At 43.8% G+C, this 72,089-nt stretch overlaps 2 protein-coding genes across 4 annotated transcripts; both read left to right on the plus strand.

The window, feature by feature from the left end:
* The first annotated feature begins 10,061 nt into the window (after positions 1-10,061).
* Positions 10,062-35,755, plus strand: cpeb4b (cytoplasmic polyadenylation element binding protein 4b). 3 transcript variants are annotated; one of them, XM_076275065.1, is made up of 11 exons: positions 10,062-10,488; positions 11,261-12,472; positions 21,375-21,465; positions 25,147-25,197; positions 26,510-26,533; positions 27,366-27,536; positions 29,262-29,351; positions 29,656-29,774; positions 30,165-30,279; positions 30,592-30,773; positions 31,957-35,755. In XM_076275065.1, exons 2-11 carry the CDS (start codon positions 11,324-11,326, stop codon positions 32,182-32,184), a joined length of 2,220 nt encoding a protein of 739 aa, XP_076131180.1. In that variant the 5' UTR covers positions 10,062-10,488; positions 11,261-11,323; the 3' UTR covers positions 32,185-35,755. The 3 variants fall into 3 exon arrangements, with proteins under 3 accessions (XP_076131180.1, XP_076131181.1, XP_076131182.1); XM_076275066.1 differs by having other exon boundaries at positions 11,266-12,472; XM_076275067.1 differs by lacking the exon at positions 26,510-26,533.
* Positions 35,756-40,515: 4,760 nt separating this feature from the next.
* On the plus strand, positions 40,516-62,525 carry nsg2 (neuronal vesicle trafficking associated 2). The gene is made up of 5 exons (XM_076274068.1): positions 40,516-40,705; positions 41,177-41,337; positions 45,537-45,653; positions 60,486-60,596; positions 61,066-62,525. The coding sequence occupies exons 2-5, from the start codon at positions 41,209-41,211 to the stop codon at positions 61,255-61,257; spliced, it is 549 nt and encodes a 182-aa protein (XP_076130183.1). The 5' UTR covers positions 40,516-40,705; positions 41,177-41,208; the 3' UTR covers positions 61,258-62,525.
* The last annotated feature ends 9,564 nt before the right edge of the window (positions 62,526-72,089 follow it).

A 72,089-nucleotide genomic window follows, 5' to 3' on the forward strand; every position in this document is an offset into this window, starting at 1 on the left:
GATCATGAAATAACTGAATGAAGAATATAATCAAACTCCAGAGAGGCCTAGCCCTCTGAGTGTCCAGGGACCTAAATAAGATATAGCCTCTATAGCTTATTATATAAAATGTAGCCTAATATTTCAGTGTACATCACAGCCCAAGCATTCCTTTACCCTCCCTCTGTCATACACTGATTACTAAACACCCAAAGGCCTGGAGTTATTAAACATTTGCATGTCCAGTGGTAAATGCTTTTGTATACTGTGAGGCTATAGCATAAGGAATAAGGATATGGGCAATTTTTGATCAGAAATAAAAGCATAGGATATGGGATGTATTTTTATTGACTTATTTGAGGGTTATATGCTGTGTGGTGGGGAGGATAGTGTAGTGGTTGGGGTGGACTGGGGCAGTTGGGTGCAGGGTTGTAGCCGCGCTGTTGAGCTATCTCATTCCACAGCCCAGTGTGAGGGGAGAGTAAATACAGTGATCGGTTGCTCCCGCTGACCCCAGCCTCACGCATGTGACTGTCCGCCCTGCTGCTGTGGCTGCAAAACAGACCACACGACCTATTTACACACACACACACACACACACACACACACACACACACACACACACACACACACACACACACACACACACACTCATGTGCCCTCCCCCTATGTACCCCTCCTTAGTGTGTCTCTCCCACTCACATACTCATATTGTGTGTATTTCCCTCTGTTTTTAAGACGTCCCTGACATATATCACCCTTGAATGATAAGGGACCTTTCATTAGCTATAAGAGTCCTTGACCAACTGTTGGTTCTCATTTACAATCTGTGTGTCTGGCAACACAGCCACATAGCCACATGCTCCATGCTGCTAACCGAGCTAGTCAGCCTGAGGACTGTTGCAATGCCTTGTGGGTTGTGTGTGTGTGTGTGTGTGTGAGAGAGAGAGAGAGAGAGAGAGAGAGAGAGAGAGTGGGAAGGGGTCAGAGGGAAAGAAAGAAAGATCTTTTTGAAGACAGAGGAACAACTTTGCTGCCACTGAGCATACGCAATACGAAGGCATTCAACAGACAGAACGACAGAACGAAGTTATAAACAAAGATTGTTGGGTTCATTTTTAACACTCACAAGATGTGTGAGCTATCTTACATAACCCTTCCCCTAAATTTCCACTGAACAAAGAGACTGACACAGAGTACAGGCTGTTCCTGTGCTAGAGGTCATAGGCTCTGAAACAACAGCATGGCAGGAGGGAGAATGGGCAACCCTTTCAAGATGACCCGACATACAGAAATGGAAAGCACTGTAAAAGTGTAAAACAATGAACTCAGAGTAGTCCAGTGTATTGGGACTGAAATTACAAATGAGATGAAGTCCAGGTGTCTGATTATCAGAATCATCAGGGTGGTCTACAAGAGAGAGTGTGTGTGTGTGAGAGAGAGAGAAAAAGAGTGAGAGAGTGTGTGTGTGTGTGAGAGAGAGAGAGAGAGACAAAGAGAGAGAGAGCGAGAGAGAGAGAGAGAGACTCACATGGCCAGAGTGCATGGTCACATGTGCTGTGCATGTGCTGGTGGGTCAGATCAGCCTTTCCCCTTTAGCCTTGACCCTAGTCACTGATTCAGGTGCAGCTCTCACTGGATCTTCTCTACAGCACAATCAGCATGAGTGCAAACACTCACACTGATCCTGGATCTGTGAAAGGGGTGCCTTCACAACTAACCAACTGCACAGAAAAGAAACAGCATGAGAGAGAGAGACTGAGTAGGAAGGTGAGAGAGGAGGGGAGAGATAGACTTAGAGAGAGAGAGAGAGAGAGAGAGTTTCAGAGAGAGAGAGAAAGACAGAGAGAGAGAGAGAGAGAGATTGGGGGAAAGGGCAGAGACATGGTCTGAAAATCAATCACTGTCTCATTCCCTGTGAAGTGCATGCTGACTGTCCCAGCTGTTGTGGAAAATAATCAACGACACGGTGGTAAACAGCAGCTGTCTTTCTGTCTGGGTCTCCTCTCCTCTCTCTTCCACTGAGCCTCCGTCACTTGTGCATTGGACACTGCTGCAAAATCACAGTCTAGGCTAGAGGTCAGGGATTCGGTGAAGGTTTGCTCCACAAAAGTCAGATAGCGCATATCTCACATATCTGTACATGTGAAGGTTTTGTGTGTGTGTGTGTGTGCGACTCTGTATGTGTATGTATGTGTGTGTGTGTGTGTGAGAGAGAGTGTGTGAATGAGAATAGCCCATCAGCACTCTTGTCTGTGATGTGCATTAGGGCCCAGCTTAACCTGAATATCCCTGCTGTCTCCGTGGTGACAGTTACCAGGCAATGGCACAGTCCGTGCAATGAAAGGGAGACGTGCTGTGTAAGTGTGCGCTGAAGGTCACCTGTCAGCGGTCACCTGCCCTTCTCTAGTCTCACATATCTCGCCCACACACACACACACACACACACACACACACACACACACACACACACACACACACACATACATACACACACACACAGGTCATTATTACATAATATAATCCCCCATCCAATACTCCATGGGTGCAGTCACAGCAGCAACAACAATACAGACACACACACACACACACACACACACACAAACACACACACACACACACACACACACACACACACACACACACATACAATCGGCACAGATTATTTGGAGAGAAAAGAATGGATGTGTGAGTGCTTTTAAAGTAATTACTGTAAAATAAATCCTCCCTCAGAGGTTAGTGTGTTGTATTTGACTACAGCTGATGCTGCACACACACACACACACACACGCACACACGCGTATGCTCACAATGTGGAAAGACTTCTTTAACCCCCCCCTGCACCAGGAGTGCACATGAGGACTATATACGTGTCATGAGTGTGTGGCGTGTGTATGGGAGGTGCAGGAGGAGGGGTGAGAGAAAAAAAAAGAGAAAGAGAGAATGAAACACACAGAGAGAGAGAGAGAGAGAGAATATGACAGAGCTGTAACACACATTCCTGAGGGCAGCACTCGGTCTGTATGGAGCTCATTGTTCCTAATCCAGTCACGAGAATCACATGCAATGGCAGAGCTCTCTCTCCATCTCTCTTTCTCTCTCTCTCTATCTCTCTCTCTCTATCTTTTCCTCTCTCTCACACACACACACACACACTCTGCTGATGAGCACTAATATGCTGTATTGTCCAGTTTCCTCTTTTTCTTTTACTGTCCTACAACCCATCCCTCCTCATCTCTCTCCCTCCCTCTCTCTCTCTCTCCCTCCCTCTCATTCTCTCTCTTCCACTCTTACTCTCTCCTCCCCCAGTGCCAGATGTGACCTATTGCATGGCCCATCTGTCTCACACATCTCAATGCACCAGCGCTGCCATCACTGTCATCATCCAGAATCCCGCACTCCTAATGCCAACACATTCCCCCAAAAGATGCCCATTACAGGACCCTGACTGATGATCATTCATGTTGTAGCGTGGACTCTGGTTTCATTCTCTCCTTGAAGCGCATAATGCCGTGTCATCCTCAGCCGACATCTGTGTCAAGGTGCCCTCTTATCGCTGTGTTCTCACACACAGACATACCAGGTCTGCTTTTCCACCTTTCCTTTTTACCCTCTTTCTCTGTCTCTTCTTCTTTTTCTCTGAGATTTTGTCTTTCAGTGGCTTTCTCTCCCTCTCTCTCTCTCTTTGTCCCTGCAGCAGTGTTCTCTGCACTGTGCCATCACTGCTGTTGCCATGGAGAGTGGTGTTTCAGTGTTCCACATGCTTGCACGACCTTGTGTAACACACACACACACACCTACACACACACCTACACACACACACACACACGCATACACACTCTCACAAATATACATACAGTCACACACACATGCAAATACACAGTAACATACTTCACACATGTGCTCACACATATTCTCAAACAGACAGACACACAATTTGTATGTGCTACATACGGTGCATTGTGCCAGAAACTGTGATGGTGATGATTCCATTGTGACTCACATGAGAGAAGTGTTTGCACACAAATACACACACACACACACACTCTCAAACGTGCTCCTGTTGAGTATACCGTTCCATCATGTTGTCATGGTAATTACTGCTCTCTCGGCCTCCTGCAGATTTGTAATGTATTGTTTATTCCCAGTGATGAGGGATAGTGCTAAGAATGCTAAAGCACCACATGGGATTTGGTGTATGAATACTCACCATGCTTAAGCACAACCAGAGAGTACACACGAGAGTCACAGAGACGGATGTGCCTGCAAATTACTCACACACACACACACACACACACACACACACACACACCCACACACACACACACTCTCAGAAAAATCACTGATTTTGAATATGCATGTGAGGCTAAATTCAGCTCTTTGCCAGACATTTTACACCAGCAGGCGACAACCTCAGCTCGGGACAAAATGGCCCTGTTGTTGGAGATGACGGTGCAATTTCTCTGCTCTGCTGGCTCCCCGGAGGCAGACAAGGGAAACTGAGTCTCTGAGAGCCTCACCTCTGCCCTCACACGCACCAGCAGGCTCAGCTGCAGTAGTGGCCAGATCTTATCGCTACGGTAAAACTACACTACCCACCATGAAGCGTGAATTCACCAGGGAGCTTTGGGAGAGTTGGCGCACAGCGTCCTGTCGGAAACAGCAAAGTTGAGTTTAAGAAAGGGGCAGCGGGTGCAGGCCAGCCCTTTCTCATTTAATGTCTGCTTGCAGAATGCTTTCCTGATAGGACCAGCAGTATAACCAGCCAACTCTAACAGATTATCATCCAACTGTTAACTAGGCCACTATCCTGTAGGCATCATGGGTAATTCTTAAGAGGCAAGCTGACCAGAGCTGTGTGTTACAGGCATAGCTCTCTCCCAGATACTCACCACTATGGCTATAGTGTTAGATTTTAACACTTTTAGAAGCAATATCAAACAAACTGGAATGACTAACACCTTGTGTTACACACTCGTGTGAAAATACATGCACACGGCATACGTGAACACTTACACTTTGTCGTGTTAGAAAAGAAGGTGGGGGTGTCATCACGCAGAGTTGCCTGTGGGGATGATCTGTTCTGGGTTGGGGTGTGTTAATGCACCCCCAGGCTATGTGGGAACAGTGGGATAGTGGGTGTCGGTGACTCTCTGATGGCACTTGCTTGATGTCGTGATTCAGCGGAGCCGTTTTGAAGGACATTGCTGAGAGGGAGTGGGTGTGTAGCCATGAGCATTCTCTCTCTCTCTCTCTCTCCATTGCTCTTCTACTCTTCCACACCAAAGTGCTTCCTCTTAATCTATGACATTTAAATGGCTTCACGAGGGTACCAGGTGAAGTGTATAAGTGTGTGTTTGGACAAATAATATGTATGTGGGCTCTCGTGTGTTCATCTGTCTAGTAACATCTGTCTGTACTCCTGAATAATATACTTGAGCTTCTACACTTTCCATTCGACTGAATCTGTCAGTCTGAGGCAGTGAATATGAGCTAAATGACAGCTCTGTCAGTTTGACTTAATCTACATATTGAGATAAAACAAGATCTACTTGTGTGTGAGAAATTGTGTTATGGTTTGTCTCTTGCCAGGTCAAACCTATTGAAAGGGATCACACATTATTTTTGACTGGCTAAGCTAAATTTCCCAGATCTAGAACCATGAATGAGAAAGAGAGAGAGAGAGAGTGTGTCCTGATAGTGCTCACTGTAATTACCCTTTGTGCGACAGGATGAACAGAAACGTAAAGACTTCCATAGGTGGTGATTATCATCAGATCATGCTGGGAGCCCTTTTATGTTGCTACGGGCTATGGCCACCCCAGCTCTAATAACTGAATGCTTTCAGAATGCTTTGGTATTAAAAAATGATCTGGCATATTTAAAGTAGTTCAGTATTTAACACTGACATTTGCTTTAAAATGACAATATGATGGCTTTCTTTTGTATTTTTATGTGAAAGTGTTTCATGGTCTTCATGTATGTGACTTCGCTTTTGAGAATATCAGTCAGGCACTTTCCAGATTCAATCTATTGAATCCAAATGAAGAAAGCCAGCAGAGCACCATCAATAGGAAAGGTTCTTTGGAGGGCAGAATTAGTGATGATCAAAGAATATGCTAAATGGTTTCTCATGGATTTTCTCTCAGATATTGATCATGACAGAGGCCAGAACAGGTTGAATACATTGGTATCCGAGCACACATACACGCATGTCCAGTATTTGATGGCTCCCCTGTTTTGTTTTCTCTCTCCCCTTGGGCTTGGGGTGGGGGGGTGGGGGGGGTTCTGACCCAAAAGATTTAAGCAGCAGGTGCCGGTGCAGGTGCCTCACCTTAGTCAAGCCAACCAACCATTAATCGGACTGAATGTGGACTCTGTGATCCAAAAAGTCAATAAACATAACAGGCCTCAGGGGCAGCCATGAAAAATCAATGAATTCTCCAAAAGATCCACTGAGCTCCCGTTAAATGAAAAGGTCACCCCTGGAGCTAAAAACGCACACCATTATTATTAGCTAAATAAATAACAAAACGTGCGTCTCCACACAACAATTTTTTGGTAGTTAAATAAAACCAAGGGCTCTTTTTGTGAATATTGAGTTTGTTTCGGCAGTGTCAGTGGGGGCTGCAAAAACAAATGCTGCTGAATTTTGAAGTGCCCGCGTCGACCACAGTCGACTCACAAAGGCCGCAGCGCGTATGAAGATGTTATTTTTTTTATTCTCCACATGATGCAGCATGACAGCAGACAGAGACGTCATGCGCGAACAAAGCCACTCCAGTGCTGGCAGGAATAAAAGGGTTACTCTGTGCCTCAGGGAAATCCTGTGCCGCGCGCTGCTCCCAGATTCCGTTGGGGGGGGGGGGGGGAGGAGAGAGGCCAAGTTTGAGACATCACACTAGCCCAGTGAGAAACATCTGGAGTTTCTTATCTAATTAAGGCTTGTTGTCAGTGAGTGCGCTTTGAAAACGAGTCAGGCTGTGTATTTGAATGTCAAAACAGCACAGCTTCCCCCTGCACAATGGAAATGTTTTATCTTCTTTACAACAACTGACAATCTAATAAACACTCACTCAGTTTTTTTTATGCCGACATGAATGTGTGGATACAAACAGTGACAAAAATGAGTTGAAAAATGCCAGTGACACAGTGGCACAATCTGTCTATATTATGGCTAACTGCTAGTCCCATACAAAAATACCCAGACAGCCTCTGTGTGTGTGTAAAACTCTGATGCTATGTACTCCAGATGAAGAGAGATGGCTCCACACCTAGATTGTTGTGAGGGGCTTTACATTATTGATGAGGCCACATTCAGCGCATGTCTGCTGGGCTCCGGGAGGGTGCAGGTCCCCCTGATTCAGCAGTCTGCTCTCCAGCACCAGCCGCTTTCAGCCCAGTCAGCTCTACAAAGGAGAGACAGAGGGAGGGAGAGGGCTGAAACATAGACAGAGAGGGGTAATCATGGTCGCTTATATCTTTGCGGTTTAGGGTCCACCTTAGCAAAGGATCATTGATATCCAGAACTGCAACAAGCTTCATTAACATCCCTGCCTGCCCACTACCCACCATTCACACACACACACAAACACACACACACACACACACACACACACACACACACACACACACACACATTCACACCCTTACCCACCCACCCCACCACACACACACACAACCAGATGCTCCTCTATAATTTATTCCTTACAGTACCCAAAGGACTAATAAAAGCACGAATGCCTCTTCAACGTCCCGATCTGCATTCCTCTCTATAAACTGTGCGATGGGCCCTCGGCCTGGGTGACTTTGGCTTAATTAGTATTTCATCCCCCGGGAAGAACCAGAGCAAACACAGGGAGAACAAGGTGTAAAACCCCACGGCCTGCTGAGGAAGGAATCACAGCAGTCAGACCTGAATTACACACCCCTTTAAAAAATATAACACTAGATAACACAAGATGAGTGGTAAATAATGGCCGTCGGCCATAATATACCAAATCAAAAACAAGAAGAAAAGAAAAGAAAATGGAGCAATCTGTTCCGGTGCTGGTGAAGGAGGATTTTGGTCATTTAGATTTCATGGTCGGAACAAAATTTTTCAATGCGCCTTTTTGGTGTGTGTGTGTGTGTGTGTGTGTGTGTGTGTGTGTGTGTGTGTGTGTGTGTATGTGACTGCTGAGATCCGCCATCTTTGCTGTTCTGCCAGTGCATTTATGCTGACAGTATCAGTGTGGTGGTTGCTAACAGAGACAGGCCTCGTTGCATGCATCGACCTTGGGTGCTTTGTCTCACTGAGTGTAAAGCTTAAATATTTCATGGGACACAACAGGACTGTGTTACTCAACACAATGTGGCTTTGTTACATACTATTTCTTCACTCTCTAGGAGAAATGGCACCATAATTATGCCTTAGGAGGGGCTGATTAATTTTTTAATGGATTCAATGTTTTATTCATAGTATTTCCAACTCTATGCTGTGAGGAAAGAATGGGAACTGCAAGGGCAAATGCCCCACAAATACCTGCATTCTCTAAAACATCCAGCATATTCACAAAGTGTGTGTGTGTGTCCATGTACATCTGTATCTGAGAGATAGAAAGAAGAAGAAAAGAAGAAGAGAAAGGATATATCATGTTTCCCGTTGACTTTCTCCCATACCTGTCAAGGTCAATGATCACATATTCCTATGGCCATGTTTGCTGACTTGGAAAGTAAATTGGACAACTGAGGTTGAAGAACAGTCAATGAAAACATTAATTGGCAACATGCAAGCAATTGATTGCAATGAATTGCTCTAACATGTCTTCTAGGCTGTGAATTAATGGGTAAATGTGGCGCTTTTAAGCAATAGCATACAGTATAATTTGGAAAGTGACTGTTATAATGTAATAATGCAGTGTTACTTCAGTGAGTACAGAAATTGGGTGGCCTAATAATGTCATATATAATTCTAATAATACGATATTAATGTAATTGAGTTGTTTATTGTTTTGTACATCTCTAACACACACACACACACACACACACACACACGCATGCATGCATATACACGTTTCATCACAAACCTCTGTAAATTAATTCTGATCATTCTGTAAAATGTGCAACAGTATACAGCCATGACCACTGGTTGACAGGCAGATTTTCAGATACAGTATCACATTAGCCACTGATGATGATTGTTTTAGAGGTTGTGATAGCAAAAGCATTGAACCTCTATTAGAGCGTAAGATTAGCTGCTGCTGGTTGGATTAATGATATCAGTGTCTGTGTGCCCAGCTGTTCCCTAAAACAACCCCCAACCCCTGCCCCCACCCTTGCCCACCCATCCCCTTTCTGACTCCCCAATTTGCAGACATCAGGCTAATGAGATTGATTCCTTGCACTCACTCTACATGGACAGAGAAGAGCAAGCAGGTGCCACTTATCAGCCAGATGACCCTTTCTAATGCTCAAGAAGAGACACAGAAGCTAGGCTACATCAGTGACATCAAGGCATGAAATATAGCCTACAACCTTTGAATCAAGAAATGTCCTTATGGACCAGTAGAATCAGCTGGCCTTTCATGACACAAACTGTTAAACACCAAAAAAAAATGGTGGTGACAGTAGCCTAAGAATAAGATTATGCAATGAAAAAAAGAACAATTTCCATCTAATAAGCTACCTGCTATGCTTTTAGCTGTAACAGTGCTTAATCACACTCGATATGTCCTTTCGTGGTGTACCTGCTAGTGAATGTTGATGCATTTGATTATAGCCCCACTATAGGCTACACGAAATATTCAGGCTAATTCTCTTATCCTGAGCATCAGACCTCATCAGGCGGATATATCTGCAAAAAGGGGGTGGTGTTAGGATGACCTTAGAGGGCGTTTGCATCTAAATGAGCAAAAAATGAGGTAGGCTGCACATGTACAGACCAATCAAACGCCACAACACTAACTGGCATGGGACGGGTTAACTTTTTCAACCATTCGAGGGAGGGTTTACGTAAAGGAGGCAGGACTGTAACCGGAAGTATCTCGAGACTGCTCTCCCTGTCATTTCGATACGGTAGATTTCTGTGAAGAGAAGGACGGCAGAGGCGAAGGAACACAGCTCTGTCAGCTGGTAAAAAGAAAAGAAGCTGCAGTGTTATACTAAAACGATGAAACCATCGGATAAGCCTACTCCAAGGAACTAGTTTCTTGTCTAGTTTTATTTTTTTATTGAATTAAATGACGTAGCTAATATTCTTCTGATCAAATTTATGATTAGCGACTGCCAGTGAAAGAGGGCTGTGTCATTGAGAAGGCAGGACACGTCAGGAGAGAGAAAACGCTGGGAAGCTAACGTTACAAATTCTATTAACATTACAGCTAACTCATCTTACACAGCTAGGTCGCTAGCTACTAAAACCATAAAAGCATATCATCCATATCGGCCTCGTCGTATATAAGTGTGGTCAAGCTGGAACAGATATCGTCAACCAACGCTTGGATCAAGGGTAACGTTAGCCCCTAAAAGGTGAAAAGTGATTTTATTTTTTTCCTGGTCACTGTATCCACTTTTAATATGCAACGTTAACATAAGCCATCTCTTTGACTGCATTTCATGAATTGTTGTTGAAATATATGAAAAAACCTATATGTAGTTCGCTCGAATAATGAAAAGACTGACTAAACGTCGTCGTCTTTCTGCATTTAAAGGGTGACTAGCTGACGTTACATGGTAATGTTAACGTTAGCTAGCTAATGTTAGCTTGCTAACTAGCCAGCTAGCAAGCCTTTGCCGAAAAAAAGGAAGGCATTTTTTGAAGGGAGTATGTCGCATTATTCTGCTTTGGGTTTGATCGCTAAAACCATAGAGTGTGGGAGGGACGTGCATGGTTGTATTGCTTTATAAAAGGTTACCAAAATCAGGGTCTGCTGGGTAGGTAGGTAGCCGGTCAGTCGCCACTGTCGGGTATGGTTGCCGGGGGTTGCCTATATTAGCTTTGCCAGCTAGAACTAGCCAGGCGTATTCTGTGGGAACGTCACGAGGCTATAATTAGAGAGCTAACGAACGAGTCAGAATGTAATCGAGTCAGCTACCAGTTGTGAAGACGAACCAACTGTCTTTGTTTCTGACTACACTTAACTAATTATGTTCACGCTTAAAGGGTCTGCAAACCTATTCCATTATATGACAGAAGTCGCCACATCATTGCTATAGCCACAGCTATTTAGATAAGTTACAGATAATGTGGTTTGATTGAGACGCTGAAATGAACATCAAATGACATTGTTTTTTTCTCCAGTCTAGGACCTAAAGGCGACGGGATCGAATATTGCGTGGGGGATAAGAGAACTGCACCAGATAAATGGGGGATTACGGGTTTGGAGTCCTAGTGCAAAACAACACTGGTAACAAGTCTGCTTTCCCAGTAAGAATACACCCACATCTCCAGCCTCCTCATCACCACCAAAACACCTCTCCAAGCCCTGCCACCTTCACGAGCAGTAACACTGCAGGGAATGGCAACAGTAGTGGGTCCCCCTGGCTGTTCCCCGCCACCAATGCCCACAGCAGCATGCAAGATGAAATTCTTGGCTCTGAGAAGACCAAAGTGCAGCAACAGGAAATTCAAGAAACACAAGAGAAACAGCAACAGCAGCAGTCGCAGTTGTCCCCAGCCCCTCAAGAAAGCGGGATCATATCAGAAATGGACAAGGCTCGATCTGAGGAGGGCAAGGGTGAAGGTAGCCCCTCGGACGTTAGCAATGGCAAGGAGAAGCTGCGTCTCGAATCTCCTGTGCTGACGGCCTTTGACTACCAAGAGGCCCCAGGACTGGGCACGGCTGCCCAGTCCAGTTCTTCCTCCTCCTCCCTGACCAGCTTCAACAACTGGTCCGCTGCTATTCCCCAGACCCCAGCTTCCACCATCATCAACGAGGACATCAGCTTCTTCAACCCGGCTGCCTCAGCCAACAGTGGGCCGCTGCTGTTCCAGAACTTCTCACACCACGTGAGCCCGGGCTTCGGGGGCAACTTCTCGCCCCAGATCGGCCCCATCTCGCAGCACCACCCCCCGCACCCCCACTTCCAGCACCCGCATAGCCAGGCGCACCCCCAGCAGCACCGCCGCTCCCCGGCCAGTCCGCACCCGCCGCCGCCCTTCCCCCACCGGAGCGCGGCGGCAGCCTTCAGCCAGCTGCCGCATCTGTCTAACAACCTGAGCAAGCCCCCGTCTCCATGGGGCAGCTACCAGAGCCCCTCACCCTCGCCCTCCTCCACGTCCTGGAGTCCCGGCGGGGGTTACGGGGGCTGGGGGGGCTCCCAGAGCCGGGACTACCGCAGGGGCCTGAACGGCGGTATGCCTCCCCTCAACTCCATCTCACCTCTGAAGAAGACGTTTCCCAACAACCACGTCGTGCCCTCGCAGAAGTACTCCCGCGCCAGCCCTGGCTTCAATCCAAAGTCCTGGATCGACGAGAGCGTAAGCCGGAGTGAGAACATCTTCCCCTTTCAGGTGAGAGGCCTTAAGCCTGCCCTCCCGTCCTTCTCTTCACTCTTACACCCTCCTTAGGTCCCTGACTGTCTTTGCCCAAGTAGAAGTATGTACTACAGGGAACAGCATGTTATTTCGGATGACACACGTCGACTGCAATGTTGATTTTGCTAAATCTAATTTGCTTGTCAGTGCCTGTCTGGCTGTGGTGTGATGATGATGAAATCATGTGTACTGCAAGCAGGGAGCACAAGAGAAGGGTGGGGGTGGTAACGCTGGGAACGCCATTGGCCCCGATGACTAACGGAGCTTTCGCACTCATAAAAATTTAAGAAAGAATCAAGTGCCCCATCTTACGGCAGGCCCCAGATGCTTTTACAGTGTGGTCCACGGAGAAGAGAGAGAGGTAGAGAGAGATGGGCAGTGAGAGGGAGAGAGATGGATAAGCATTTCTGGGAAGGAAAAAATTAGAGGAATACATTCGCTGGAGCCATATAGCCTGGCCTAATTTTTTTTATTTTTTTTGTTTCATTCATAATTTCGCAAGTAGGTGGTTAAGGATGATGCGGTATTGCGTCTGTCACATCTTCCTATTCATTAAGCTGGCGGAATTGTCTGGAGAGGCAAAATGCCCGTGTGCTTATTTTATTGATCACGCATGGCGAGCGTGACAGCAGTGCGGGGGAGGGGGGTTGGGCTGTTCGTGGAACCCCGGTTGAGGAAAAAACTGGAGCGAGCGCTGCCAGAGGATCTGATGATGTTCACACAGCTTCCTGCCGGGCCCCTGCATCATTAGCCTGTTCTGTATGGTATAGCGAGCTTCTGCCTTGTGTGATCTAGCCTGGCGCATCACGTGCATCCAACTGAGGCTGCCGTTTGTTTTGCATACGGCTGGCTTTTTAGCACATTTCCCCGCATTGCTGTTTCTTATTCTGGCTTCTGTCGCTGCTGCTGCTGCTGCTTTTTATGTAAGATTGAGTGAACACAGTTGAAGTGTTGTATGGGGTGTACAAGGTAGATCACGTCATAGGATAAGTGGAAATTTGTTATTCACAACAGTGTCAAGTCTGTTGGCTGAATTAGTGTTTTGACTGTGTGTGTTATGATCTGCTACAAGGTCTTGGTAGAACAAACATTTTTCAAAAAGAAAAGCCAGTCCTGCTGTTTCCAATTTAATCAGGCTGTTTGTGTGATGATCTTGGGTAGCCTGAAGTAACCATCTAAAGCTGCTTCTCATTTGGAAAGCTGTCACTGGGTTTTTCTGAACAGCAATGTTTTATTTGTTTAATGTGGGAGACAGTGAGTGATTTTTCTGAAGACCTAGCTTGGCTTTACGTATGATAAGGAGACCAGCTGTAACTAGAGTTGTTCCATTCTGTCAAAGCAAACATGGCCTAATGGTTAACAACAGGTGAGGCTCAAGATGGCTGTAGTTTGACCTTTCTGTTTTAGGCATTTGTCCTATTTTTCTTTTAGTAATAATGATTGTGATTCCAGGCAGTTTCCAAGACGTATGTTCCTGGTAAGTGGGCACATAGGAAGGCATCTGACTTTAATTCATCTTGTTGTGAACACACAATTGGCATTTGGTGTGAGTAGCTGAATGTCAGTGAAGATTAGGCCCACATCTCCACATATTCCCTAAGTAGAAGGCCCTGAAGTTAGACTTGACACAATAGCATATAGTGTGGTGTACAGGCCAGCTGGTTGCAGTAGCTTGTGTGTCTTGTTGGATATAATATGAGCAAAGAGTGGTGGTGCTACCGAGACCAGAGTGGAGTCACGACCAAGACTATCTGAACTTATGTGTGAAAATAACTGCTGTCTCTGATTAAGTCTGTTGGCAAGATGGCCTATTCACTCACGTGCGCACTCGGGCATACACAAGTATGACGCACACAACCTACACATTCATTTTCTTTCATACACACACACACACACACACACACACACACACAAACACTGAGTTGCCAGCACAGAGCCTCATTTAAGAAAGCCTATATAACAAACAGGGTAGAATTTAGAGCTGGTGAAATGGTCTGGTGATTGAGCGTCGAGGCTGAGTAAGCCCATGATTAGAACCGTAGCAGATATTAAAGGCTCTTCTCTCTCCAGGCTTGCCTGCCTCTCCTCTCCTCTCCTGTCTCTGTTTATGTATTTAGCATGAGAAAAGCCGCTATTGTGCTGCCTACATGTACCCAGGGCCACCATTACATGCCATGGTTAAGCGTCTCCACCAAAGGGCTAGTAGGCCTACTCTAGCTTTTAAAGAGACCTGTAAATTCATACACACAGCCACACACACAAACACATCCACACACATAGCCTAAACACACAGTATGTCTTGTTTTTGCCATGGTTGCATGCTGCACCTTGTTAAACAAAGTGTTGTATTGTGTTGAGCTGCATCATCTTTCTTGCTTTTTGCTCTGCACTGGACTAGAGAAATCTGCTGGAGTTTGTTTCTCTGGGTACATCCCATAGGTAGGCTTTATTCTGGCAAGCTTACGGGCAACCTAACGGCTGCCTAAAAATTTTTGCTTTCTTGCCGTCTTTTTTCCCTGAGGAAATATCTCCGAACAAGGCAAAACTGGTCATCTTTCCATGTAGTTTAAAAGCTCTGACGCTGTCAAGTGAGATTTGATTAACACAAACATTACACCCACCACACAAACTGAATTGGGAGAGTACGGACAGGCGTCCCAGGTCTTTCACTCTCTAAAGCCTGGGCATCCTCTTAGCAGGGCGTAAGCGGCTAAAGCTCTCCCTGACTGAGTGTGTGTGAGTGTGCGCGTGTGGGAGCAAGGCCCAGCGGGGGCATCCGCCCAAGAGCCTGTTTCCCATCAGTTTTCCCTCGGCCACCTCTGGAGGTGCGTGCAGGGCACTAGAATACAAAAACGTCAGCCATTTATGGTCTGATGCAAGTCCCGTGCAAACGTGTTTTGGTGGACGCTTCGCGTTTCCTCTCTTTGCTGGGGCTTGAAGGGTCAACTCATTGCCATCCTGTCTCCACCCTTGTTCTGTTTATTGCAGATTTCGAGAGTTGTTTGACAGAACATGTTCATGTTAGCAGGGCCTTCAGTGTGTGTGTGTGTGTGTGTGTGCACATGCATAGAGTGTGCCTCTGTGACTGCTTGCAGTGTTCTCTAGGCTGGGACTGTTTTTGTTTTTTTTGGTGGCAAATAGCTCTTGTATTCCCCCCTGGTTCCTTGCTGGGTTTGACTGTAAAGACTAGATCAGCCAGTTCTCAGTGGTACTGTCCCAGTAACGTATTTGAAAAATAATAATGGCCGAAGCCACCAGAAGACTAGGTGAAGCTCAAAGGCATCATGTTTGCTTGTAATGGTCTTGGTGCTTTAAGTATGATGGGCTCTCTTCCTCATACCTGGCAAGCAAATGCACAGTGAGCACAATGCTAACACAGCAGGTTTGCAATAGATCCTTGGCCCCAGCCAGAACCGAGACCTATCCATACCCATCATCCATTTATCACCCTGAACTGCCTGTGCTTCTGTAGTTCTTCGCTTCCTTCACAGCCAACAAATCATGCGGCTCTGTTTAGCGCTCGCGTGGCATGTTTGAAAGAATAAGTATGCACTTGGAGAGAACGCATAATTTTGCATATATAAGCGTGTTGAAAGGGGCTAAATTGGCCAGTCTTTCAAGCTTGGGTTCACTAGGACTTTCCACCATGGACTTTATCGAAAGGGGTGTTAAACATGTGAGAGGCACACGCTTGGTAGGTCACGCATTTAGCTAAATGTGACGGCAGTTAGGGCTAAAAACTGCCTCTGGCTACTGTCTTACTAAACAGCATTGTTTTAGTGAGCCATTAAATACTTCCACCAAGTGGAAATGCCAAGTAATCACATTTATGCTGCCATAAAGCTAAGGTAAATTCTCAAAGCAAGCAGAGCCACCCTCCAATTTATTTTACCCTCATCCTGTTGATTCAAGGATGTTTTTTTATCCTGATGGTTATTCAACTTGTTCAGTCAATTGTGATGAGTCCAGGCCAGTCTTGAGAGATGAGTTTGAAGTCCAGTCGGTTTCTTCCTTGGAAGCATCTGAGTCACAGCTCTTGGCAGGTGTCTTGATCATTCCCAGAGGAGCTTGACCTCCAAAAGCCCTGGCTAAGAGTTTATTTGTGGGTGCTTTCTACCAGCCCTGATGATTTGGCCTACTCAAGCCAACTAGCCTTGCCAGTCTGTCATGATGTCACTGCAACAGGAATCGTGACTGACTCAAGCCATTAGCTGTGGTTAGAAGCTCCGCAATTAGCCGTGCATAAATAGCCTGGAATCGGCGAGGATCAAACTGACGCTGTCGGCCTTTACAAGCCTCGCTGTCTGCCCCACTGTCTCTCGGCAACCTCCCGCAGCTCGCTCTGACACACGGGAGGGCATGTAACAATATGACAATAGAGGTTAAAACGCAAACAATGAAAGGGCTAAGTAATGCGGGCCAGGCGCCGGGGCTGCTTAGATGATAATGAACAGCAGATAAGCAGCGGTGACCCGTGGGCTGTTTCATGGGGCTAAATGACTGTATTAGTGAAGGCGATATGTGAATGTCGTGAAAGGACTCCCCCCCCCCCCCCCCCCCCTCCTCTTCAACCTCCTACTCGCCTGTGTGTTCATAGGCTTAGCAGCAGGGCAGGGAGTGATTTTGATGTGGAAAGGCTTTGAAATACCTCCACCGGCAATAATGTCAGAGACACACACACAAACACACACACACACACACACACACAAATTGCAGCATCAGATATTAAGCCCACCACCCCCACGCTCACCCTTTTTCATTAGTTTAGCGGTGACATTTCAGATTAATGTTGTTTGAAACACCCTTCACGTGCTGCTCTACATCACCCTCGTCACAGCCCTTCAGCACGGGTCTTTCTCAGAAAATGCACTGTCAAATAAATAAATAAAAGTCTTAAATAATCCACCAGTTTAAGGCAACTGAGTTGGGCTGTGTTATTGCGAACTACAAGGTCATCTCAACCAAGAAAGGGGAGGGAAAAAACGTGCTTGGTGGACAGACGTCTGGCTTCATCTGGAGTTGCCGGTTAAGCAGCTACTAATTATAGCCTCACCTTGCAGAGTACAGAAATGTAAAAATAGATGTCTGGACGATCCTGTATCGGGAGTCGCCCTTTTGAGAACTTCCTCTCCGTCCCCATGGGCTTGATATGTAGTTTCACCTGTGGAGTAAATTCACCTTTTATAAAATTATAAAAAGGTAAGAAATGATTTGCTTTTGCAGTTGCCTGCAAACCTGATGAAATGCTTTGGACCAATATCTCAACTTGGCATTTACAACCTACAAATGTGTCTGTAGTGTCAGGCTATTTGTTGGTCCCTCTTAACAACTCAACTGGCTTTAACCATTTTAGTCAATCGTTTTTTTTCCCTCCCAAGTAGTTCGGTTTCATGGCTACACAGTTAACATAATTAGATTTGAATTCATTCATTTCAGCAAAGGCTTTTATCTAAAGTGGCACAGCACTGATATATATATTTCCCTGTTCTTATTCTATGGCAGGCGGGGGGGGGGGGGGGGAGGCAGCAGCAGCACAGGGTAGAGTGAGCTGTAGAATATGTGAGAGTGAGAGAGTGTGTTAGACAGTAATAGGAATAAAAGGGTGATATGAGGAGAGCGAGAGCGAGCGAGGGTAAAAATAGAATGTGTGAGCATATGCGAGTGAGCGAGAGAGATGGGAGTGGGGCAGATTGACCTCCACTTGTAGTGGAGATGATTTGGTCGGTCTGTGCCGTTTTAAGCACTCGTACGGCACACTGTACATTGCTGCCGCCTAAGCCGTAGGGGGATGAAGAGATCCATGCACATGCCGGTCTGTGACGGTGGGGAAGGCCGATCAGATGGTTAATCGCCATGTCTGCCAATCCAGTCAGTCGCCTAGCAACGGGAGCTACGCCCATGGAGAGGCCGCGGAGGCTGGCACGCGTTGGGTGAAGCTCGGCATGTGTTGCATTGTCATGTGTTGCTATTGTTGGCTGGGGAATACAACAGTGATGTGCTCATTCAAAGAATTTGGTGTAAACATTTGATATCAGCCATATGTGGAAAAGGAATGATTATGACAGTTATATTTTTCCGGACAAAGACATTAATGCAACATGTTTGTTATGGTTAAAGCTTTGTTTGTGATCCATACTGTAATTTTCTGTTAGTGTGCCATAGGGCCTGGGCAGTAAAATGTTCAGGCCTTATCTAGCCTTCTAAGTTAACCAGATGTCATTCATGTCAGGCTGTTGATTATGTCAAGTTGTATACATAGGCCTTATAATAACAAGTATTATGTCAAATGTCATGAACAGATTGTTTTGTCCTAGAAGTATTACAGAAAGTGGATCATTTAACATTTGACAAAACAAGATACATTATTGTGGATTTATCATCACTAAGCTATATCTGTGAATTAATTGTGATATTTATTTAAGGTCTTATCACCTTGCCCTATTGTGGATAATAGTAGGAATTCCTCCTGGCTCATTCAGGTGATCTAAAGAATATCCTTAGTGGAGGACAGAGACAGTTAAAGGTTTTAACTCTAGGAAGCTGCCAGCTCTCTGCTGCGCCGTTAGTGTAGCGTCACGCACCAGCTCCTGTTGTGGAGTGTGGAGCCTGGTGCAGCGTGTACTAATGGTGTGCAGCTTTAATCTTGCAGGGGGAATTGTGTTGCATTAGCCTGGCGAGATCTGTACCGTTTCATAGCAACTGCTCCAAGCCGACAGAATCGCCCCGGTTCCATCTCCTTGCGGAGGAGGACATGGTGATGGTGAAATGCAGTGTGAATGTAGCCCACTGAAATATTCAAACCATTAGGTTGGCGTTTCACAAAAAGATTTGGGCAATGGTTTTTAGGCATACGTGGGCCGTCATTCTACAAGTAGGCTATATAGACCTAGGCTATCTTATGACTAGTCTATGGGTTGTACGTTGAGATCTCCTCTCCACACCTGAGCTCTCCTATTTCACTGGTGTTTTAGTGTTGAAGGGGTAGGGAGTGAATGGAAGGCTTAAAGTGACCATGAATGATCTGTAGGGATCGTGGCCCCTCAGGGCTCTACACTAACATTTTTTTTCAGGAGCACTTGTGCGCCCAAGTTAAAAAATTTAGGAGCACAGACAAAAATTTGGGCGCACAGTCAGTTCTCTACTTAACTTACACATAATCTAACATTATACTGCAGCTAACAGTTAAACATGCCAGTGCACCAATTGCGAATATTAAGAATGACTGACAACATTTAGGCTGCAGGAAACAGGATTTTAAAGATCAGTGCCTACTTTATTTTCAGTCTGTTCTATTTTCCTACATTTTGTTAATGTACCGGTAAAATAATATAATACATTGCCATATTTGCATTTAGCCTGTATATCAAGTATCCTGCCAAATGTAGGCTAATTTATTTATTTGTGAATCAATCTATAGCTAATCCAAATATGCCCATGGTGACCTATCTGACTGCATACTGCCTAATAGGCTACTACTACTAAAACAGTCCATTTTCTCTTCCACAAAACCCAACATGGGCTAATCAAGGATATATGTTTTATACTTTTAGTTTTTATTTGAAATAGGCCTATCTGCATTGATGGGGGCAGTAGGCAAACGTTAGGCCTACTTTCGTTTTGCACTTAAGCTTGTATTCGGTGTAAAAAAACATGCATGCGTGGAAAAAAAGGCATGTAAGGTTACCTTTCCTTCTCTCACTGCATTCTCAGAATCTCATCCTGTTCCTCCTATATCCAATGAATTCGGTGGATAGAAGAACTAATTTCTTCAATCTTTGCATCTTGGCTGGCTAGTCTTAACTTTCCGCTTTTTCTGCGCGCTCTTGGATTTGATAGAAGCGACTACAAGCGAGTCACAACGCGAAACTGCTAACGTTGATGGGAGGTGTAGTTTTTATGGTGCATTCGCGACGTGATTCTATGGTTTGCACCAGTAATGTTTCTCGATGTTGCTGTGTAGACAAACATTGACAAGTCATTCGCACCAGTGCGCCTAAATATTTTTTTGCACTCGCACGGCATCATTTGTACTCGCATGTGCGAGTACCTGCCCCTACAGTCACGCTGAGTTGGATGTTCTCTGACATTGTGTGCTGGCTGTGATGGTGTGTCGCTTCTGCCCAGGCAGGTTAAACTGGCCACGAAAAGCGTCAAGGGAAAATGTCAAGTGACTTTTTCTATTCGTGTGGCGTCAACAACATATTGTGTTGCGTCCACATGACGTCAGGCTTTTCTTGTTTAATGGCAGCCCTCGTGTGTGTGTGTTTGTGTGTGTGTGTGTGTGTGTGAAAAAAGTCCAGTGTTGTGTGATAAATGTGTTATCAGACTGCCACGTTGAACTGGAGCTTAAAGCCAGAGTCGAGGGCTTTCAGCTTTTAGTTACTAGCGTCAGCTGTTTCTGTTCGCCTGTGGAGTTTAAAGTACACGTCAATCATTTGCCTGTTCTGAACTTCAGCCCTGCAGTGCAAATTTCATTAAATATAATTAGAACGTTAATGTAAAGTATGTATTTTTCAAGTTTCCAGTAATGTACCCTGAAGGTTTAGACGACAGGGACCGCTATTTTGAGAATAAGTTTGAGTTCGTAATTTTAAGTTGGTTTTATCACCATAGCACTTGGATTAAAACTGTCACACTCTCACACTGTTAGTACACTTTACATTCTGAAGGGTCTTTAGACTACAGATGTAACCCTTGTGTTTTGAAGGACCACTGTTGTACTTGACAAGAGACCCCTATATTAATCAATTCCTGTCCTTCACCTTCTCTCTCTCTCTGTCTGTCTCTCTCTCTCTACCTCTCTACCTCTCTACCTCTCTCTCTCTCTCTCTCTCCCTCTCCCTCTCCCTCTTGTCATCCATCCCTCTCACTCACACAGGAGCGCACTCGTTCATTTGATGGCTTCAACATGCATTCGCTGGAGAGCTCCCTCATCGACATCATGAGGGCTGAACAGGACACCCTTAAAGGTGAGGGCCGATTGGCATGAGAGGGCCGCACCGGACACTGCACTGCACTGCAGAGAGGGAGCATTATGTATTCAATACGCAATGGAAAAACAACAGCAACCAAAACCAGCATAATGTAGCCTTGGGCTGAGAGGACAAGAGTGAGGTAACTCTGTGAAGTGTGAATACTCTTATAATGAATAGGTTTATGCATGATTAACACCCGTGAGTGATGTTTTGAGGTCTTTTTAGGTTGAAACATCACTGATTTGTTTGGTATAACAGCTTCAGATAAAGATGTTGTGTCTGCATAGAGCATTGCTTCTTCCTTTCTCCACTGCACTCCCTGACCACTGGCACTGGCAAGGTCTCATATCAGATGTCACTTTGTGACTTCCATTTTGTTTTGATATAACACACACACACACACACACCAGGAGATATTGCTTCTGGTTCCGTCTCCTTCACAGTATTTTAGGTTCTGATATTGTCTTTTGCTCTTTTTGTGTCTACTTCTGCTTTATGTGTCCCCCACCCCATCCTCTCTGTTTCCCTTCCTGGCTCTTGCCTCTGGTCACCTGTTTTAAACGTTCCTGGAGAGTGCCGCAGCTGTCCCCGGTGTGTTCTGTTCCTGGGTTTGGAGCGTGGCAGCCCAGCAGCTATGAGGCTTCATGGGTAGACTAGAGCAGCCTCAGCCACCCTGACCTACAAAAGCCAGCCGTGCAGCTGAGGCATAGCTCCAGGCTGGAGCTTCCACAGGGCCCTGTCTCGCCATGGCAGGCCCAGGGACGAGCTCCTCTGCTCGGTGTGAGGGGCAGTGGTAGTCCCCCCACCCTCCACTTTACTCTTCCCCTTTCTATCCCCCTCTACATTTTGCGCATTTGTGCAGTTTGCCACGCTGCAGGGTTGGTGGCATAGTTTCATAGCGATGAGGTCGATAATGAAGATGGATGAAGTGCTTAGCCTCTCTGGTGTGGTTTTTCGGCCAAATTGGGCCAAAGACTGGGAGATGCTTGGCAGAGAGGTATTCTACAAAGGATCATAAAGCCTGTCTCCTATTTGCATGCGACATTTGTAGAATCATCTAAAGGGACCAATTCACTGCCTCTATTGTGCCATTTTCAAAGGTGCTGTTTTGAAAAGCAGATAAGGTTTAATTTTGACAGGGTGTGGTTGTGTTTGTAGGAGGGGAACTCGCCCCCTTCCATCTGAGCTCCATATCCAGAGCAAACAAGCAGCAGATCTGCAGGTTACTCACCAGATAAACTGTGGGCCCAATGGAACTGGAGCCCAATGCAGTGGAGCAGCTCAAACAGGGAGTGCGCTTGTCAAAACATTTCAGCCCGCTCCACTTCAATTTTCTGAAGAGCAGCCTGATATTTATTTAGTCAATATAATTCTCATGCAACATTTTTATAGGCAGCCATGTTGCGACCAGACACCAGCTGCACACAGAGCGCAGCAGAGTTCACTTGCAATGTCCACCTCCTGCTTTGATTGAAAAAAAATAAAAAATGGAAGATCAGAGCCAGGCGTTGCCTTTGAAGAAGCACCTGAACATAATATAGGCCTGCCTGGTTCATAGGGTTGCCATTGGAATGCAGGCGGCTCTACCAAAGTCCTTATAGGCAAGCCTCGTCGCTCAGCAGCCATCTTGGCAATGACTCCAGCAGGCATCTATTTTGGGCAAACGGGATTAGGCTGTGTAAATGAGTAGGAAGACTCATGAATCCACATAGAATGGACAAAAAGTCCCTAAAACAACATTGCTGATATCATGGTTTAAATTGCACGTCAATTGCTTAAACCTTTCAATAATCACTAGGCATAAATGCAATGTGGAAATACATGAAATGCTGAGGTAAGGCAAAATGTCAAATAGTCTGATCGGCTCTTTGTAATGCATGGCAGCGACTGGCACCTTAATGCAGGGGCTTACCTGGGCTTCAGCCCAGGGGCCTCGACCAATGAGGGGCCTCCTAATAATAATTATGATAATCAATAATAATAAACGGCGTCCATGAAAACAGAAGGCATAGCAGGTAAATATCGTAGCAAATAGCCTGGAAATGAAACCGCTTTAAAAACATGTATTTCACTTGTCTCTCAGAACATGGGCTGTGGCGCAAATAAATGAATTAGTGATCTGCATCTCCGTTCACCAACTGCTAAGTTTGTGCTAACCCATTCGCACATATAATAGTCTATGTTATGTTTTCTCCATTGTTAACGTGAGATATGTCTTCATGTGGTGTAGTGATAATGCATAAGGTAGCCATGTTAACGTCACATGAGCCAGCTTGTTCTGTAGGCGAAAAGTATTTCTGTCCCTCCCAAACTGCGTTAAACTGGTGTGTTAAGTAGACAGAATTTCAAAAAAACTCCTGACACGACAAACACATGCACTTTTGAAAAGCTTTTAAACGTCCATATGTGTACCCATCTTTTAACTTAGCCTACAGCCAGTGTTGTAAGTTCAACGCTTGTTTTCGTGCAGTAGGCTAGCCTTTTTGATAAGCGAGGTCATGGGTAGGCGGACGTGATTCGAGGGCTTTCTGTTCCTGTTTATGTAAAGGTCTTACATAGGCTGAATAATGATAGGCTACACTGCATGTTATTAACCAAAAGCGCACGCTATGTGTCGGATCATCATTTAATCATAATTAATATTTAGGGGGGGGGGGGCCTTAAAAAACATATAGCCCGGGGGCCTCGGATGGTATTAAGGCGCCCCTGATAGCAGCTCTTCCATAAACAGATCGGCCATCTTTGTTACAAATACTTTTCGGTGATTTGTCTCCTCCCTTATAATGTGCTGCAGGAACTTAGTCCCTGTTTTGGTTTCTTTTTGTCCACCTGGTCATTTAGGCTAATACTTTAATAACATGACATTTCTCCATGCTTATGATACCACTGCATTATGCTCATAGATCAAGTATGCACACAGAGTGAAAAGTCATTAAAACTTAACACATGAGTATAAATGATGTATCTTACAGTTTATTCCCTTTAGGTCATATAGAATCTCATAATTGCATTGTCTGATAGCCTGAGGTCCCCTATGTTTCTGCTGATTTGCTGTCTTCCATCAGTTATTGCTTTTCTCATTGGTAGCTTACTGCAGTACGCAAATACAGGCAACAGCACTACGAACAAGATATGCAACACCATATCTCTGCATCCTCTTAAAGAGCAAGCAAAAGAAAAAAAAAAAAATATATTGGTTCCATAAAAGTTTGCTTTGAGTGCTGTCCAGCATTGTTCCTCTGCCTGAAAAGGTCTCTGTGTGTTCTTCATGGTGTGCTGGCACGGGCACAGCTTTGGCCAGTCCACTAGTCTGCCCTCTGACGAGAGAGAGAGAGAGAGAGAGAGAGAGCCAGCCAGCCAGCCAGCCATAGCCACATGCCAGCCACAATGGCTTTACTATGGGGCATATTTCTCCCCTCTGTGTGCCCCCCTCCAACCCCCTTCTGCTGCAGGGCCACATCATGGCGCAGTGGGGGAGGGGAGGTGAAGCAGCACTCTACCGGACCCAGGCCTCCGACTTTGGCCTGGTTTAGTGGAGTTAGCTTAGAGTCTGTTAATGGTGTTTTTGTACACAGGTGTTGGAACACACACACACACAGGCCCACACACACACATCCATATGCTATATTTCATGTTGGTAAAGCTGGTAATGATTTATTCTCTCCTTTCCTTAAGGCCGGCTTGGATTCACACACCCTGCTGGAGACAGTCCTTTGCCCATAAATGGTACGTAAATAGATTTTATTACCATTCAGTGCCGACGGCTCAACTCCGTACAAAAAAGGATGGATGCATAGAAAGAGGGTTGGATGGATGGAGGGAGGGAGGGATGGAGGTTGGATGGAGAGAGGCAGGTTGTATATGTTGACTTAGTCAGCGAGATTAGTACTTTGTTTGCACACGGGGAACAGGCCTGGGTGGTGTACGTCTGCTTCCCTGTGTTCTTCATTGTTTTCTGTATGATTCTCTCTTTCTCTTTTTTTTTCTCTCTCTTTCTCTCTCTCTCTCTTTCTCTCTCTCTCTCTCTCTCTCTCTCTGAGTGACACAGCCACAGTATGCCTGTGCAGTATTTGCATCTTGGCCAGAGGAGGCGTAATAAGCACCCTGAGACTCCTCCGCAGTCTCCATTAAATGACAGAGTGGAGCTCTGGACGTAGCCGGGGGGGGCGGGGGCAGACTGGGCGTCACTTAGGTCATGGTGCGTGTCAGGGAGGTTTGCGGGGTGTTGACCTAAGTGTGTTTAAGAGGAGCTTGGTCTTTGCAAGTGAGGCCTATATTGGGATAAGCCACCCAGTGTATTCTTGTGTTAAATTTAATGGGGGGCTCTTTAAATCTCTTTTAGCCGTTTCTGTGTTCATCAGTGTTTTATGGATGCAGGATAGCAGATTGTAGTTCACTAAAACTGATAGGGCTGCTTTATTTAATGTAGAATTCTGGATTTTCCACCTGCAGGTCTTTCCTCCCACATTCCTGACCTGTGTGTTATTTGAAGGGCTCGCTGTTGTTTTTGGTCAAACAAATGAATGTTGCAATTGCATTGGTTTTTTTTTTTTTTTTTTTTTTTTTGGAACCTCAATACAAAATGGATTCACAGTTAGATTCACAGCGCATCTCTCTAAATTGAAGATATTTGATTGAGCCTGTGTATTGATGAACAGTTTAGCAGTGCCCCATTTTGTGAGTGAGCTCAGAGATTTTATGGGATGACAGATATTTGTTCTGATATTTCACTTCAACCGATTCTTCGAGTAGACAATAGCCCTTCAGTCAATTCCAATCTTAGAGCCAGCACCATTTACTCCAAATTGAATTGCTATTAGGCCTCAAAAGAGATGGGATTAAATAAAAGTTTGGATTAAATTGAAGATTATTGTTCAGCGCATGTTTTCTGCAGGATTTGACAGATTATCTCTAAAGGGGGCAATAGCTTGATGTTGCCTGCTCAGATAATGACCTGAAGGTTTTATGGGACATTGGGGGGATTTTTGTACATTCATGTTTGTCCACTCATGGGTCATCTGTCTTATTTTACAAGCAGCAAGGAATTATGGGAGGAGACGAGGTAAAGGAAATCATTTTAAAACCTTTGAAACTTGAGCTTCACAACCATTTCTCTTTTGATTACTACTGAACAAATAAGAATGACTGAATGTACTGCCCTCTGAGGCAGCCTGCATGATGTGATTTTGGTGGAAATCATCTGAAAAGGAACTGTGCATGCAGCTGTGGGGTGATATTAATCAGTCTGTCGTGTGTGTATGTGATTTGGTGTTTCTGTGCATTTGTATGCGTGTGTGGGACATCGGCCGGTGTTGTGTTCTTGCTATGAATATCTAATGAAGGGCAAAGATAACCCATGTCTGGTGACTGAACACACACACACACACACACACACACACACACACACACACACACAGAGACAGACACACACACACAGAGACAGACACACACACACTGAGACAGACACACACTTCTCATGTTGCGGCAATGGAACAGTAGTGTCACGCAATTGGATCGGGCCGGCATGCGTTTCCAGTGCCTGCTAACTGCTGTAATCATATGGAAATCAGACCTTGCTCTCGTAGGTTCGGATCAGATGCCCATCTAACTGTTCCGTGTGTGTGTGTGTGTGTGTGTGTGTGTGTGTGTGTGTGTGTGTGTGTGTGTGTGTGTGTGTGTGTGTGTGTGTGTGTGTGTGTGTGTGTGTGTGTGTGTGTGTGTGTGTGTGTGTGTGTGTGTGTGTGTGTGTGTGTGTGTGTGTGTGTGTGTGTGTGTGTGTGTGTGTGTGTGTGTGTGTGCGTGCGTGTGCGTGTGCGTGTGTGCGTGTGTGTGTGTTCCACGTTCTCCTGCCCCACTTCACCTGACGGACGTCCGTTTCTGGTTTTGCTCCGCAGGCCACTCGTCCCTGTTCCCTATGGAGGACGGCTTTGGGGAAGACGAGCGCGGGGAGCAGAGCCTGCCCGGCCTGGGTTCCCCCCACTGCTTCCCCCACCAGAACGGGGAGCGCGTGGAGCGCTACTCGCGCAAGGTGTTCGTGGGCGGCCTGCCCCCGGACATAGATGAAGGTGAGACTGCTTTTTATAACCAAACCCCAAACTCTCCTCAGTTTCTCTGTCTCTTTCTCTCATCTCTCTTCTTTCACGCTTTCTCTCTCTCTCTCTCTCTCTCTCTCTCTCTCTCTCTCTCTCTCTCTCTCTCTCTCTCTCTGTTTCTCTCTGTCTCCCTCTCATATGGCTCTTTGGTTATCTAGAACGATGCCATAGATACACAGCCATTCATGCATCCCTCATTCACACACATGCTCACTGCTCACTGTCTCTCCTCAAAAACAAACAAGCGCACAGACACAGTAAATGTTGTCTCTGATCACAAAATGCATACTATGGCCCTCAAAGGCTCAACGTCCAGGTGTTCCCAGATGAGTCAGTGACTAAAGTTCACAGAGGCTCCATTCAAAAAAACAAATTGGCGCTGGCTATAACCCAGTTGTCGTCCTCCTTAGCGGCCCTGGCCCTGGCCTTGTAGGAATCCTCCTTAATGGATTGTTGGACCTTTTTAAAGGAACTTCCATTCAGTCCATCTGTTCTGGATTGGGAAGTTTTCCATTCCTGTCCGAGCAGGGCACGTCCTCCTGTGCAGCATGTGGCCCCGCACTGTTTATCTCCAGCAGTGGATGTAGTTTAGACTGTCAGGTGTGCTGGAGTGTTCGCTCCTTTCCTCCATGACTATCTTTTTTAGCGTTTTTTCCCCAGTGTGAAATTGCATGGCAATTAGGAGCTAGGGCAGTAAAGTGACTAGGGCTGTCACTTTACGTTCGAAAATCGATCGCGCAATCGATTGGACCAAACACCACAAGTTTCGAAAACTAAAATAGGGAATCGATTTTAACCAAATATGTACACTATTAATTTTAAACAAATAAAAAAGATAGATGTAACACAATTCACAAAAAAGAATATAAGAATATAAAAGAATTCCGAAGTGCGAAAGCTAAAAAGAAAATTCCCAACAATTTTACGCACCGGAAACGGCTGTTTCAATCAGCTGCTGTGCTGCTCGTGTTTTGCCAAAAAATGGAGGACAACGCAATCAACCTGTGCGACATGTAGAGAGACGAGTGAGGCCTAATAACTTGAGGAGTTCAATGTGGAAGTACTTCGGATTTTTGGTATATCAAACTATGGAAAAGAACAAAGCGGTAGGCTATGCAAACTGTGCAATCGAGTTCTACGTAGGCGAAATTTGTTTGACATTTCTAATCGTAAACACAGACACAGCTACGTTGAAGCCTGGAGTCATGTTTGTCACTAATGTAATGGCATTCCACTCGGCTTATTGTTTTTCGAGAATGTTGCACTCCTGTTTGTCATTGTGCACGAAACTTCACGCCTATAAATCAACAGAAATATTGCTGGCTTGTGTCTACAAGCGCCCTCTTTACGTTTGTCCCTAATGCCTGTTAGTTGTTTGTGGATTTGCCTATATTTGGCGTTGAAAATGGAAACGTCTTTGTCTCAAAAATCAAAATGTCTCAAAAATCAAACAGGATTTTTTCACAAAAGTGACAGCCCTAATCCACACTCACTCTGTATTGATTTAAACAGCCATATCTGTTACACCTGTCTTTATATCTCATGCTAATCAAACTTTTTTTTTTTTCTTTATCGCCATTCTCTCCCATTTCTCTCCTCACTCTTTGTCCTTCTCCTTTGTCCTTTCTCTCTTTCTTTCTATCTCTCGCTCTCTCTTTCTTTCTCTCTCCCACTCACTTCCTCTGTCCTGTCTTCCAGATGAGATCACAGCAAGTTTCCGTCGCTTTGGACACCTCTTTGTGGACTGGCCTCATAAGGCCGAGAGCAAGTCCTACTTTCCTCCCAAAGGTGAGTGTCTCATCAGAGGAAAATGAGGGGGCTCACAGTTTAAGATGCCAATTACCTCTTGATGGTCCACTTCTTTGCCACTTGAACAGCATTGAGTTGGGTGGCAATTGTGTTTAGAAGGCCTTCACTTGAAATATCAACATTTTACTTTCTAGAAGGATTTTCATTCATTGTATTCACTCATGCTTCTTTCTTTCTTTCTTTCTTTCTTTCTTTCTTTCTTTCTTTCTTTTTGTCTCTCTCTCTCTCTCTCTCTCTCTCTCTCTTTCTCTCTTTCTCTCTTTCTCTCTCTGTGTGCGTGCAGGTTATGCCTTCCTGCTATTCCAGGATGAGAGCTCTGTACAGGCCCTGATTGACGCCTGCATTGAAGAGGATGGAAAACTTTACCTCTGCGTGTCCAGCCCCACCATTAAAGACAAACCAGTGAGTCTCTCTATCTTTCTTTCTTTCTCTTTCTCTTTCTCTTTCTCTTTCTCTTTCTCTTTCTCTTTCTCTCTCTCTCTCTCTTTCTTTCTCTCTCTCTCTCTCTTTCTCTCTCTCTCTTTCTTTCTGTGTTTCCCTTTCACTCTCTGACACTCTCATACGTACACACACATGCGCGCGTATGCACGCGTATGCACACACGCACGCACACACACACACACACACACACACACACACACAGTCTTTTCCTCCATGTTCTCTATCTTGTATGAATTTTCACATTCTTACACACCCAGCATACTGTACCAATGGCCTCTTATGATGCACTATGCAGAGGCGTTAGTTTTGTGTTGCTGTGGGTGAAGCTGTGTTTGTGTTTGTGTGAATCAGGTTCAGATCCGGCCCTGGAACCTGAATGACAGTGACTTCGTCATGGACGGCTCTCAGCCTCTGGATCCCCGCAAAACCATCTTTGTTGGCGGAGTGCCCCGCCCTCTTCGTGCAGGTAACTTGACACCAGCCGACTCGTGTAGAAATGGAGATTGTGTGCAATGACATGTATGGGTATACTGGCCTATCAGGAGGAGCTCTCTGTTTTGCCTCTAGGAATTGTGGCCAGATTTTGAAAATATCCATTTTGGGGAAAACACACACAAATGCTAAATGATAACATGTATATTTGGAATGTTAGTCTCCTTAATTATGACCAAAACATTGTTCTTTCTTTCTTTCTTTCTTTCTTTCTTTCTTTCTCTCTTTCTCTCTCTCTCTCTCTCTCTCTCTCTCTCTCTTCCCCCCCCCCCTCTTCACTGTGCAGTGGAGTTGGCTATGATCATGGACAGGCTGTATGGCGGCGTGTGCTATGCGGGAATTGACACTGACCCCGAGCTGAAGTACCCCAAAGGAGCAGGGCGGGTCGCCTTCTCTAATCAGCAGAGCTACATAGCGGCTATCAGCGCTCGCTTTGTGCAGCTGCAGCATGGGGAGATCGATAAACGGGTGAGCTGGGGGCCCTTTCACACACACACACACACACACACACACAAACACGCCCAGTGCACCCCCCCCCCCCCCCCCCCCCTTCAACACACACTGTATACACATCATTCACAGACAACATAAAGCATGCATGAGAACCTTGCACACACACCCAGCATAAGCCCTTAGCAGATACATGTGGGTGTCTAAATGTTGTTGCCTTTGCAACACCCAGTGTTTGGGTGGCCAGGATCCCTCCCTGATACAAACAGTTGCTTGCTCATTCATCCTGTCCAATTTGACATGCAATTCTGGTTCTCTGAAAGGTTAAGATAACATTTAGAGAACATAGGAGGCTTAGGAGCCTTAAGAGTCTTGGGCTCTCCAACAGCTTTGTGTGTCTCTGCATTCAAATACTCACACATTTAAATATTCAACTATTCAAATACCCCACTATTCAAAGTCACATTCAAATATTCCAATATCACCAAAATAAGCAAAGGCTTTATTGTTCTGGTATATCAAGTTTTTCAAAGCATTATGTTTTTAGTTTTCTTTGTTTGATTGTACACACGGGTAGCAACTAAACTTTGTTTTCATTCATGGTTGCAGAAACTCTTGTTAGGGCCTCTGTTTTGTGTGTGTGTGTGTGTATGACCACCTGTGCTCAGCTTATCTCTGTGGGAACCTACTGCAAAAGGGCCTTTCTCAAGGTTTGCTTCCCCTTCATTCAAAGAGTCAGTTATTGTCTCCCAACAGGGAACAACCTGAGTTAAGCCAGTTAAGTAATGTCATATTGGAACCGGGAGCTGGCAGACCTACCGGCTTGGCTTAGGAGATTACTACCTGTCCAAAGCATTAGAGCTCTATAAACATGAGTCATAGTTTTTCCCACATGCTTGATAGGTTGACATCATTTAAGGCCTTCTGGTTTGAGGGCTTCAGATTGTATCTGTGTGTCTTGTGTTTATGTTTTGTGTACTTCAAACTGAATGACATTCTTTCTATCTCTCTCTCTCTCTCTCTCTCTGTGTGTGTGCGTGTGTGCGTGTGTGCGTGTGTGCGTGTGTGCGTGTGTGTGTGCGTGTGTGCGTGTGTGCGTGTGTGCGTGTGTGCGTGCGTGCGTGCGTGCGTGCGTGCGTGCGTGCGTGCGTGCGTGTGCGCGTGTGTGTGTGTGTGTGTGTGTGCGTGCGTGCGTCCACAGGTGGAAGTGAAGCCATACGTGCTGGATGACCAGCTCTGTGACGAGTGCCAGGGCACGCGCTGCGGAGGCAAGTTCGCGCCCTTCTTCTGCGCCAACGTCACCTGCCTCCAGTACTACTGCGAGTACTGCTGGGCCGCCATCCACTCACGCGCCGGCCGAGAGTTCCACAAGCCTCTGGTCAAGGAGGGCGGAGACCGGCCACGCCACATCTCCTTCCGCTGGAACTAGAAGGAGAAGAGAGTGAGTGAGGAAGAAAAGGTGTGAGAGAGGGGTGAAGAGGAAGAGAGAGAGAGAGAAAGAAAAAGAAAGAGAGAGAAAGAAAGAAGGGGGTAGCAAAGGAGTCGCAGAAACATTGTATAAATAAATGCACTTTTCTGTTGCTGGTTCCTTTAGTTTAATTTAAAGATTTTAATTTGTAACTTTAATATATATTTTAAAAGTCAAACCTTTGAAAAGAGGAAAACAATGGATTTTTATTAAAAATTGAAAGAAAGATGTATGTACACAAAAAACAACTCATTTCTCTATTTTTTCCATTAGAATTTATTTTTCTGGTTTTAGTGCAAATTGAGTTGTGAATTTTATTATTGTTGTTGTTGTTATTATTATTATTATTATTATTATTATTATTATTATTATTATTATTATAAATCCTCCCTAAAGTTTGATATTCTTAACCAATTGGCTCGACCCACTATGTGTGAAAAATCCATTTAGATTCGCAGTGTCTCTGCACCATCATGGCTGTGTGAAAGGTGCACTTAGTTCTTTACCTTTGAGTGGAGATATGACGTTAGATCCTCAGATTTAAACCAAAGCGCAATCACTTTTGGTTTCTGTAGAAAAGGAAAGAAAAGAAAAAAATAGACGAAAATTTAGATTTCTGACTTCAGATTTTACAGATTCTCTAGAAGATCAAACGACCTGAACATTCGCTCATTGAAAGGCCGCGCTGATTTTGTTCTCTGTGTGATTTATTCCCCCTTCCCCCCCCCCCAGCAGGTGTTTTTGGGGTGCGCTTTGACCTCCATTTTTGACATGCAAAAACTAATACCTCAAACCTAGCTGCTAATGTTATGAGTAACATGTAGAGCCCCAGTCGGTCTCTTAACTCCTCTCTCTGTCCCCCTCACACGCTACCACCACCGCCAAGGGAAAGGACGTCGGCAAAGGCACTTTGATTTCCCAAAACACTGCTTTGTCAGTTTCCTGTGATTTTTTTTTTTTTGTTTTGTTTCCTCTTTTCTGTCTTGTTTTAAACCCTGCTGGATTTGGAGAAGCTCAAGTGAAGAGAGGAGCAGGGTGATGCTTTTTGGGGAATGTACAGTTTAGCCATGCAGTGATATTGGGATACTTAGAGACCCACTCATATATTTATATATAAATACCAGGTGTACATATACCAGGTATACCATACCATATATATATATATATATATATATATATATATATATATATATATATATATATATATATATATATATACCTGGTTCTTCTTGACATGAGGGAACAGTTTGTCCATGTTTATTTCATAAGACTTTTTTTTGTTTTCTTTCATTTTAAACCCTGAAGCGCAACTATACTACCCAGTCCCCTCCATATGTGATGCAAGTCTCAATCTAAGCAAAGACCCAAACCGAGAGCAGAGAAAAGGACAAGTTACAGTGACCGAGAGCAGAGAAAAGGACAAGTTACAGTGACCGAGAGGAGACAGAAAGCACACCGGAGAGAACGGTGTGTGTGTGTTCGGGAGAGGGAGGCAGTGTGGAGACTAACACTTTGCTGAAGTAGCTCCCTTCTGGGGATTTAGTCTCTGTCTATTTACCTCTGTCTCTCCCCCTCTCTCTCTTTGTTAAGCAGAGCTACAAAGACCAGACCCCAACCAAAGAGAGCAGTCAAAAAGCCAGGGACACTTTGCATTTTTTTCCCTTCCTTTCTATCATTATCATCCATCTGTCTTTTCCTCCTTGCGTGTACTCTGTCTTTCGTCAAGTCTTTCATTCTGTCCCCTAATTTCCCCTAAAACAATTGCTTAAAATTGTGCGAGATCCAACTTTTTTGGTATCCCTCTCTGCGTGAGAACCTTAAGGAGTCCAGAGAAACCAAAGATTGGCCTTGAATTGATAAATGGTGCAAGTCAAAATCCATGGCAACACTAGTGAAAACAACCAAACCGACCCTGCAGCCTGGCTCACGGGCCTTTCTACCGCCCCCCCCCTCCCCCCTCTTTCCAAAGGTCAAAATGGAGAGATGAGTTGCTTAAGTAGTCTTGTGTTGAGGAGTTTGCAATAGGTGTCTGATATTGAACAGGTGTTTCTTTTTTTCAAGTTGGTTTATTTTGTTTTTGGTTGCAGTAGTATTTGGAAATTACAACATAACGATACAACAAACAGGATATATAATTGGCATAGAATCGACAGGCTTACTTTATCTGAATCTGCTAGCTTGTAAATGTCAGGGAGTTAATGCTGAACTATAACTTGATACACTAGTGAGAAACTTATCCTCGTGTTGGCTGGGTGGTGCTTCTCTGCGCTTATTCAAAGTCATCACTATAGCTCGGGGGTGAGGGGTGAACACTTTTAGAAGTTTAAAACACTTTTTGAAGAATTTGCTGTTGATGAGATGATGAAAAGATTATTTTATACATGGCCTGCTGATTTTTGGTACAGTGTTTTCTAGCTAAATTATTTTGTCATGCACATAGAAACATTTATTATGCACTACTTTTCTAAATATTTCTTTTTTCCAACAGTCATTTTAGGCACATTTTTCACAAATGGGAAAACTCCTTTTTGCAATACCTCAATTTTTCACATTGTGAAAGGTAGCTTTTATACTTTTGTTACTGAGAGAACTGCGTATATGGAAATTTTCCTTTTAAAGAAAAAAGTTAAGTGATTTTAATATATATCATTTTAAATTATGCTTTTTATACATTTCAGTGCTGCGGAAACTATAAAACAAAGTGTGCACTTGTGTTAATGCGACTTCTGCAGAGGAGGGATCAAAGTGTATAGCTTAAGGTCTTGGATCTTGTACACTAGTTGAACAGGAAAAAAAGTATAATAAATTGGGGAAAACATAGCAGATAAAACAGCATGGCGTGAACACATCGTCTTTTAGAAATTGAATGTCATTGTTTTGGGTAAAAATGGCTAACCTAGGTGGTAAAAATGGTAACTTTATTTTTTTTCTTGCGTTTCCATAGCTGGAATCTAACTATTATAAGGAGAATGCAAAATTGATTCATGTTAAAGCTGACTCTCGTATCAAAAGAATGGATGTTTGGTGTTTAGATATTTTAACATTTGAAAATATATATTCTTGAACTGCCAACTAGCTCCTATTGTAATCCTTAGCATGCATGGAAGGAAAAAAAAAGATAAATAAGTACAATTAACTATTGAAATTAATTGTTGTGGTTGTGCACCAGATGTTTAAAGTTTAATTTGTTAAGGACACCCACTCCCTTTCATATGTCAATCTATACATCCTGGCCCTCTCCCCCCCCCCCCCTCCTTTCAGGCCTCTGCAGAATCCTCAAAAAATAAAAAATAAAGAAAAAAAAAGTAGCAGTGTTGTAACATCAAAAAAGAAATACACTGTTAAAGACCTTAGACTCATCCCTACTATCTGTTTTTAAGTACGTAAATACATTTCTTTCTTTTTTTATTTCTTCATTTTTCTTTGTCTTTGCGGAAGGGGAACTTTAAGACTTGAATGTGGTAGATGTTGCAAGTTAACTTCGAGTTGTTATGTGCAATACTTTTTTTTTTTTTTTTTTTTACTTTTTCCAGATAAAGACTCTTTGCAATGTAATTCTTTAATGCCATTTTTAATTGCAAACATTTAAAAAAAAGGATGTTAATGTTTTTCACAGTCATTTTCTACTGTTATTGTAATCCTTTACATGCTGGTGTTTGTAAAAAGAAAAAAAAATACAAGACTATTTGTACTAATATAAATAATTGAAGTTATTTTTAAAACATTAAAGGTTTTGTGCTCATTTGCTTATATTGATTATTTCAAGCTACTGTGATTGCATTGTAATTATTAGGTCAATAATGTATTTAGCTGTTTATTGGTATATTTTTAATTGGAATGTATAATTAATTTTTATAATTTTGATCAGATTTTTGTTATATTTTTGAGGTGAAGCTTTTAATATGTTAAAGTGTCTAGTTTTTACTAATTGCTATATTGTGCTCTACAATATATGGTTCACATTTTCTGAAGGAGAATAAATATTTAAATATTTGTCTGTTAATGATGTTACTTAATGGCAAAATTTCAATAGTTTTTGTGTATGAGAAGGTTGTTGTATTTATTAATAGCATTTTTTACTTAAGATATCACCTTAATTTTTATTGTCATTTCACTTTATAAGTTCCTATTTTTGTATTTTTCTTTCTAATTAAGTTATGTAATAAAAATGTCCATATTCTAGGAGTTGGTCTGTAGAAGTGCTAGTGTAACAAAAAGAAAAATCTAATGTTATTTAATTGTTTGCAGCCAACTATTTATAACAATATGCATAATTTTTAAATATTTGTAATGTGAAATGTTGAATGAATAAAACCTAACTGTGATGAGATGACTGTGTGGCCAGCCTGGTTCAATATGCCCATCTTCACTGTGACACCTCACTGTTGAGGCCACACACAGGATTATGGGGAACATACTGTACAGTGTACACACACACACACACCTACACACACCAGTTTCCCAAGAGCTCCCTCTGCAGGCTATGTTCAGTACTGAGGAACTGACGTGTAATAATTTGTATTTTGTGACATTCACTAAATGTATTGACTCATATATATATATTTATGAGTCAATAGATTTAGTGAATGTCACAAAATTATTACACACTCTGCAATTTATCCAGAACTACATTTAACACTTGCAATTTGCCTTTGGAAATCAATGAAGTACTCTACATAATGGCCACATTAGGGGCATATTTACTGCTGTGTACTAAGAACCTTTTTCATTTCTGTATTTCTGCACTTTTTTTTTTAATATCCCAGCATAAACCAATCCCAGATGAGCACATGAATTCGGGTCACAATTACCCCTCTCTCATCTTAATGAGGTCACAGCGATGATGAACTGGCTGAGTGGTTTTGGGCGCTTGCTTCCTAGAGTCTCTTTTTCCCCCATCATGACAAAAGCTCTCCAATATCAACCCTTTAGAAAGCCTAACCATTTCTGCGAACCATTATACACTGGCTACCAAACAAATGAAAATAGCAAGTAATATGTCTCAACAATTAACTTGTTCACTTTAATCAGTAGAATTACCACCATCCAGCAGCATGATGTTCCCTCAGCTGCACCAGTGCGTTTTTCATTTTTTTACCAACCCAAGCATTTTTGAACATGTAATACTGTAAAGAGATTCTGCCAGCCCTGAGATCTGAATGACTTGAGTAGAGCTAGTATGTTGTATTAGGTCAGATTTTGTTAGATTTGTGTCCAATTCTTTGTGCACTCTAAAAGTTTCCATCATGTTAGCACCGGAACAAATTCCTCATGTAGCCTACTTGCTGTTAATTCTTTCTTTTTTACACGTGTCTCACTCTGGACTAATGCCTTCTGCTGTTGCTGGGTGGCACCACAGGAAGACCAGCGAATAACAGAGGTGTGTGTGTGTGTGTGTGTGAGCTCAGATGCAAAAAAGCTCCCAGTGACATCATGCGTTTTTCTCTGTCTACCAAAACAAAGCTTTCTACTGAGCCCATCCACTCTGCCGACCAGACAGCCATCGGCAGGGACAACAGGAAACACATCACAGAGTTCTGTCCACTGAGTGAACCGATGAGCTCCCCTTAAAACAACTGACATCCAGCACATCTACAGTACTTACAGTACCTCCCACCAACTCAAATGAAATCATTACCTTCCATAGCAGAAACTGACTGTGCCTTCACATACTTTGACAAAATCATCACTGTCAAAATTATGACTAAAATTTAAAAAAAAGAAAAAAAGCTAATGAAATTATACTTTGCAAAAATGTTTTAGATTTGGATGCCACACTTAGGAATTGTCACGAAAAAAAGAAACATTTTCTAATCTGCAATGAAAAAGGATTACAAAGTAAACTGTCAAAAAAAGCCTCCAAGAAATGCAAGTTGAAGTGTTTTATTTCATCATACCATGTGCAGTTCTGAGATAACAGATAGCAAATTCTGTTGCTTTTCATTCCAGGTAAGAAGTTCTTCTTTTGTCACATTTATGTCAGTCAGCACACTTCAGTCAGCACAAACACACTGAGAGGAGATGTGTGTGTGTGCGTGTGTGTTCTACTGTTTTGATTTGCCTGGATTTAGGACCAGACTGGACACTTAAATGGAGAAGATTTTGTGCACAAACTCAAAACAATCATGAAACACATCAAAGTGAAGCTCTATAGGGTGCTTGACACACACAGCTGACACACTGTTTTCAGTGGGCTGGCCTACTAACCCTCGATTGCAGGGCAAAGTGTATTTCCAGAGTTGCACCATAGTCTCCTGCAGTGCTGTGTCTGATATGTTGACACACTGTAATTAGACATCCAGCTCCTCAGCAGACGCTGTGGGAGTAAGTGGCTCCCTGCACCAAGTCGAGACGCTGGTAAACTTGCCCTGGTGAAACAGAAAAGCATTGCTGCCCTCAGAGAGTTTACCTTTGACCTTTGGCAGGTTAAACAGCTGTTGAAAGGCCCTTTTTAGAGAAAAAAAGTTATGTCCCAGGGGAGGTGGTCCCCTGAACGCCCCAAATGACCCTTGACCTCAGTCTTTAACATCCCCATGTTAAACCCCAGAAAGATGGTTTAACAAGAATGGCCTGGGTGTGTGGATGCACCCTTTAACTGTTTAGATAGCTTGCGTACATTTTTAATGCAAGCTCAGGGTCGATACTAGTCCATCTTAACAATTATTACTGTTTATGGTGAATTAACATTTTAGATACTTTAAAGGAAAATTCCGGTATTTAGCACTTTGAGTCCCTTTTCTGGTTTGTTTTGGATGAACTAGAGTGGTGGACACCGACATTTTGACGATTGGTCCTGTCTCGACTTTTCTGACTCGTTTTGAATCGCCTTTGACTACTTCAGAGTGGCTGCAACAGGCATGCACAAACATGTCCTAAAACAACCCTTAACGTTCATTTTCAAAACTGTGCAACTCACAGAGTGGTTAGTGGTGTTTGTTGATGTTCCAAAACAAGTACAATACAGTTTCTGTCTGTTTTATTTGGCATTTTGCAAAATCACATTGATTTCTGTTGGAAGACTCATTGCACGTTGATATTACTGCGCCACCGTCTATGCTTCAGGCTCAAATATTGAGCGGAAGTTTATACCGGTTGTGAGGTGTCTGAAAAAATAGTTCCAAAATAACAAATAAGACTAAGGGTTGTTTTAGGATATGTTTGTGCATGCCTGTTGCAGCCACTCTGAAGCAGTTAAGGCGATTCAAAACAAGTCAGAAAAATCGAGACAGGACCAGTCGTCAAAATTTCGGTGTCCACCACTCTAGTTCATCCAAAAACAAACCAGAAAAGGGACTCAAAGTGCTAAATACCGGAATTTCCCTTTAACTTTATATAACAATATATCAAGGCACAATTATTCATCTTAGAGGTCTGAATATAATATCATATAATATAATATAATATAATATACATTTTACGTGGAGCTGTTTTGCCCGTTCTATATAGGCTATACAGTCTATGGTTTTAGCAACCATTATCTACTAGCCATTGGATTAGTGGACCTTTCTGGTTTTGTCCAAAATGCTAAAGGTGGTGTCTTTTACTTTGTTTAAGAATGATTCATTCATTCATTCAGGGAGCTGTCTAAGTGGAGCATAACTAGAAAAAAAAGTAACTGGACTATCCATTTTTATCGGTATTTGCTACAACTCTTTAAAGTTGTGTATAATGCTCAGCACATTGTCAAAACACTTTCTTACTATCAAAATGAAATACCATCAAGTAGGTAGGAAATCAGCCATGCTGCTGCACCTTTTTAATCTATTAATTAGTGATTTCTTTCATTTAATCACAAATAACCTTTTGATTTTTGACACATCTCTCTCCCATCTATCTATGCCTATGACCCATTTATTCTTAAAACGACAGGCCCATTATTGACCACTGAAACGATTTACTTTGTTAACTTTGTAATGAAGTTGATAAGTTTTACATTGAAGTTTGTAAAAGTATGATGACTTTTTTTTTTTGTATAATCTATTCATAATCAAGCTTTGTTTTTCAACCGGAAAAGATATAGGCTACGGCCGGTGGTCCACGTGAAATCCATAGTGCCAAAATCCTATAGCTATAGGTCTAAGACACTTCTTGATGCCTGACACTAGATGGCAAACTAGAGGTAGTACTGCATGGAGAGCTATTAGGCTGCACAGTGACCGAAGTTTATTCGAGGTCTGGGTAAAACAAGCTGAGAGTTTCCGTTAGTTTCCCCCTAGTGGCGTCGTTGTGAAGCCTGGGGTTACAAGACAGCATTTCGATTTGAGCGCTGGTCGGGGATCGGAGGGCCGTCAGTTGTTGCGGTACTCGAGCAGCTGTGCACCTTCCCCGCATCAGCACCGCGCGCTCTCCTTCTGAAAGCCGAGTGCTTATCTACCCGGCTTTGTGTGCCACTCCTCATCTAGCCTACCAAAACCCGTGTGATAGCCTACGTTTGGTACAGATTCACGACATTGTAGTTCACCTCAAAGGAATCCGTTCGCAGGTGAGTTGTCTTCAAAAACGCATTTGAATGTTTTAGACGATGCTGAAACAGTTGGAGCATCTGTGCTCTATTTTGTTGTTTGCTTGTTTGTGAACTGCGTGACGCCCACCAAACTACGGCGTTTGAAGAGTAAATCGTGTTTATAATCTATACATAATAAGCATATAGTTGGAAATGTTCAGACTGATATTGTTTGTTAGGCTATATGTAGGCTATATTTTGAAAGCAGAACGGGACGTTTGCAAACCGCACAATTAATACTTCATGTCTGGAGGGTATATGAACAGTTATGACGGCTTGCCATGCAGTGCTTGCCTTAAAAAAATCGCTGAGCATAACATCAAAAAAGATTATCGTTGTCTTTTCAAAGACGTCACTGGTGTCTGGGCTGGTGATAAACAGCCTGTTTTGGTTAATGACTGTTTCCCCCTCTGTTCCCAATTTCACATTAGATTTATATCGCCTTTATAGGTTCGCAAAAGGGATATACTTCATTTAGTAAAATGGTAAAACTGGGGAGTAATCTTCAAGACAAAGGAGCCAAAGCGGCTAGCGTAGAGGATGGTTTCCAGAACGTGCCCCTCATCACGCCTTTGGATGTCTGTAATCTCCAGTACCAAGCCCCAGACAAGGTAAGGTACCTTTGCCTTTCCCTGCTGTTTACTAACAACCCTGCTTTATATAACCCAATTAGTCCCCAAATTATTGTTCCCTCTGAGGCAAATGAGAGACCATTACCCTTCAGATACCCTAGAATGAGATTTTTTAAGTATAAGTATAAGTATACTATACTATATATAAGAGATTATTTTGTTATTTGGATGTCCCCAGTATCAACACAACATAGATAGAAACACGTTGCTGTCATGCTATTGCACCAATAGCTGTATGGTCGTCCAATAACACAAGAAAACAAGAAAACAATCCAAGTAATGTATTTTCCTGCTGGTTTTATGGAATATGTGATATGCTTTCTAAAGAAAGGTCAGACAGAAAGGTGTTCTCTTGGTCATTTGTTTTGAGGATTGAAAATACATGTTTGTGTGACCATTTTTCTGGAGGAGATGAAGCTGATAGCTTTGGGACATGACTGTCTTGTCTGGTATGTCTCTGTAATAAATATTATTGTGATGTGCAGTATGTTTGAAATAGAGCTTCAGTCCTTGTTCAAGATTCTGCTGACAGAGCCACATTCAAGCTGTGACTCCTCACTAGACTTGCATGTCAATCATCTCAGTCACACACACACACACACACACACACACACACACACACACACACACACACACACACACACACACACACACACACACACACATTAACACACCCATGCACATGCACGCACACACACACACACTAACACACACACACACACACACACACATACACACACACACACATTAACACACATATGCATACACACACACACACTAACACACACACACACACACACACACACACTCACATACACACACAAACACACTCACATACACACACACATTAACACACACACGCACACTAACACACACATGCACACACACACACACACACACACACACACACACACACACACACACACACACACACACACACACACACACACACACACTCTCAAGCACGCAGACACACAACCCCCCATCACTCTTCCATTATGTTGCTTAGATGGATATCTTCACCCACCCCCCTTTGTCTTGTTGTCATATTTTACAGGGGGTAGGCTGGCGTCCTGCCTTCTCCCTGTTATTGGATAGTCCTTGGGGAGGCTGAGTCTTTATTGACCTGCATAACAAACAGATAGGGTGTGGGGAGTGGGCGGGGAGGTGGGAGAGAGGAAAGGAGGGATTGGCTCACTTCAGAAAGCAGACTGAGGCTGATTGGTTGAAGCTGCATGGAGATGCTGAATATTGGTGATGAACCTTCTGTTACAAATCAGTGTCTACACTATTCATCTGGTGAGTCAAAATACACAGGATTTGATCTGTCAGCCTTGATCAGATTCAGCTCAGATTTGGCATGATTTTGGTCTGCTATGATTTGATTTGGTCTTTATGTGGGTGTGTCACTCAGTGATGGACCTATGGCCCAGTGTTTAGATGGTCTTGTGGATGAATACAGAGTGCATCTTGTCCACACTGTCCTTTTATAGTTAGATGACCCTGAAAAAACACCCTTGGTTTAACAAAAATTGAGGACAAACATGGTGAGCAGATCTGTATTATTCTTGGACTATTCTCAATGATTCTGCTTCTTTGTGACCACGCACAAACATAGACAAATATAAGCTACCAACCAAGCCTAACAAATCATTTGATGGCGACATGTCTAATGTATGAGGAAGATGAAATCCACTTCTGTTTAGATGATGTCTACATGGGATGTTAAGCACAAAAACTCATCACAGAAAAGTGGGCTTGGCTACCTCCTGTGTGGGAGATGGAGGGAGCTTGGGGGTGTAGGCAGTGGTTGGTAGATGGGGGTTGGGTAGTGTGAAATAGCATAGAGATTTGGAGCAATTCTCCCTGCTTGTAATGTATTTGACTTGAACATCGAGGAGGGAGTCGATGCTGTAGACAAGACTGATGTCATAAAGCTGAAGTAGATGATCAAGGTCCACCAGCATTCACAAAATTGTGTGGAGCAGTATGGCTTCCTTTATGGTGTCTGTTTTTTTTAACCTCAATATCATCTTGGCGAAGAAAAAAGTGAAGCAAGCTACCAAGAGCTGTGAACTTATCATTTGCTGCTGGTCAGGACATGAAAACATCCTGGCGCCACCCTCGATCTTCCATCTGGAGAGGACTTCATGTCTGTCTGTGTGATGATGATGTGGAGACCCTCCCTGCCTCTGACCGGGAGCCAGGCCCCGAGCTCAGGCCAGGGGACAGGACAGCGGCCAGGCCAAGACCAGGGCAATCTGTTGGCAGCCGCCGCCCGGTGAGGGATTGGGGAGGAATTAGCGCTGATCCCATCTGGAGTGGCGCGGGGTGGGCTGGGGCGGCAGCAGCGGGGGCCTCCCGCACACTGGCGGGGCTGCGGCTGGTTGTTGCCGATGCTGCTGGTGTTTGTCTGCGCTGGAGGCTCTCTGCTGAGAGAATCCGTGCAAATCAAAGCTGCAGCGTTTCGGCCCGTGTCGATACAGCGCGGGAACAACAACAGCTCACCTCTGCTCAACTCAACAGCAGCAGCAGGTTGTTGTTGTTGTTTTGTAAGCCTACTGGTGCTGCTGCTATTCTCTTTGATTTCACACAAGCTTGGAGACAGTCCACAGATGAATCCTGAATGAGTATCCATAAAAAGATACACATCACAGGGGGTGTTTTTCTAGTAGAACTGTTTTCCATGCAACATATTTCCACCACAGGGAATGCATTGTGAAGCAGAGCTCTTAGTTTGCTTTATCGTTTGCTCCACCTTTCTTGACCCTGTTGCCCGTGTTCCCATTTCCACCTCTCCTTCATTCGGACAGGCTTTAGGTGTCCATCACTTTAGGCCTACACTAAAATCACCGCCCTGGTCTTATATAGCGCACCATTTCCCAATTAAGTTCTTTGCCATTCTTTATCCACTTGTCATATTTATGGGACAAGCATCATCGGTCTGATGGATCCAATCTGTCAGCGCCCCCAACCCACCCCCTGCTTCACTCTGGCACATGGCCCAGCCTTGCCAAGTGGTGTAGATTATTAACCCTGCATGCCCCAACTCTAACAGCTGCAACCAAGTGGGGGAGGTGGAGTTGGAGGGGGTGGAGGGTGATGCCAGTGATGACTGGGTGATGGAATGGGGCAGGAGAGGTATGGAGGCAGCCGGCCTGTGACAGCAATCTGGAGAGAGAGAGAGAGAGAGAGGGAGAGAGAGAGGGCGAGGAGCAAAAGAGGAAAAGAGAGGGAGTGATTGGACAGACAGTCGGTGGAGGCGTAATTGTGGAGTGTGTGGCGAGTGGTGGAGGGCTGGTGTGGCAGAAAGGGTCATTAGGGGACATTAATTTCCCCGCCGATGGCGAACAGCTGCACAAGCCAGTAATCACGGCCAAAAGCCTCCCCTGATCTGCCCCCTTTTTTTTCTGGAGAGCTGCGTCAAAGCTCATAAACGAACCGATAAAAGTGACAGTTAATGTCTAATTAAATAAGTTGGACGTGGGACTCCTAAGGCCAAGGAAGGCAAAATCAGTGGGGTTCTTTCAGAGAGAACTGGAGTTGCATACGATTTCAGTTCAAAGAGACATTTTCTTGACAGGATGTGGTGGTGATGAGGGTAATGCATGTTGTGTGAACTAAAGTGTAAAGTCAGTAGACTAGTAGAAGTCTTTGAATTGTTAATGTCATCCTTTGGTTAACTAGTTTGTATGCAACTGGGAAGCTGAAATGTAATGAGGCATTTGTGCGAATGGAATGTTTATGTAAGGCCTCAAGGAACAGACACAAAAATGTAAAATATTTTTGTCCATGTCCGTTCAAGTGTTAACAAGAGGAGCGTCTGCAGAAAAACAAGCTATCAAAGCTTCACACCCTAGTTGTTGAGGATTTTCCATATTCAGCGCACTGCAATGTCAATGTTAGTTGCGATTCAGTCTCTCACTTGTCTCTCTTTTTCAGTGCCATAAGTGCTTGTTTACTTCAGCCTCTACTACTTTAGTCTTAAAGTGTAGTTAGAGTTCTGCCCTTCAGCCATCGTTGTGTTTTGTCTCAGATGTTCCCTGGCGATGTTCTCTGGTGCATCGTTGTGTTTAATCTGAGATGTTTCCTGACGATATTCTCTGGTGCATTGTTGTGTTTTGTCTGAGATGTTTGCTGACGATGTTCTCTGGTGCTGCTGCTGCTGCTGTGTGCAGGTGGTGGTGAAGACCAGGGCCGAGTACCAGGCGGAGCAGAAGAAGGCCAAACTCAAGGTGCCAAAGGTGGAGGAGTTCACCATCAGCATCACCGATGGAGTGTCCGAGAGACTCAAGGTACAGTGGGCTTTCTGTCCATAATAAAGGGCTTTCTTTCTTTCTCTCTCTCTTACCTTCTTTCTCTCTGCAGAAATACAGGAACACACGCACACACACACACACACACACACACACACACACACACACACACACACACACACACACACACACACACACACACACACACACACATTCACAAGTATGAAGACTCAATTATCAAGACTTGATGCGAACATATTAATTTCAAAGAACTCTGGTCCCCATTTGATGCAAGTTGTCCTTGGGTACAATTTAGATGTACATAGAATTAGGTGTCATGTCAGGTAGGCATATTAATGAGTAAAAGTAGTAGTGGTAGTTTTATCTTTCATGAACTGCTTAAGCAAATGCTGCTTAGGAGGCTTACAGTATTATGAAGTAAGATCAGAATGTGAAAAAAGGCAAAGATATTCTTATGCTGTCTTTCAAGCCAAGGACACCTTTGAAACCAGACTTGTTCCACACATTTTATGTCACATTGGGAGACAGGAAACTTTGTCTGGCATAAAGCTGTCATGACAGCAGACACTAAAAAAGACAGATTTGTCACAGTGTGACAAAAGCAGGTCTGTCTCAAGACAACACAAAGACTGCCAAATCACCTGCAATGCTGCATGTGTGTGTCATAATTACCAAAGTTGAAATGGCAGCAGTGAAATCTTGCAATGTTCTGTGGTTCATTGTTTTTATAAATACACAAGCATTTGCAGAAAAAAAACCCACTTATCCTCATCACATTATATCTGTTTCCACAGACTGTGTTTATCGCTGGTAATCTCACCAATAATCACATTTTTCATATCCACATCTACTACAAATCTGCAGTACTACTTACTGGCAGGTTACACCAGGCACATAACTGATAAGTCTTCTAAAATGATTTTTACGCTCCGCTAACGAAACGCTTCAGTTGCACACCTGGTAACCTCACATCATCGCAACATTTATTTTCATATCCACATCTTCTATACACCTGCACATCTTACCCTCTGCAGCGCTCCTTACTCCTCAACCCTTGAATTATTCTGGCCTGCAGCCCGTCTACAGACCCGTGGGTGGCCATCGCATCTGAGCCATTTAGCGCACACAGAGGAACAGGGGAATGAGGTGTTATGGAGAGGAGGCAGCTGAGCTCTAATGCTCCCAAAGGGCCAACAGGGGGGTTGTGCTTCTGAAGCTAACTAATGTTAAGAGATGGGAGTGCCCAGGAGAGGAGAGGAGGAATTGAGGGAGATGGGGTGAGGAGAGGAGAGGAGAGGAGGAATTGAGGGAGATGGGGTGAGGAGAGGAGAGGAGAGGAGAGGTTAAGAGAGGAATGTAGACGTGAGGAGAGAAGCAGAACAAAAGAACGAGTGTTTGCAAGTGTTTGTGGAAGTTTGACTCGTAGAATAAAGGTAATTTAAAGAGCGGGCCAAGGAGAGCGGCATTATGAATTCAGGAGAAGGAGAGAAGCACTGAAGCCTGTCTTTTGAGGGGGAGTAGCGCTTCATCAGCGTTGCAGTTTGGGCAGGGGGGGGGGGGGTCCAGTGAAGCTTCAGTGATCACATTTTGTGTTTGCTTTTGAAATAGAAAATAGCACGTCCACTGTACGCTGAGAAGTGGGTAAGACATAGGCAAGGCCTCACCTAACGCAAGCACTGAACCGTTACATGTAGTCTAAGAAATATTCCAATGAGCACAATCTCCTGCTGTCATGTCAAGAAAAACCTATTTGGGTTTTTGGAACTCATGTTGATGTCTGCTGTATTGAGGATAAAGCTCCATTTTCAGCACCATAGATAGAAGATGGTTGAAGACTGACTGTATTGCTGTTGAAATACTGTATACTGCATGGAAATGGAACTGGGGAAATGGAAATGGATAAAAGCTGTCTAAAGTGACAAGGCCCCTTTAGAGTGTCTCTGAAAAGGCAATGGAAGAAGATCTGCTTCAGCAAGGTAGTGAATAGAGAATTGGGCAATTCCACGGAAAATTGACTTTTTGTCACATCCATAACGCCAGTGAAATGCCTTGGCATTTGTATGATGTGAATGATAACACAACTTTTTTGTGCATTTTTTCTCATGTACATTCTTCAGCCAAAAATAGCAAATGCTCAAATTTCATGTAATCATTTAATGTATGATACTGATTCAGTGGTACTTTTTACATTTTGGTTAAATGCAATATAGCGCTAAAATATGACTTTCTTTCTCATCCACTATTATGGATTCCTGCTTTCCAGCTGATTCATTCTTGGTGTATTGTATTCAGGAGCCAACTCTGGTTCAGTGCAATGTTAAGAGTTCAGAGTTAAGTGCTCAGGCTCTTGAGATCAGATGCGGGTCTGATGCAGGCCTATTAGACAGCGTTAGGGAGATGCTGTGCTGCTCCTTGGCAGGGCTGATGTGAATGGACAAGGCCCTGGCGGTGTGCTGATAGCCTGAATGGACGAGGGCCTGCCTCTGCGCTGGAGATAGCGTTGACGGATGGCGCCCGCGCCCTGGGCCCACTCTCCCGCGATTGGTCCCAGGTGTGTGCCCATACAATTCCCTGCAGCGATTACATCTGCAAATGAAAGCGCCGTTCCCTCCTCTCTAAGCCCCACCCCTCCCACATCCCCTTTTTTCAGACAAATCAGACAAAACAATGGAAGCTGAGCAACAGAGGTCTCTCTGGTGTGTGATGCTTCAGAGCAGAACTTATTAGCATAGCTTGTTAAAGTTTAAAAAAGGAAATTACAAAGATGACTCAATTAAGGGGGGGGGGGGGGGGTGGAGGAGGAAGAAGAGGGGGGAGGAAGAGGGTTGAGGTGAGGGAAAATGGGTTGGCTTGGGTGTCTGTTTGTAAAGCTAATTGCTAACACTGAACGGCCGCAAGAGGCTTGCTGTATGGAAGCTGTCAGAGTAAAAGTATTGTTTCATTGTACCCAGTCAAGCCTGATATTGTGGTATACAGTACAGATGTCTCAACTCTAACAAATCTTCAGTTTAAATATATTTTAATTTACTCTAAGCTGTACACTAAAAAGGACAGGAATCTTTTCAAATCTAAAGTAGAAATGCTAACATATTTGAACATGCCAACCATATTCCCACCTGCTGTTAATAGCTGCAAGCATTATGCATTAAAATACTACTATCGAACATCTACATAAACAAATGACTGAATACACAATGTTTCCATTGCCCTACAGTATTCTATTCAATGTTGGTATTTTTTCCCCAGAAAATATACAGACTTTTATTAGCTTGCACTACCTGTGCATGACTGTCCAGACCTATCAGAGATTAAAGTATGAAAGCCCAGGGGTTTGTATGTATTTGCATTCTGGGGAGATGAGCCAAATCCTCCAACAATTATATTTTTGCCCTACCAACAAGACCAGAGATGAAAGCAAAGAGAGGGTGTGCAAGCAAACTCTGATGCGAGAGATTTCAGCTGGCAGAATAGAAAAAGACAGTGTGTGTGTGTGTGTGTGTGTGTGTGTGTGTGTGTGTGTGTGTGTGTGTGTATTCTGTGGCAGATGCCAGGGGGTATTGGTCAGAAGCTGAGATCCTGACATATCCGCCTACACAGCAAGCGCTATTGTTTAGTCTACCATTTTGTAGCCACCTGAGGGAGACTGAAGAGTCAGAGATACGTGGGCGGAGAGAGTGAAAAAAAGAGACAGACTGAAAGAAGATTGAAAAAAACCTTATCTCATTCATTTCCCAATTCTTACCTGACTGTGTGTGTGTGTGTGTGTGTGTGTGTGTGTGTGTGTGTCTGTGTGTGTGTGTGTGTGTGTGTGTGTGTGTGTGTGTGTGTGTGTGTGTGTGTGTGTGTGTGTCTGTCTGTCTGTCTGTCTGTCTGTCTGTCTGTTTGTCTGTATGTATTAGAATGAGCTGACAGTCTGCACTTGAATAGACTTCTACACTACAGCAGTCGCTGTTTCTTCACATGTCTGTCTGTGAGATCTGCTCCAGTAGTTCAGCAGTCCAGGAGTCTTCCAAGGACCTCAGCCAATCCCCTTGCAGGATGGCCGCATGTGCACAATTAAGCCCTCTGGACTCTGATGCTCATGCCTGGTCTTAACTTGTGGTTATTAAGTGAAGCCGGCTCTGTGGACACTAGCCAGCCGTGTGTGTGTGTGTGTGTGTGTGTGTGTGTGTGTGTGTGTGTGTAGATATATAGATAGATAGATTGATAGATAGATAGATAGATAGATAGATATATAGATAGATAGATAGATACTTTATTGATCCCCAAGGGGAAATTCAAGGTCTCTGTGTGTGTGCGCGTGTGTGTGTGTTAGGGGTGGGGTGGCATCCTGATCTAGCCTGCCTGGCTATGAGCCTTTTTTTACTTATGAATGCTGTTTGTTGCTTTGCCATTTACTCTATGCTTTGGCAAATCCGCCTATTGTCACTGTACATGTCAGCAGTTAGCAGAGCCTTAAATTTAAGTCTACATATTACCCCACAGACTTTTACTTACATTTCCTCAGCGTCATGCTGATTGAATCTGACAGACGTAATTGAATTACTTCCTGAGCCTTGGTGTGAAATTTGATCCCATTTTGTTTACACAAACAGTCTTTGTTTTTACTCTGCCTGTCAGATCATAAAGTGTCACACAAGTAGAAAGGCATCTCCACTTACACAAATTACATTTTGCTGCTACTATATATTTAATAAAGGAGCCATGCCTTTCGTTTCTCCGATCGGCTTTTCTGTTCTCCATATTCACTGAGCATGACTGCAGTATATGTATGCAAAGATGAGTCTGGCCCTTGGCTTGCACTTGTCTGAGCTCTGTAGTCTCGTCGTGGTGCCAGCGTGAACCCTCCGCTTGGAATCAGACAAAATAGAGTAATCATTGGGGTGTGTGGGTCCCGTTGGCTCCATGCTGTTGTCATTTGTCATGTTAAAGGGGACACGGCATCGGAGGCCCTGGAGGGGAAGGCGCAAGGCTTTTGTGCGCCGCGACTTCCTGGAAGATTGATGAGTCCAGATGGCTTTTACTCTGTTCGGAGTCTGATTAATTTCACTTCTCTCTTTTGTGAAGGAATAAAAATCCATCTCAGCCATCTTGCGTCTTTTCTTTTTTGTGTTCTATCCCCTCCTCCTTCTCCTTGTTGTCTACTTGAGCTGGCAAAGAAAGCAGGCAAGAAATGTCAAGGTGTGTTACTAAAATTTCACGTTTAAAATGTATTCCATTTTTGATCTATTTCAAGGGAGAGAAAAAAAAAATTAAAAAAATAGTTTGAAAGGATGAATGAATCCTCCCCAAGTGTTGATTCAAGGTAATTGATTTTGTTCAGGTGCTTTGATTGCGAATGCCAGGCGCCCATCATGCCACCTCCCATCTTCTAGTCTCATCTTTGCCCCCTGGCACATGGTTGGTGAGGCGAATTCCTCACCCTCTCCTAGACCCTGTCCAAACTAGGTAAAGCCAGGTAAACACACATAATTATTTCTCTGTTTAGCTCCTTCATCCAAATTGAAACGCTGTATGCCGACACTGAAAGTGATATTTTTCGGAGATAAATTTGAACACTCCGGGTTCATGTTGTAGTGTGTACAGGAAATGGAAAGTAAAAAGAAGAGCTTCAGATATGATGATGTGTGGCTTCCATGACACTGATAAAAGTTAATGTTCCAGACAAACCACCAACAACAAACACTTTAATGGTCCTTCATAAAAGTGTTTTATAGTGTTCTAGTCTGGACGCAAAACTTTTGAAAAACATTACGAAAGCGATAATGTGTACTGAGATCATTTTCACCTCAAATATGCATATTTCTATTTAACTGGCTTAATGTGGACATGACCCTAGTGTTTCCTGTATGGCGTAATGTGAGGAGAGCCCAGGGACCAATTACTGCTCACAGTATTGCTGCCAGCTCTCCTCGTGGGTTACTAATGTCGCTAAGGTCACTGTCTCTGTGGATGCTGTCCTCGTTGGGCAGGGAGGACTCAGCGACACCCTGTGGCTTACACTGTGTGTGTGTGTGTGTGTGTGTGTGTGTGTGTGTGTGTGTGTGTGTGTGTGTGTGTGTGTGTGTGTGTGTGTGTGTGTGTGTGTGTGTGTGTGTGTGTGTGTGTGTGTGCGTGCGTGTGTGTATGTGTGTGTGTGTAGATGTTTGTACAGTTGCAAATGTGTAGGTGTGTGTGTGTGTGTGTGTGTGTGTGTGTGTGTGTGTGTGTGTGTGTGTGTGTGTAAGTACTTGTTTGTATATGTATGTTTGTATGTACATCTCAGGGGTACACAACCTCAAGAGCCAAGACAATAAAACTGACTGTAAAGAGACTAACATTGATCACAGAGAGAGGTTAATACGCAAACAAAGATACAGAGTGTGTGTGTGTTTGTGTGTGAGTGTGTGTGTGTGCCTGTGTTTATGTTTATGTTTATGTTTATGTTTATGTGTGTGTGTGTGGTATATATTAATGAGAGTGACTTTGTGATATTAACGGTAGTTTTGGCTGTTTAGCTGTTGGGGAGAGATATAGTACCCCCACCACACACACACACACGCACGCACACACACGCACACACACTCACACACACTCACACGCACACATAACCACACTCTCCTCACTTTTCCCCTACAACTTCATATCCAGCCACCCAGCCACTCATTAGCAAACCAAATGTGGCTGTTTTGCATACCCTCTGAGCCTCGTTAGTGGAGTATCTCAGGGAACAGGTAGCATAGCAGCTTGGGCCTCTTCTCTCCCCACAAAATCCACCACAGCGCTAACAACAAACCTCACTGGAAGCCATGAACATCTGAGCAGGGAGGAGAGGATGAAAGTGAGAAAATAAAAGCAGAGTGGCTTGTTGTGGCTTTTAAGTCTCTTGCCCCATCCAGAATGCACACACACACACACACACACACACACACACACACCACACACACACACACACACACCACACACACACACACACACACACACACACACACCACACACACACACACACACACACACACACACCACACACACACACACACACCACACACACACACCACACACACACACACACACACACACACACACACACACACACACACCACACACACACACACCACACACACACACACACACCACACACACACACACACACCACACACACCACACACACACACACACCACACACACACACATCACACACACACACACACACACACACACACACACACACACCACACACACACACACACACACACACACACACATTGCACTCTCTGTCAGTATTTTAAGTGTAATGAGCCTTAGGGGAGCCCAGATTTTTATCTCATAAAAGAAAAGTTTAGAAGGAGCAACCAAGGACTTTGTTCGTTGTGAGAGTGTTTTCTTTCTTTTTCATGCTGGCTCTCCTGAGAGAGCTGGCCTGATTGAACGCCATTAACATAATTATAAACGAACCTGCGTGTGCGGTGAGAGGACGAATCCTCTTCATGCTCTAACCTGGAGTTCTAGTTATTTTTTATTTTATTTGTTCTGAGCCTGGGATAGCTCTGCTCAGGCAATGCTGTGGGTTTGTGCTTTATTGATACTAAAATAAAATGGCAGACAGCTGTGGTTTTCAGTGGGGGTACAATAATACTGTCTACACAGAATAAACTACAGGTTCACATTTCCTCTTATGTGAGATACCATGAGAGCTTTTGGCTTTTTACTGATGGCTGTGTGTTTTGGTGTGTTCACTGGTGTCTGTGTAAGCATACTGTATGTGCATTTGTGTAGAGAGGAAATGGAGGAAAGATAGGTGTTGCTCAGCGGCTGTTGACTTGATAGGGTGGAACACCCACAGGAGAGGTGTGTGTGTGTGTGTGTGTGTGTGTGTGTGTGTGTGTGTGTGTGTGTGTGTGTGTGTGTGTGTGTGTGTGTGTGTGTGTGTGTGTGTGTGTGTGTGTGTGTGTGTGTGTGTGTGTGCGCGTGTGTGCGCGCGTAGATTCCCAGGGTAATGTTATTGTATGCGTCATATTGCTTCTCCCTAACCACAGGACCTCAGTGATGTTTTACCTCTCTCTCTCTCTCTCTCTCTCTCTCTCTCTCTCTCTCTCTTTCTATCTCTCTCTCTATTTCTTTCACTCTCTCCCACATCTCTCACTGTCTTGCCCTTGCAATCATCTTTCTACTCTTCCCACCTCCCCCGTCTCTGCCTCTCCCTTACATTTGCAGTCAAGTCACTATGTCCCTGCTCTTACCTATTCAGCTCACACACCGCAGAACAAATACATTTTTTTCCTCTCAATACCATCAGACCCCAACTCAATATCTGTCAGCTCAAGCAGATCATTTGCCAGCGACTAAACCTACTGCATCAGCCTCATGATTAACTGAATAGATAAATGCATCGCTTGCTCCCAAGCTCCGGAGCTCAATCAGCGCTCACGTTTCGTGATCCTGGATCCTGTGTGCATCTAACTGAGGCCCATTGATTCAGTTATTGACTCAACTGCACACCTGGGGCTTGGGCTGGAACTGTTTTCAGCTGTGTGGGTGCCAGAGAAGTTGTCTTGCCACACGGGTCTTACACACACACACACACACACACACACACACACACACACACACATACATACACACTTGCACACATACACATACACATACACATACACATTAGGGGTGTAAATATTAATCGATTCGTATCGATGCATCGATTATGCAGCCGACGATTCAATGCATCGATTCGTCCGCAAGAGTATTGATTAATGTGTTTATTTTGCCACCTGTTTGTTTGCCTATCTATTTTCAGCATTAGCTCCGACCTTTCTTTTTCTGTCTATGGCTCCGATGTAAGCGCACTACCTAGTCCTAAGCTGCGGGTGGCGCTAACCTCATTATTGTCTACTTCACTTATACTTCACACCACTTCAGACGCATTCGTTACTTACGTTTCACACATTGTTTTGTTGAGTCTGACTTTCAAGAGCGATGGTACCGTTAGAGCGTTCTGGCAATGAAAGTGAAATTTTACACGCTCCAGTCGGCGTCAAGTCATGGGTGTGGAAGTATTTTGGCTTCAGAAAAACAGATGAAGCAGTGGTAAGAGATGTTGCCGTTTGCAAAGAGAAAGACTGTTGGTGTGAGAGAAGATACTGCGGCTACGTCAAATCTATCCGCACACCTGAAAAGGCGCTATGGTATTAAAGGCGAGAGCACGGGCTTCCAAGCCTGCCACATCACTGACAACGTTTTTCACTCAAAAGTTGTCGAGCACTTTGCAAGGCCATTGCATTTTTTTTATATGCAAAGACATGAGGCTGTATTTAATTGTGTCACAGAGAACGAAGGCTTTAGATACCTGCTCCTACATTCCAAACTTTTGTTGATTTATTTGAAACTTCATAGATATCATGTAAAAATATTGAGTATCGAATCGTATCGTGGGGAATTCAGAAGTATCGAAAATAATCGAATCATTGGCTTAAGAAATCGATATTGTATCGAATCGTCATGAAGACTCCGATTTACACCCCTAATACACATACACATACACATACACACATGCACACACGCACACTTACACATACACACACACACACACACACACACACACACACACACACACACTGAGACACATGCAGGCACAATCCCATTTGTATGCACACACACTCACATGCATACACCCAGATGTCTCTCACTCTCTCTCTCTCTCTCTCTCTCTCTCTCTCTCTCTCTCTCACTCTCTCAGATACAATCACACACACACACACACACACACACACACACACACACACACACACTCTTTGACATATACGGGCACAGATGACTTCTTGGAAAGGGGTCTTGCTGTGCCTGTGGGTTTGTGTCAGTTTGCGGCAGCATAAAGAATCTGAGGTGGAGAATGAGACTGAACAAGGTCAATGGTGACAAGGAAAAGCCATTGAGCTGACACTTTAATATCCACACCATTAAGCCCATAGGGAGGTGGAGGCCCAGCCTGTGTGTCTCTCTACAGTCATCTTCCCTCTCCCTCTCTCACTCTCTTACACACACACACACACACACACACACACACACACACACACACACACACACACACACACACACACACACACACACTGTCTCTGGTTGTGCATCTTGGGAGAAGCTTGTGACAAGTGGGTTCTGTGTGTACGTATGAGCGCATGCTGGGTGAGTTTTAACACAGAGCCGGGGTATCATCCACAGAGGCATTAAGTCGTTAATGCAGGATAATACTAATAACTCCACCAGAGCCTATCAGACAGCAGCGTGGAGAAGCAGGCAGGCAGCATCCTGAGCCAATGATTATTAGATGGAGAGAGGATGGAACATCCGGAGGTGTTAAAGAGGACAGAGGGATAGGGAGAGATAGAGAGAGAGAGAGAGAGAGAGAGAGAGAGAGAGAGAAGAGTGTAGTGAGAGTTCACAGAAACGGTTTGTTCCATAGAGGGTGGTTATGAGTTATGTAGCTGCAGGGACAGAAAAGCACAGAGATGCTGAAAAATGCAGTTCAATGTGAACTGTCTCTGAACTGCCACTAAAGTGACATTCTCTAGCAGAGGCTTTTAGGTACAGCCTCAAAGTCAGTATTTCCCTCATTAACCCTCATTAAAATTAGTATTTTAATTTAAAAAGCACCCATATAGGCACACATAAAAACAAATACAGACTTGGAAAATGCATGACAGAAGTAGATGCATGACCTTTTAGTAAATACAGTATACTAATACAATTTAATATTACATGATTTTGGTCGCAAATAGCATTTTATTAAACCTACGATTGCATTTGTTCCTTTCTCTCCTAGTACAAAATGTCAGTTTGTTGAACCTTTTATGAAATATTAAGCAAAAATGACAATTTGATGATTATTTAATTAGGCCTCAGCCTTATGCTTAGCTATTGGCAAACCTGGGTCAGGGATGTGACATGCAGATTTCTGTGTCTTAGTCCATTACTTTGGTTTAAAATAATTTCAAATGATTCATAAAAAGCATAATTTTCATTCAATAAAACCTGTATAAAAAAGGCAAATAAATGTTTAAAGGTTATATCAGCGATAGCGGGGATACGTCATTTCTGTTGATGTTCAAACAAAACAGAGAGCTAGCTCGCTACTCCCTCCCCCTCCCTCCCGTGCAATTAAAACTCTCCTAAACACGCATCTCGTCGGTTATTGGTTGAAACACTTTATTTTGCCTTTGAGTGGGTTGCCAACCCTTGTTGGTAGCAATTGTTTTTGTGTACAGATCTCGGAGCCTAGGCTGCCTACAGAGACGCGTTTTTTTTACGGCCTGCTTATGGGGCAGACAGCTAGCGGATCGTTAGGAAAGATTAGATGAATGTGATAATTTAAGTTTAGGCCTGAAATCGCTGATACAACCTTTAAGTCTCAATTTGTTAATTTATTTTCTCAAAACTCACCATTCAAGGAGAAGTCCCCATTTAAGGGTGTATTTTTCAAAAATGTCTCCCAGGGGGGCATGCTCCCAGAGCCCCCTGTTGTTGAGTTTTCAACTTTGTGCTTAATACTTTCTTTCAACCAGTGGCCGCCACTGGTATAAGAGATGAGGAAGTTATAAATCGGTCAACTTTCAGCGGAGCACCACAGAGTGGGTTAACACATGACACACGCCTGTCCTGCGTGAGGCTGGATTAGCGTTGCCTCCGTACTCCCCCTCCCACTCCCCTGTAAGCCCCGTTTGACTATAGGCTCATATAGGGACCTGCAGACATGAGAGGGAGCCGAGCCTCTCTAATGCCTCCCAGCTCGCCACCGACTCACAGACACAGAGTAAATCCCAGCCTGGGATTACGGGTAACTGCCTGTGGTATGGATTATACAGACATCAAATTCACAGAGACAGATCATTGTAACACTAAAAACAGCAACAGCAGTAGCAGTAACAACAATAACAACAAAATCCACAACAACAACAACAATAGCAAAAAGCAGCCACAACAGTCTTGATTTTGACCAGTGGAATATGTTAAATATGAGACAAAAAAAAAAAAAGAAAACAGCAAGATCCTCATGCAAACAGATGGCGCTTTGTCTGGGTTGGCAGTGCGCTGCGATGTTTTGGGCTAAAAGTGACCTCATTCAGTCATGCTCCTGTCCTTGTTTGGGCGTTTGGGAAATTTTTTTGTCCCCTTCTTCTCAGGCTGATTGTGGGCGTCCTGCGGGGGCCACTCTAATGTGAGTGAGCGCTGTTATCTGATCCCGTCGCACTCAGAGATGATTCGGTAATGACTAGGCGCAGCAGTCCCTTCTCTGGCGAATATAGAAAGCCCAAAAGCGCCTTCCAAAAATATTCTGCGAATGATTGGCACACCGTGGTGTGTGGCGTGATTTGTTGTGGAGGTGGACTGACCCAAATATGGATGGCCATTTTGCACGCATGCACACACACACACACACATACACACACACACACACACACACACACACACACACACAAACACCTGGCAGTGTCAAAGGCAGAGAGGATCATTTAGCCTCCAAATGGGCCAATTCAGGGTCACCCACAATCAGATACTCAGAGAATTAATCCCCATCGCTGGAAAAGTATGATTGCACTGGCGCAGAATGGAAAAGATAAAGGTCATGTGCTTATCAAGTAACCTAGTTTTTTTGCCGTGCCATCCATTTGAGACTTTGCCAACACAAATCTGATCAGTGTCTGGTGAAAGAGAAAATTCTATTTGTGTCAGGAGTATTGGGATATAGGTCCCTATTTATAGTTGTCAATTGTGAAATTTCATATCCATACATGGTTATTGTATGGTTATGAACATGATTTAATCCTGATTTTTCCTCATGTTTCCAGATCATCTCAGTACCATCCACGTATAATACTGGAATGATTGTGATTCTGGAATGATTCTATGTCACCATAGAAGGTCTTTCATGATGACACACTGTTGTGTGAATGTGTGAATGTTTGTATCAGTCTGAGTGTCTGTGCCTGTCTCTGGGTGTTTGTGTATGATAGAGAGAGACAGAGACAGACAGAGAGAGAGAGAGAGAGAGAGAGAGAGAGAGAGAGAGAGACATGCAAGCAGAGAGAGAGAGAAAGTAAGCAACCTTGGTTTAGCCTTGTTTCGACCAGCCTTTCCCCTGCCGGGTGTCTTGTGTGGTACCACCCGTGGGCCTGTCCTGTTCCAGGGTCGGCCCGGTGGCAGCTGTGAGGTGGGGGAGGTGAGCTCTTAAGTCAGCACGCTGAGGAAATTAGAGTTGCCGCATTAGAGAGAAATCCCCTGGAGGTTTAGGGTTCATTGAGATTATGAATAATGGACAAAGGGCAGTGTAAATATTTATAGACCTTCTGCTTCGAGCGGTATGGAGAGAGACCGGGATTAAAAGACAAGGAGAAAGAACACTCAGGATGTTACACACACTGTAGGCATTTTGTTTTGGCGCATTTGACCAAATTCCAGTTGTGAGAACAGTAAATGATATGATAGCTCTGGGTGAGCGATGCCTATCGGAACCAGTCAGTGATAGGACAAAAAGAAGAAGAGGAATGACTGCATGTGCACCTAATAGTGGAAAGGAAAAAATCATTGTAAACTAAGGTGCTTTCTCAATCTCACAACAACCTTGAGGAGAAATGTGCCACTCATCTCCATCTCCCACCACCCGTGTGCTTCTTTTTCTGTGGCTGCTTGAACTAGATTTTTTGTACTAGTTTTAATTTGGTCACACCACCCATTCTGTCTTTTAATTAGTTGCCAGAGTGCGAGTGGTTGGTCACAACCATTAAGGCACTTGGTATTGATGAGTGATTTCAATTAAAAATAAAAAATTCCATCATTTGGATTGTGGAATGTGCAGTCAGTCAGGCGTCTCGGGGAATGTCTTTTGTGAGGGGCTCTAGGGGACACTGCACCGTACGCCCACAGCAATTGTCTTTTACTGGGGCTCCATTTGTAGATAGTCTATTTACAGTATATTTTACTTTACAGTAGGTTCATCTGTCTCACACACTCACTATACACCCCCCCCCCTCTTTCTCTCTCTGTCACACACACAGCTATATTGTTGACACATATAGACAAACCCTCACACACAGTTGACTGAAGTCTTTGAAAAAGCCCATTCTCGCCTCTATATCTTTCATTTATCCTTCCTAGTTCATTAGCATAATTCTAATTAAGCAGTACTCAGAAACACTCTATTTCATATGCTGAGGCTGAGAGGCAAGACATTTTTACTCCCTTTCTGTTTTAATCCGCCATGACAAAGTAGTCTCGACTGACAGCAGGGGGTGGGGAGTGGGTGGTATACACGCCTTCCAAGCGGCAGATTTCGCCGGGCGGGCACGTGTACGCGCGACTACGGATTTCCTTGTTTGCATCACTTTTTTTGCAACAAATGGGCTCTGGCAGATCGCGTTTCCATGGCGAGCCCGCAGACAAGGCGATTTGCTGACAGTAATATGAATAAATTAGCGTGCCGCTGGAACGAGCTCTGATTTCCTATCGCTCTCATTTCCTCAGTCATTTTCACTCCTTTTTTTGTGGCATTCGCTTCTCTTTTTCTGTCAGTAAGCGAGGCTCAGCGTTCTCCCATTGTGAGCGTTAGACTGGAGAAGAGGGGCTTGTGCTGCATATTGAATCTCTGTTGGGTGCAGGGATCCATAAGCATCAATGCACCTCACAACACAGAGGAGAAAAAGAGAGAGAAACTGAAAAAGAGATAGACAGTGATACAAAGGATAAACAGACAAAGCCTCTGTTTCACTTCAACCTAAAGGATTTTGGATATGAAACAGAATTCTTTTTCCACTTCCTCTAAGTCTTCATAACATGAATGAAATCAGACACACACACTCTTGTAGACTCACTGTTGTTCCTTATTTGCAGGTAACCATCCTCATCGTGCTGGCTCTGGCGTTTCTGGCCTGTATAGTGTTCCTGGTGGTGTATAAGGCCTTCACTTATGACCACACCTGCCCTGAAGGCTTCATCTACAAGGTAAGGCACTGGATACTAGGTACTGCTCATAAGTAGTGATGGGCAAATTAAGCTTTGGTGAACCACTGAGTGTGTGAACCAGTGTGAACCTAGCGACACTAGCTGAAAAGCAAAAAGATGGCCGCCACACATACATTTTTCAACATAAAAGTCCTTAGCAAACCAATATTTTTGGTTACATATACTGGTTGGGTAAGGACTTTTATGTTGAAAAATCTACATGTGGCAGACATATTGGATTTTTTCATTAGTGTTGCTAGCTTCACACTGCTGTGGTTTAGTGGTTCACCAAAGCTTCATTTGCCCATCACTACTCATAAGCATGTATATGTACATATAGTAGTAGGCCTTTATTGTATGCAGCGATGTGACCTGTCGTCTGTCCATTGATGTGAATGTTTTCTCTTAACATGCCATTGAGCTTTCACCATGCCGTGGTGCTTTCTTTCTTGCCCCCCCCTACCAACAGCATAAGCGTTGCATCCCGGCTTCTCTGGAGGCGTACTACAACTCCCAGGATGCCAACTCGCGGGGACGGTTCTACACAGTCATCAGCCACTACAGCATGGCCAAGCAGACCAGCTCCCGCTCCGTCTCGCCCTGGATGCCAGCGGGTGGCGGCCCTCACGACGCCAAGCCGCCCAACACAGACAGCCAGTGAGAGCCAGCCGCTCAGAACCTGCTCCACTCCGTTTATTTCTTCATTCCTTCAATCAATCTACAGGTCTGGAGCCCAGCAGTGTCTCTCTCTCTCTCTCTCTCTCTCTCTCTCTCTCTTTCCTTCTCTCCCTCTGTCCCTTCTCAATCATCACAACATCTGTGGGATCCATCTGAGAATCAGTAGATGTTAATCCGTCAAATCTCACCACAATCCTCCAACCATACCAGCTAGTTTAGCAGAATGCGTAGTGCCTCATTCTTCTTTACTCTTTTTCTCTCCTCTCTCTCTCCCTCTCTCTCTTCCTCCCACCATTTCTTTCTGTGTTAATGATCTCCTTGAGCTCCATTCATTTGACTGATGAGTCTAATTGCTGTCTATTTTTTTTTATTTATTTATTGGTACTCCTATTTCTACTTGATGAAAGAGGACTATTTGTATAAAGGCATGATCTTAAAAACACATTCTTTTTGTTTTGTTTTTGTTTTTCTGCGTTGTTGTCAGAGAGCAAACAAAGCTCATTCTTAACTTGTAGTTTAATGACTTAATGCTCATTTCCGAAAAATGTGACAAGATCCATGCTATGAACAGGCTCAAGATGAGTTCGTTTTTAATCTCATTCTTAATATTGTCCACATTGCAGCGTCAATATACTGTACATGTTCTGTAAAAGAATTTTCCATGAAGAAAATATATGTTTGTATGAACTGCACATGGATGACGACAGTTATGCTAATATTGATGTTAATGAATTATCAAATCACTACTTTGTATTTTACCATGAGTGTCTGGAGAATGAACACAGCTTTTAATCATCGTACTGTAGTTCCTGACTTGAACCAGGACGGGCATACTCCACCACTCATTACGGCAATAGTATGTATCATTGTGCATAGTGCTGTTAAATATATTGTTTTCTCATTGACTGGAATGAAAACAAACAAACAAACGAAAAAACTAAAAATCTGCAGCACATTTGTAATATGAGAGACACATTGTCTGTGAGATGCTGAGCCACAGGAGGAAGAGTTCATTTAGATGAATGACACCTTGGAGAATGGCTTGGACATGGATCAGATTGGTGGAAAAGCATCTGTCTGTCTCTGTCTGAGCTCCCTTTGACACGCTTAGATATCCTCACTGCAGTTCAATTTCATTTCATTTTTTAATCCGTTGTCAGAAGAAGAAGAAAAAAACAGGTTTTGAACTATTGTGCTGTCGTTAGTTGATATGTAGCAAAGTGTGGAGTATCTTGAGTGTGTATCCTTTAGATTTGGACAAAAAACAATAAAACATGACGTGTTAAGTAAACAGTGTGCTCTGTCTTCTTCTTTTAGTCCACCTTTCTCTGCCTGCAAGATTCTGAGGGAGGGATGGCGAGAAAGTGAGAAAGAGAGAGACAGAGAGAGAGAGAGAAAGAATATGTTTGTGGACTGTGGTAAGAGATTGGCTGAGTATTTCTTATTCCACAATTAGAGTAATTAGCTGCCTCTGTTGTCTAGACAATGCTGTCACCATTATGTTATCCAAGCACCAGCTTGAGACTCAGCCACTCTACCCCATTATGGATTAAATAAACAAGCCGCCCAGCTTCACTGGAGAAACAGTGTAGAAGGTATTAATTTAACACATCACAAATGCTATAGATCTTCTGGCTAAGGTGTGATCTCGGAGCAGAAGAAATGCTTATATTACAACGTAGTGTTGCATTAAACTTCATGACATTCCTGTTTGTTAGATATATGAAAAAACCTTACCAGTCTAAAACGTATTGGAACACAGAAACAAAACGGTCTAAAATTGGCCTTCCAATTCTCATACCGTATGTTGCCCTATTGATTGATTGATTGATTGATTAATTGATTTGTCATTGGTTGGTTGGTCAGCTAGCCAATAAATTGAATGACATAAATCTGATGCTGCAGAGTATTCTTTCCTTACTTTGGCCCTTCTTTGAATCGAAACACTTTGCTGTTCAAGAGACCGATAAATGCCTGCGCCATGGGAGTAAAAAAAACAACAAATTTCATGGACACCAGAATTGGCTGGATTTGTCACAACCCTGCTGGGTTTGGATCAGTGCCAAATTAGTTGCATGCTCTTTGATGCTTTGATAGCTTTCAAGTATTCAGACCATTCTGAATACAGGATTAACTTTGAGCTCCGTTCTGTGATTGGGCAAAGAAATCAAAGACTGTTTTGTGTCCGAGAAATTAGTTTTTCCCATTGCCAGCACTGAATTGGGGTCATGCTCATTCAGTGCCAAGCTTGAAAAGCATTTCTCAGACTGTCACTGGAGTTCAAGACCACAACATTAAGACATCAGAGGTCTGAGTTACTATTTTGTGTCAATATCTTACTTCTTAATCACGTAGAAATAGTTTAATATCTTTCATAACAACAGCCCCTTAGTAGTTCTAAAATGACTCTGACACACAGCCTCATGGGCCATGTTGCTTAAATAGGCATTTTACCCAGATTCACCCCCTATTGTTCTATGAATGCATTGTTTTGGCCAAAATATAGTACATCTTGTATTTGAGATACCACCTCTTTTCCATACAATGTAATAACCATTGACATTGTGCTCCTATGGTAGCTTAACTGATATAGAAAGGTGTTCACAGCCCCAAGGTCATGGGCCCAATATTCATCAAGAGATGAAAAGAGATGAAAAATGTATATCTGTGTTCAATCTGCACTATACTGTAAGCTGCTTTGGATAGAAAGCTTCTCCTAAATGCGTCACTATTAAGAATCTCGCCCTGCCATCTGGAGTACATAGCACATTCCTCAGCTATCTGTTTGGTGTGCAGAAACTAAAATCAATCAGATAGATGAGGCTGCAGCAAAAAAATAGATAATAGATCCTCAGGTGAGACTTTCTGATTGAATCTCTAGACAAAGGCATTAAGAAGACGGGTGGATTAACAGGTGAGAATATTTTTCCTTCATTTCCCTCTTTTGTCCCAACCTCTGTTCCATAGAACTACCTATAGCTATTTTGTCAGAGGCGGCATATGTGGGGGTAGAGTGTGTGTGTGTGTGTGTGTGTGTGTGTGTGTGTGTGTGTGTGTAGGGGGACAGGGTGGGGTGGGTGCAGAAATGTGTGTGTGTGTACAGGGGTGGAGTGAAGAGATGTGTGTGTGTTTGTGTGTGTGTGTGTGTGTGTTTTTACTGTACGTGTACGGGGGTGGAGTGCAGAGATGTGTGTGTGTGTGTGTAGGGGGATGAGGTGGGGTGGGTGCAGAAATGTGTGTGTGTGTGTGTACAGGGGTGGAGTGAAGAGATGTGTGTGTGTGTGTGTACTGTACGTGTACGGGGGTGGAGTGCAGAGATGTGTGTGTGTATGGGGGTGGAGGGATCAATGTCTCCCCCACGGGTCTGTTCCCTCCCCCTGTGGCCATACAGGCTGGCATAGCTGGCAAGGCTGGCATGGCGTTCCCGCCCGCTGGCGCCTGCGTTCTGCTCCTCGGATCAGTGTGTGGATGGCCCAGACTTAGACCCAGACTCATCTGTGTCTGTCCACCTGCTTGTCATGCAGGAATCGCGTGTCCCGTCTGTGGCGGAGCATTTGCTAATGTGATGGGCTCAGAGGTCACTAGCAAACGGCACACTCGTGTGTGTGTGCGTGTGTGTGTGTGTGTGTGTGTGTGTGTGTGTGTGTGTGTGTGTGTGTGTGTGAGAGAGAGAGAAAGCAAGAAAGAGGGTGTGTGTTAGTGTGTGTATGTGTGTGTGTGTGTGACATTGTGTCTTCCAGTGGAAATGGTGTGGGTAGGGAGTGACCTTCCCTGTTTTGATGGTGTGCGTAGTGACAGGCACTGCCCGTCACTGAGGAGGAAGAGTGACTTTCTGGTGTGGCTGCTGCAGGGAGAGCTGGAGGCACTCAGCTCATCAGAAGGCATTTGTTTAGATGTGCACAAGCACAGATTCACTCACTCACTCACACACTCACACACACACACACACACACACACACGCACACACACCCACGCACACACACACACACACACACACACACACATACACACACACACACACACACACACACACACACAAGCACAAGCACACTCACACACGCACGCGCGCACACACACACACACACACACACACAGACACACAGACACACACACACACACAAATACAAACACAGTCGGACATCTCTTTTTTAAGGAAGGGTCTTCTCTGGTCTGAAGATGCTGCTTTTGGCTTAATCTGAAGACGTTAGCCATTGTTCCAGAAAAACCCAATTTGTAGACCTAGTGGGGTCCTCGCAGGCAGCTGCCTCAAGCCTGCCTGATAGGATTTGAGAAATCGCTGGAGTGAACAGACATCATTACAGGCAAATTAACTTGAATATGCAGTGTTATTGGCCTTCTTTGCAATTGGTCTTTTCTCTAGACATTCATACATCAAGCACAAGCACATACTCTGTCACACACACACACACACACACACACACACAAACACACACACACACATACTCACACACCCATACATGCAGTTGTTTTCAGATATGAGAGGGCAAGGGAGCATGGGGAGAGAAGTGGCTCCTTGGGAGATCTCTTTTCTCAGAGCATCTTGACATTTCATTACTGGCATCCGACTTCCACTAAAAGTCCTGTGAGCAATGCTTGATCTTTCCACTTTGCTGTTTCCCCAACTGGCACTCTTTTTGGCTTCTTTCTGGCTTAGTGATAACACACAACACAGATACACGGACACACACACACACACACACACTTGCCTCACACCAATTGCTTGAGTCTTATTGGTATACACCTTAAGCATTCCTGAAAATGTTTCCAAAGCCTGCGGGGGTGTGAATTATTCGTCTGTGTTTCTACCCAAATTTAAATTAGCAGGAAATGTTTTGTCTGAGCACCTCGCTTCAGCACACAGCAACTGTAAACTGACATCATAATATTTCTCAAGGTATATTTTTCTACCTGCCTAGTGTTACAATGTTTCTGTACAATGGAAACAAGGTTGCAGAGATACATGTATTCAAAAGAGACCTTGAAGAACCTTATGTGAATGCACAAAAAGCTATGAGCAAAACCAAATGAGGCATTTCTAGATGCAAAATGTCTTATTCCTTTTTTAAAGAATCTACAACTAATCCTTCATCCATTAACCATTGATGAGGAAATGAAAGTGCAGGGGCTAAGGAGCTGGGCTAGTATGCAGCAGCCAGAAAAGAAATGGGCTCGAGGAGAGACTGGCCCTGTAATAGTTGACATCTATAGGTTGCTTTGGATAAAAGTGTCACCCAAACGAATGAATAAAGAGCCATAGTGAAAACCATTAACTTCTATTACTTGGTAAAAAATCCCCGAAATAAATCACCACCCTCACTGTCTTAAATAGTCAGTATATAAGATAATGGTTAAACAGATTAATAGCGCTCTTTGGATGCAATACTACTCACATTTTTTGAGCTGGGTGTGTGGGATTGAACATGTGGGGCGTTCCGAGTCTCTGCTTTTGGCGGGAGACTAATTTTGGGCTGGCCTACTTTCCTTGGTTCATTTAGAGCGCCCTGACTGCCTGTCTTTTCATTCGCTGTAATATTCAACCTTAAGTTTGGGAACCTCTACGCTTTTGTCTGTGCATGCAATATTCACTGCAGGAAGAGTCAGAGTGGCTGAATTATTTACGTTATCGTTCAATTATTTATATGGAATTGTCTCGTAAAAGTCTGTTAAGTTTTCAAAATCAGCCTTAAAAAGGCAAACCGATTCTGACAGAATTATTTTATTTGTGAGGAACCTCAAGGGACATATTTAGAAGCGGACTCCCATAGAGCAGTCCCACAGATCCCAAACGTTAGTGCTTTCACTGAGAGCTGACATTTTTGACACATGTTAACGTTGAGAACTCCCCCTCTACAATCACTGAAGCTTGTTGTTTCCTGCATTTATGCGTCGCTCACTCTTACAGTGACAAGTCACACAAGTAACCTGGTTTGCTCTCTGAACTGCGCTGAAAGGGCAACCACACTGCAATGGTCCGGAGAGGAATGACTAAGTGCTCTGCTGCTATAAAAAGCCCTCACATGCGGCCTAAGGTTCTGTCATGTCATTGTGAGACACTTCAACATTTTTGTCGTTGTCAGAGTCCTTGTGCCAAGTTCAGAAACTAGGTGCATCTTGCCATCCTGTTTTTCTTCCTGACTTTTTTACGCTTGTTGTGATTATGTTTGTTATTATGTTATTGTGATGTTGTTATTGTGATTATGTTTGTTGTGATGATTATTATGTTGTTATGTTGTATAAGTTGTTTTTCTCTCTGTGTGGGTGTCCTGACATGTCTGACTCTCAGCTTTTGATTTGAAATGTCTAAGCTGTTTAGACAAATGCACAATGCAAAACAACCCAGTGTAATTGGGCATTTGGGCAAGTCAAATTGCAGTGCATATCCAACAGTGAAAGAATTTCTTACACGTCAACAGCTTATGTTTGTAAATAGAGAGTTTGCCCGTATTTGTCACTTTGCCTGCAAACTATATGTATTTTGACTGGTGTGCTGCTATTAATTCCGAGGAACAATGGCAGATACACTCTTATTAATACATTGTAAAACTTCACTAGGCTTCACATTTCATTTCATGTGGGGCAAAAGAAAAAATAATAATAATTGGAGTGCTGTATCGAATAATCTTCCCTTTGCTAAGCAGGCCAATTTCCACACTAATTACAGAGCCTGTCTCTGTACAACTCGACTTTATAGCGCCCACTTGCCTTATCGGTCAATGCAGAGCTATTAAACCTCATCAGGAGAAGAACAATGAGCCATGTTGCTGTTATCTAGCACTGATTTCGACATGAAACCGCCACAGCTCTGACAGACCCGTTCTCTCTTGGACCCTGGGCCAAGCTAACGTCCAACGCCATCCAGGTAAGCATCAGAGAAATACTTATGAGAGCCCTCCACAATACTTTGACCCCCCTCCACACACACACACACACACACACACACACAAACTCTCTCTTACACAAACACACACTGTGTGATGTCTGTGTGAAGTCTGTCTGACTTTGTGTCCACCATTCACCATTCTGACTCCTCAAGACTTGATAGACTGTCAAAGACCAAAGTCGGCGTAAGCCGTGGTTGGATAATGGTGCAGAATGAAATGTTACACAATATCGACGATAATGTTTTCATCCATTGTTATAGTTTGACTATATTGCTTCCCTTGCTTTTGAGGTTTGCATATCTCCACTGGATTTAAATTGGGCTCCGGCCAAAGCTAATGAGCAGCCATCCAAATGAGATTGAATGTGATTTGCTCAGCTAGTGGGTCAAAGTCATTAATGCAGAGATCACTGCAGTGCAGAGCTAGCTAAATAGACACAGATAGTGAACCAAAAGATCCAGTACCCACTTCAACAGGGTAACTTGAAACTATGTTCAGTTTTTAAATCCTCATCCATATACATAGTTCTGTCAAAAGCTAAACAAATGTGGTGTTTTTCTAACCCTGAAGAGAAGCCATATTGTCATCATTACATTTCAGAAATGCACATCCCTTTTGCACATTCCCCATTGTCCAAAAACAAACTCATTATGCCATCCTCAACAGCTGGTTTCCAAACTATATTCCCCTAAGCTACACAGGGCAGTCTAATTATTGCCAAGCTATCCAATACAATGGATCTTTTCAAGGCCCATTGCAGTCATTTCCTACAATGGCCAAATGGCATCATCACAAGAATGGGGTGCTAAAAATGCGTTGTACACGCTTTGGTTGTCATAGTTTCCCAACTGTTCAAGTGTCAAGATGGAAGTGTCAGCGACTTCATTTTCAAAAGACCTCAAAACACTCAACATAAGACAGTACATCTAACAGGCAGCACCTGCTATAACATTCTCCTTGTTTTATCCCCTGTGTGGAAAATAGAAACCGTTTTCTGAAAGAAAGTCTGGTTCACATAACCTTCAGCAGAACAAAGATCCTACCACAACTGCTGCTTATACAATAAGCTCACACCATGAAACAACATACATGAACAGCACACAGTCTCACATAAATGTTACCACAGTCACACATTTTTATGTTACATGCAAAAGCCTAGTTAATCTACACACCTCGTGGTGTTGTATGTTGTTATACACAGGCATAGCAATGCATCCTTATAGTCACAGGCAATAATGGCTTTCTATGTTTTGAAACTGGTCATGATAAATATCTTCAGTAGCTCAAATGACTCTAATGAATAGTCCCCAATTTGTTGAAACTGTATCCAGTCCTCTAAAGATGTGTGAAATATAAGGGAAGAAACTGAATGTCCAAAATGAGCCCTTTTTCAATTTGTAATGCGACACACACCATTAATGGCTGCTGCAGTTTACACAATGGAATTCTCCTTCTCTCATTAATCTCTCTCTCTTTCCCTCCTTAGCCCTTAAACAGCCAATGTGCACTAAGATTGCATACATAGGCAGCTAAAAAAAGTATTTCACAAAAGAAAAATAGTGAGACACAAAGACGTTTGCATTCCCCAACCTCAAGCCCTCCATTTCCTTTTGTGTGTCTCTGCTGCTGTCCTTCTGTGGTTTGTACAGTACCATGCCTGTGTGAAACAGACTGCAGTCTCTCAGCTGGATAGAGAGACCCACGCGCTAAATCTGTCACTTTCACCTCTGAGAAGCACTTCAGCTTGGCATGGCATGACAACCAGATAAAAAGGGGGTGCATATTTCCAGACGAGGTTTTAATGTGTTGCGTCAGAAGTGCTGAGGAAAGAGACTCGGGTCCAGCTGAGGGCTGACAACGCTGACAGAACCCGCTGAGCGCATTTGAAGTGTCCTATGCAAAACAGAACTTTTTCTCCGATCATTGTCCTTGGCGCTTGTCTTCATTTACTGCAGACGGGGCCGACTCCTTATCCTCCGTCGTTAAGCCTTCATCAGTGCGCCCTCTTACCTACCATGCTCTGTCTTCCCTGATGGCCTTCTCACAAACAACACAATCCATCACAGCCATAGGCGTGAGTCGTTCACACCCACCAAATACTCTTTGACCGTGAGGCAGCAGCATCAGCCTTGCCCAGCGCGTGCTCCTCAGCTCAGGCAGGCTGGTTGTGCAGGGTGCTCTGGCCATGGCGACCTTGTCTCGAAGCTGACGGATGGGCAGGTGGGACCTGTCAGGCTCGGCTTTGTGAGTTCTACACTGGAGCAGTGCCTTGTGAGCTGGTTGTAACAAGATGAGGGCCGCGCTGGCACGGTGGACGGGCCCTGTCCAGTGGAAAGGTCAGTGTTTATACACTCCGGGCAGAAATGGCAATGTTTGTTTGACAAACACCAGAGGCCAAGGCCGAAGCCACGAGAGGAGAGCGAGACCTGCTGGGTAGATGGCGAAATAGGGCACGGAGGGCTTGTGGTCACTTGAGGAAACAAGATGGTCATATGAGGAATGTGTTTCAGGGTTAATGTATTGCTTTATTGGTTGTTAGAGGGGTAGAGGAGCAGAACAATGCCTTATATTTCCCCAGTACTTTTGTGCTAAATTTGTGCTAGAGATATCATAAACTAGCTATTTGAGTCTCTTACCCAGTTTTGCATTTGAGGATGCATCTACACTAAAAGCAAAACACTGAGGTTTACAAAGTACTAATGGATCTGAATAGAACCAGATGTTGGAAAGGGTTCAGTTCATTTAAAAAGACCAACAAAAACATGAAAAAGGAAACATACATCTGTTCACATTCTGTGTGTTGACATCTTCAGAACTTTCCATACTTCCCAAACTTTCCAGTACTTCTAAACTAAATCTTAAGGTAAATATCTATAGCCTACTATTTTAATTCATGGGAAGAATAAATAAAACGTTTTGACAAATAATGGTGTGAAGTAATACTGATAACTCAGATAACTGATAACTCAGATAACATGGAACTCAAAGCTCTTACATAACTGAGCACCAAGAAAATCTAAAACCACTTCCACAGTCACCAAAATCACTGTGCTGGTGCGGACTGCTTCTTAATAACACAATCGACAATAAAACATTTATGTCAGTGGGCAAACCCCAGCATAAAACTGCCCAACAGAACAACACACTAGCTCACACAGTGGAAAGCATTAGGCCAGCAGTCCTGATGAGTGCCTCTGGACAGACCAGACAGGAGAGGGAGAGGCTGCTGGGTGCCTATTCAATCCCACCGATCTCATCAAACATGCATGAGGCTGGAGCCTGGAGGAAAGCACTGGACACTGGGAGTCTTCAGCACCACGGACAGCTCTTTATCAGCACAATGGGACAAGGGGCCTGCATAGGTTAACACACACACACACACACACACACACACACACATGCATACACATATCCACTCATACAAACAGACACACATACACACCAGATACACACACACACACACACACACACACACACATACAGAGAGAGAGAGAGAGAGAGAGAGAGAGAGAGAGAGACATTATAATTCAGTTGGCATAACTTTATGATGCTCAATCAATTTCCCATTTGAATTACTCCAGCCATGAAAAATTTGTGTTCTCCTAAACGGATAGATTAAAACAGTCCTTTTCTTCACACTGAGCAGGGGACAAGATTTGTGATCCCACAAAATCCAATCTGTACCCACCACATTCTGAGTCTGCAAGTAAATTAACATGAATCAATAAACCTTGTAACGGATTATCTTAGTCCTGATATAGACAAGAAAAGGGTCCAATACATCTGTGATCTTGCTATTTGAAACTGTTTAAATGAAATTATGATCATAAATACAAATCGCTGAAAAACGTTTACCTGGTTATCTGGAAAAGGTCCACAAAAGGAGCACTGATATTATCGTCAGACACCTGTG

The sequence above is a fragment of the Alosa pseudoharengus genome, unplaced genomic scaffold (assembly GCF_046254945.1).
Source record: "Alosa pseudoharengus isolate Yale_2024_CS ecotype anadromous, Long Island Sound unplaced genomic scaffold, YU_APseudo_1.1 YU_APseudo_1.1_scf_8, whole genome shotgun sequence".
NCBI lineage: Eukaryota > Metazoa > Chordata > Actinopteri > Clupeiformes > Clupeidae > Alosa > Alosa pseudoharengus.

What these genes read in the sequence shown, in the direction of transcription:
- cpeb4b (XM_076275065.1), top strand. Translation starts at nt 11,324, where the DNA reads ATGGGGGATTACGGGTTTGGAGTCCTAGTGCAAAACAACACTGGTAAC. An exon ending in GAATTATGGGAGGAGACGAG is followed by an intron (nt 26,534 to 27,365) that starts GTAAAGGAAATC and finishes TTTGCTCCGCAG; the next exon opens with GCCACTCGTCCCTGTTCCCT. An exon ending in GTCCTACTTTCCTCCCAAAG is followed by an intron (nt 29,352 to 29,655) that starts GTGAGTGTCTCA and finishes GTGTGCGTGCAG; the next exon opens with GTTATGCCTTCCTGCTATTC.
- nsg2 (XM_076274068.1), top strand. Translation starts at nt 41,209, where the DNA reads ATGGTAAAACTGGGGAGTAATCTTCAAGACAAAGGAGCCAAAGCGGCT. An exon ending in AGTACCAAGCCCCAGACAAG is followed by an intron (nt 41,338 to 45,536) that starts GTAAGGTACCTT and finishes TGCTGTGTGCAG; the next exon opens with GTGGTGGTGAAGACCAGGGC. An exon ending in GAGTGTCCGAGAGACTCAAG is followed by an intron (nt 45,654 to 60,485) that starts GTACAGTGGGCT and finishes CCTTATTTGCAG; the next exon opens with GTAACCATCCTCATCGTGCT.